The sequence below is a fragment of the Oncorhynchus keta genome, unplaced genomic scaffold (assembly GCF_023373465.1).
Source record: "Oncorhynchus keta strain PuntledgeMale-10-30-2019 unplaced genomic scaffold, Oket_V2 Un_scaffold_9913_pilon_pilon, whole genome shotgun sequence".
In the NCBI taxonomy this organism is placed as follows: domain Eukaryota; kingdom Metazoa; phylum Chordata; class Actinopteri; order Salmoniformes; family Salmonidae; genus Oncorhynchus; species Oncorhynchus keta.
Genome location: NW_026291020.1, coordinates 100,647 through 157,500, shown reverse-complemented (window position 1 = coordinate 157,500; position 56,854 = coordinate 100,647). Strand labels below are relative to the sequence as shown.

Genomic DNA, 56,854 nt, shown 5'->3' with positions numbered 1-56,854 from the left:
GATTCACACACACTCTCACACACATTCTGGACACACACACACACACACACTGGAAACACACACACTGTAAACAGACACACACACACACACACACACACACACACACACACACACACACACACACACACACACACACACACACACACACACACACACACACACACACACACACACACACACTGGAGACACACATGGATACACACTGTAAACAGACACACACACACACACACACACACACACACACACACACACACACACACACACACACACACACACACACACACTGGACTCACACACACACAGCGGGGACACACATTGGCTTTCTGATCTTTTACCACTTTGCATTTTTTATGATATATTTTACTGTTTGTGTTTGTACCACAGGAGGTTGGTGGGACCTTAATTAATTAATTAACTGCACTTGTTTTAAACTGATGGATCCTCTGTTTATCATCTTGTTTTATACTGTTTTAGATGGATCCTCTGTTTATCATCTTGTTTTATACTGTTTTAGATGGATCCTGCTAACCATGTGTATGTGACAAATAAAATGTGATTTTAGTGTATTTAGTTGTAAAAGTATACAACAAGATATTGTATTTTTCATAATAAAACATTGAAACAAGAAAAGGCATGTTAATTGTGAAAACAATTTTGTTTTTAATTTTACATTGCCTTCTCCCAGTTGCAGGTTGATGTTTGTCATGAATCTTGACCTGGAGGCAGAACTGCGTGATTTACTCCAGATATTAAAAACCTGTTGATGCTAGGGGCAGCATTTTCACTTTTGGATGAAAGGCGTGCCCAGAGTGAACTGCCTCCAACTCAGTCCCAGATGGGAATATATGCATAATAGTATTGCTGGTGGATAGAAAACACTCTGAAGTTTCTAAAACCGTTTGAAATATGTAGGTGAGTATAACAGAACTCATATGGCAGACAAAAACCTGAGAAGAAATCCAAACAGGAAGTGAGAACTCAATTTAGAAAACAGTGCCATTGGTTGTCCATCTTAGATATGGATGAGCATGCACTTCCTAGGGCTTCCACAAGATGTCACCGTCTTTAGATTCTGGTTGTATGATTGTACTATATAGGGGGCACATAATAGCTCTTTGAGTGTGTGGTCTGGCAGAAAGCCTCAGTCTCGTTCCGCGGTCACGAGAGAGTGTCCTGCCGTTCCTATGCTTTTCTTCAGACAATGAAATTCTCCAGTTGGAACCTTATAGCTGATTAATGTTTAAAACATCCTAAATATGGATTGCATACATCATTTGACTTGTTTCTACGATCTGTAATGGAACTTTTTTGAGTTTTTGTCTGGAGGAATTGCTCGTGCTTTTTGAGGGTTGAATGCTGGGCTGAGCAAGCTAACAACAAGTGGCTAAATTATGGGCTTTTTGGAACTTTATGGAACAAATCAGTCATTTATTGTCGAACTGGGATTCCTGGGACTGCCTTCTGATGAAGATATTCAAAGGCAAGTGAATATTTATAGTGTTTTTTGTAGCTTCTGTTGACGCCAAATTGGCGGCTATTTCTTTGGGTTCTGAGCGCCGTTCTCAGATTATTATTTTTCCATACAGTTTGTTTTAAATCTGACACAACGGTTGCATAGAGGATACGCTTATCTTTAATTCTGTGAATAACACTTGCATCTTTTATCAATATTTATGGTGAGTATTTCTGCAAAATTACCGGATGTTTTGGAATCAAAACATTACTGCACGTAACGCGCCAATGTAAACTGAGATCCTTTATATATATATATATATGCACATTATCGAACAAAACACACAATACATGTATAACATGATGTCCTATGAGTGTCTTCTGATGGAGATAAAATATTATATTATATTATATTAATTAATATTATAATATTAAATTGGTAGGGAGGCGGATGTGGAAAGGCTGGAGAGACAGCCTTTGTACTGGAACGGATATAGCACGGATTGGGGATGGAACTAAGAACGCCATTTTCAGTTTATAACCTGTGGTAACCTCTATTGTGGCAGTACTCTCTTGAATAAAGGCTGTATCTTGACTTTTAAGACCGGGCTCTGTCCATTCCTATAAAATAAGTGTCTTACAAATTCTTATGAATTGACAGAGTGTTTAATTTTAATTGGGAATTAACCTGTTAGAACTCTAGGGGCAGTATTTCATTTTTGGATAAAAAGACGTGCCCGTTTTTAGCGCGATATTTTGTCACGAAAAGATGCTCGACTATGCTTGATTGATAGTTTTGGAAAGAAGACACTCTGACGTTTCCAGAACTGCAAAGATTTTCACTGTGAGTGCCATAGAACAATATCTACAGGCAAAACCAAGATGTTTGAGTGACCAGGAAATCAACAGGATTTCTGAAGGCACGTTTTCCATGATCTCCTTATATGGCTGTGAATGCCACAGGAATCAACGGACACTTCCTATCGTTTCCCCCAGGTGTCTGCAGCATTGTGACGTATTTGTAGGCATATCATTGGAAGATTGGCCATAAGAGCCTACAATTACCAAGTGTCCCGCATGGTGTCTGCGTGGAAATTGGTGCGCAAAAGTCAGGTCCCAGTATTTTTCCATCCGAATCAGAGAAGAATGCACGCGTCTAGGACTGGCATTTCAATGAAGAGATATATGACCAAACACCTTGAGGATTGATTCAAACAACGTTTTCCATGTTTCAGTCGATATTATGGAGTTAATTCAGAAAAAGTTCGACGTTTAGGTGACTGAATTTTCGGTTAGTTTCGGTAGCCAAATGCATAGTAACAAAACGGAACGTTGTGTCCTACACAAGCATCTTTCAGGAAAAACTGGACATCTGCTATGTAACTGAGAGTCTCCTCATTGAAACATCTGAAGTTCTTCAAAGGTAAATTATTTTATTTGATCCCTTTGCTGGTTTTTGTGAATGTTGCGTGCTAAATGCTAACGCTAAATGCTACGCTAGCTATCACCACTCTTACACAAATTATTGATTTTCTCTGGTTCTAAAGCATATTTTGAAAATCTGAGACGACAGGATTGTTAAGAAAAGGATAAGCTTGAGGACAGGCATATTTATTTCATTTATTTTGCAATTTTCAGAAATCGCTAATGTTGCGTTATGGTAATGAGCTTGAGGCTGTAGTCACAATCCCGGATCCGGGATGGGGCGGCCTAACAGGTTAAAACAGAGGAATTAAATTCCTTCAACAATTGGTCCTTCGACGCCGGGATCTAAAAATCCGTCCCTGCCATCTGAAGGTCGTACGCCGGAAAAATCGTGCCCGTTATTAAAAAGACCTGGCTTCTGGATTGAGGTTAAAAACAGGCTGGTATACACTACAGACGTATGGTGACAGATCCAAACGAACAGTGCTTTTCCCAGTCGGCAGCAGGTCAGTAGCCTTTATTCTCAAATTTGGGAGGGATTATTTAGGATATTTATTGATTAAAATGTTATAAAGGAGTTGGATTTGATCAATAATAGGTGCTTGAATATTCTGAACAAATACAATGGGTTTCTACCTTGGGTTTTAACCTAAATCGATCGAAGGAAACAGGTCTGAAATTGACCTGTGGTAAGGTGCACTACCATAAATAAACTAGAGCTTAATAAATCCTGGTTTTGCAAGCCAGAAGGTTATTAAGGAGAGATATAGTACGCATTAGAGAATTAGGACGCTTGTTGCGTACAAATAGGATAGCCATTAATTCAAAGAACATACCTAAATAAAGTTTGAACCTGAGTCTATCTGTATATGGGAAGTAGTCTGAATATCAAGAAGTAGCAGATAAGATATATATAAAACAGGTGAGGATAAATTAGGCTTGGTGAGAAGAATTCTAGGCGAACAGAATAATTGAACCTGCACGGTGTTGAAAGAAATTAATATCCAAAAAGGAGATGTTAACTTAGTGTAGAGTAGTGAGATATGAGATATTAACGTTGAAAGTCCCAAGAAGAATATCCTACGGGCGAAATGTAATGTCTGATCAAAAGTCTTCTATAGACGTGGTTCACAGGAAGGAAAATACATACTGACTATTTTTAAAGAGACACACATAATAAAGTAATTAAGTAACGGTAAATTGTAAATTCGTAGAAAGACACGCACATAGAAACATTAAATATAGAAAGGCATAGATAAGTGATTAAATACCATAGCTACTAGTAACGGTAAGGATTAAGGATGGGTAGACATTCCTCAAAGGAGGTGCCGGAACTAACGGGAGATTACCGTTATAGGAGAACAAAGGGAGAAGAAAGAGAATGGAAGGGAGGCGTCCAAAATCTGACTCAGACAAAGAACCTGAATGGAAGCTGATATTACTAATACAGTCGGGAAAGGTTTTAAACGATTTTCTGAGAATTCTCGTTGTCGAAGTTTGCGACTACAGACAATTATAATAATATAGTTATCGGTGCGTAAACACAATCATTTTAATAGCGGGACACCAAGGTTCGTATTTCAGCTTTGAAACCGATAGACTAGAATTGATTTTAGATTGTAATTCATGTATTTGTATGTTTTGCCTGAAAAAAATAAGGTCGCTAGTGTTTGTAAAACGTATGAACTGAACGTTTAATATGCTGTTTAGATTGAATTGAAAAAAGAAGTCATTAAAAATAATGATACAAAGGGAACGAGATTAACGAGAATTCTAACTGAGGGAAAACTTTGGGCATCTAAATTGGGGTTATTTTCTGTTGTCTAAATGTCGGAGTTACACATTTAAACAGAGAAGATGGGTCTATTTGCGGAGAATCTTAGTCAGTTCCAGGGTTGGTAGTATAGTGGTGAGCGCAGCAGTCTCACCAATGGCAATCCACCGTTCGGTTTCCGGCCGAGGCGGTTGACTAAAATTGATTTTAGATTGTAATTGACCTATTTGCATGTTTTGCAAAAAAAATACGGTCGCCAGTGTTTGTAAAAGATTTGAAATGAACGTTTATTATGTGTTTTAGATAGAATTGAAAAAAAGAAGTCATTAAAAATAATGGCGAGACAATTTCGATGTAATACACTATTTTGCCCAAAATGATCTGGTGGAATAATGTATTGAGACTGGAGTCGTATTTAAATAAATGTATCATAGAAGAGAAAGTTACCTAAAGTTAAATGTAGGGAATAACGGAGAGATACGATACAATTTCGTGCTATCCGGATGTCATAGCGTTTTATGTATCGACTGACGTACGATACATTTATCACAAAACATGGGGCGTTAAAATGTTAGGGTATAGAACGTTGAGAAGTTTGGTTGGTTTTACTCTGATGATTAGAATTTAAAACTGAACTCAATCTGAATAGGGAATATATATTTTACAGAGGCAGGCAGATTTGTGGCGTCTTTTTCTGAAAAGATGCTACAGCCAGCAACGGAATTGCTAGGCACTCAATGGGCTATATAGTGCAACGTTTTGGACTATAAAATAGGGAAGAATAGTTTAATCGTAAAAAGTTGTGATTGTTTTTCAGAGTATTGATTTTTGGTTAGGTTAACGCCAGTGAATTCAAACAAAAAGTAACGTATTCTAAACATTATCTGTTTTCCGTTTTCATTGCGGGGAACAAATAAAATGTCTTATCTTAAAGGGACAGTGCACGGTTATCATTGGTGGTTTGAGTGTATGGCAGTGTATAAAATATTTTGGGACGACAATTTGAAGGTAGACTGAATGAGTTACATGAAACATCGAGAGATTTAAAACAAATGATGTGAAGGGATTATCAGAATTATTAGGTTTCGTTGTTGTAGTAAACGTTTGGGTTAAGGGGATTTCCCTGTTCCCAGAGACAAGGCATTTTTAAGGCGTGCACTCACTAATGCTTGGTCTGAGTTTGTAATTAGACAAGTGAATAACGTATTGGGAATAGAGTTGTAATTAAAATACTAAGTCAAAGACGAGACAGGTATTTAGAGCAAAATGGATTCTAAATGATAACAAAGAGACAACTATAATTCATGCCCATTATGCCCATCAAAAAGCTTTTATAAAATTGGCGAATTTAGAGATATTGGTTGGTGTACACTCTCACATGGATTATTATGAGTTTTAATTAGACAAGTGAATAACGTATTGGGAATAGAGTTGTAATTAAAATACTAAGTCAAAGACGAGACAGGTATTTAGAGCAAAATGGATTCTAAATGATAACAAAGAGACAACTATAATTCATGCCCATTATGCCCATCAAAAAGCTTTTATAAAATTGGCGAATTTAGAGATATTGGTTGGTGTACACTCTCACATGGATTATTATGAGTTTTAATTAGACAAGTGAATAACGTATTGGGAATAGAGTTGTAATTAAAATACTAAGTCAAAGACGAGACAGTTATTTAAATCAAAATGAATTCTAAAAAAACAACGAAAAGACAATTACGATTTATGTCCATCGAAATGTTTTATAAAATTAGCGAATTTAGAGATATTGGTTGGTGTTGTAAATTATAATTCAAGATTTGAACAGATGTGATATATTAGGTTTGGTTTATCGAACAACAATTATTTACAATTCATTGCCGAGGTTGAGCGCTTATTGATGATGTCCCTCGCAAAGCATTTTTGGTCGCCACTGAAATTATGTTGTGACTGGGGGGGTAACGGAGAAAATTGTTAATTCGAGAGTCGCCAGGATAGTCAGGAAAGATGCTAAAAACTAGCAGCTGATACGCTAGGTGGGCATCATAAGATTTGTGGCGTTTATTTGGATTGGATTAGGCTATTGCTATGCAACATATATTACATTCATGTTATTGTCAGATAGAATACTGAGGATCCCTGAAGGAAAGAGCTTGTAAAGTGTAGGAAGGATTTCGATATGGTTAGCATTTGTTCAGGCTCTGGTTAACCATTAGGAGGTATATTAAATATTATTAAATTTGACAGGAATATAGGAATATAGGACATCTGTGGTGATTTAGGATTATTGTAAGGATTCAAGATAGATTGATTAAGCAAATGTAAGGACTTTAGAGATTGCCACTTATAGACATGTTTTTTCTAAAATCAATGATTTTAGATAAAGTCAAACAATGAGACGCTTAGTGGCATTTTGAGAGATAGGAGAGAAAGGAATTACTGTTTAAATGGGTAAATATATATATTTAAGAACATGTATAAATAGCACAGATACTTCTTAAACTAGATAAAACACTGGACAGAGAATTGATACAGGATTGACATGAATGGATGCCCAAGGGAGAATTGGACATACATGATAATGTCAGAAAATAAGGATAATTTACTAATCCTACCTAAGTCATTATTTATGGTATATACGGTTGTTACCTGGGCAGAGCCAGGTATCAAAAGGGGGATGGGTAAGTTAGTGGCCTATTGGATAATAAACTAATAATTAAAATAAATAAAAATAGCTAACAAATAGGCATAGAAGTTAAAGATATAATCAGATAAAACATATGAGTAACTGTTCGTTAACCAAGCCTGTATGTCCAGGATTTTATGCATGACAGGTGAACTACAGGTGAAGTCACTCAATCCAGTCCCCGAGGCTTGTTGGGAGGACCATACCAAGGACTCCTGGTGACAGCTAGCTGAAAGAGCTACCCGGATTCATATCGCACGGCGGGAGGGTAAGACTAATTCTGTCAAACAATAAACAGTGTTCGAGAGGAGAACTGGAATTAACAGAATTCCGGGGGCCATCTCTCAAATGAAGTAATCCTCCCTGTCCTATCACCCCTGTTTTTGTTCATAGAAGTGAAGGTGTGTCTGGCTCTTGCTAGTGATGTGTTCTCGGGGAGAGGGTGGGGCTTCACATGGAAGCTGTTCGTCTGAGCTGTTTTATCGTGGGTGCCATAATCCTGAAACAGCACGTCCTACTTGAGTATGTCGAGAGTGGTAATTTGACCCATGGTTTAGACGATGAGGATTTTGTTCCAAAACAAGCATAAGAGACCCCTAGATCTGGGTAGACAGAAAGTTAGAGTAAAGGTTGGGAAGGATCTCTCAATGGAGTTTTATGTAGACCAAATGGGGTCTCTAACTACATGGCAGTCTAGGACTCTGAGCCATTATGGCATATATGGGAGCAGGTTCCCATATTGATCGTGGACACAGGTCATAGCTCATTTGGAGAGAGAGGGCTATATGAATCCACTCACCCAGTATGGAAGGAGGTGGAGTATAGTGAAAGTGAGAGTTTTTGATTGTAATCCGGAGAGAGGGATGTAATTGCATAAAGATACGCCTAACCCTTTAAACAGAAATTTAGGAGGATCTAGGGTTGTGGTATGATGGATATGACCAGGTCTTGATCAACACCCTAGTACGGTTCTGGGTAGAGGAGTTTAGGCCAGTATGGTAAAGTTGTTCACGAAAGCAGGAATGCCAGATAATGACAGTGTCATTGACTTGCACGATTTATATCCACAGGTTCCTCCCTTTACAGTGACCGGAGGAGATTATTACCGTTTCTCCCGGTACAGTACTCTACGGGAAATGATGTCAGGGCGAGGTTTTACCGACAGATTGGGCAGGATTATGCTCCCTTGTACATTTGGGAATGCCTTTCACACTCATTCAACACCAAGACATGAAGTTTATCCAAATGGGGAAAAAGGGCTACTCCATCCGGGTCTCTTGATGACAAAGTATATATTGGGGTTTCACGGGGGGTGCCAGATGAGTTCAAAGCAAGAAATCAGATCCTAGCAGGATTAGAGTTAAGCATTTCCGGGTGGTCTACTCTCAATAAGAACTTGGACTGGATTAATTATATTTATTATAATCAACAGCGCTTTAACAAGTATACCAGAGATGCTATTAAAGGTTTTGCAGAACAGACTGAAGCAACCAGCCTGATGGCTTGGCAGAATAGAATTGCATTAGATATGTTATTGGCTGAAAAGGGAGAAGTATGCGTGATTATCGGGACCATGTTTGTGCTTACATCCCAAATAACACAGCTCCGGACGAATCAGTGCCCAAAGCCTCAGCTGGTTTGACCACCCTGGCTCACGGGTTGGCAGAAAACTCTGGGGTGGATACTTCTCTGACTAATTGGGTTTGATAGTATGTTCGAAAAAAAATAATATTATGATCACTGTATTATGGGCTACATTCACCTGTGTGACTGTTTTAGTTTTATGGGGCTGTTGTCTAATTCCCTGTGTATGAGGCCTTATTTCCAGGACTCTGGAGAAATCGATGACAATAGATGGTGAGGTACCAGCCGATTCCAGACTAATCAGAATACTTTTATGTTACTGTATATGTACTAATCAGAATACTATTATGTTACTGTATATGTACTAATCAGAATACTATTATGTTACTGTATATGTATCAATTTGATTTTTAATCCTAGTACTGAATATAATGTGTGTAAATATAATCAAAAATTATAACAATGACTGAAATGAATGAACTATATCGCCAGTCTGGCTAGAAGGCTTATCTTCACAAGCATGTCCTTGGCTCGGTCATATATTATCTTATTAGGGAGAGACGAAGTGAGAACCATACAGCCTTTGTACTGGAACAGAGATGGCACGGATTGGTACTGAAACTAATGACGTCATTTTAAGTTTATAAAATGTGTAAGGACTCTCGTGAATAAAATCTGCTGTTTGACTTTAAGACTGGGCTCTGTCCATTTTTTATAAAATAAGGGTCATACAAATCCTTATAAATTGACAGAGTGTTTAATTTTAATTGGGTATTAACAGAGGAATATAATTCCTGCAACAATACTAACTTCCCCAGAGAATAGTTATGGTATTGATACCCACTACCCCAGAGAATAGTTATGGTATTGATACACACTTCCCCAGAGAATAGTTATGGTATTGATACCCACTTCCCCAGAGAATAGTTATGGTATTTGTGCCTTTTAATTGGTAACGGCACTTAATACCTTGTATTAGAACCAAAACTATATGATGACCCATGTTGACTCCAATGTTTCCCACAGTTGTCAAGTTGCCTGGATGTCCTTTGGGTGGTCGAACATGAGTGTGAAAAACTCAGCAGTGTTGCAGTTCTTGACACAAACCAGTGCGCCTGGCACCTACTACCATACCCCGTTCAAAGGCACTTAAAAATTTTGTCTTGCTCATTCACCCTCTGAGTGACACACATACACAATCCATGTCTCAATTGTCTACAGGCTTAAAAATCCTTCTTTAAAACTTCTCTAGGATAGGGGGCAGCACTTTCAATTTGGATGAATAGCGTGCCCAGAGTGAACTGCCTCCTACTCTGTCCCAGATGTTAATATATGCATATTATTATTTATATTGGATATAAAACACGTGCGAAAAAATTCAAACAGGAAGTGAGAATTCTGAGGCTGGTCGATTTTCAACTCATCGCCTATTCAAATCCCAGTAAGATATGGATCTGTTTGCACTGCCTACGCCTTCCACTAGATGTCAACAGTCTGTAGAATGTTGAATGAAGCCTCTACTGTGATGTGGGGCTGGATGGGAAGTGTTTGAGTCAGTGGTCTGGCAGAGAGCCAGTTCCTGGTCATGCGCATTCCACATGATATCGTGTTGGGTTCCATTACTTCTGTAGAGAGAAAGGAATTAAGGAATTCTCCGGTTGGAACGTTATTGAATATTTATGATAACAACATCTTAAAGATTGATTCTCTACTTAGTTTGACAAATTTATTTGACCTGTAATATAACTTTTTGAAGTTTTCGTCCGACGTTCGCCTGGAACTGCGCAAGCTTTTGGACATGGTAGCTACTTTTTTAAATGAATGGACATTATCGAATAAAACAAGAATTTATTGTGGAACTAAGGATTCCTGGGAGTGCATTCTGATGAAGATCATCAACGGTAATGGAATATTTATGATGTAATTTCGTATTTCTGTTGACTCCGACATGGAGGAGAAATGTTGTTTATATCTGAGCGCCGTCTCAGATTATTGCATGGTTTGCTTTTTCCGTAACATTTTTTTACATCTGACACGGCGTTTGCACTAAGAACAAGTGTATCTTTAATTCTTTGTAAAACATGTATCATTCATCAAAGTTTATGATGAGTATTTCTGTTATTTGACGTGGCTCTCTGTAATTTCTCCAGATATTTTGAGGGCATTTCTGAACATGGCGCCAATGTAAACCGGGATTTTTGATATAAATATGAACATTATCGAACAAAACATAGATGTATTGTGTAACATGAAGTCCAATGAATGTCATCTGAATGTCATCTGATGAATGAAGATCATCAAAGGTTAGTGATTAATTGTATCTACATTTCTGCTTTTTGTGACTCCCATCTTTGGCTGGGAAAATGGCTGTGTTTTTCTGTGGCTGTGTACTGATCTAACAATCGTTTGGTGTGCTTTCGCCATAAATCCTTTTTGAAATCAGACATGTTGGCTGAATACACAACATGTGTAGCTTTAATTTGGTGTCTTTCATGTGTGAATTCATGAAAGATAGATTTTTATAGTAATTTATTTGAATTTGGCGCTCTGTGTTTTTACTGGCTTTTGGCCAAGTGGGACGTTAGCGTCCCACATATCCCAGAGAACCTTTTCTCCTCCCTTTCATCTACAAGTGAAAAATAAGGAATCATAGCTTCACCTGGATTCACAGTTTGTCATGGAAAGAAAGGTGTCCTTAATGTTTTATACATTCATGGTCCCCACCTGGGGACTGAGGGTTATGAGAGAACCCCCTCATCACCAGCTTCTCTTTATTCAACCTGCTATCTACCCACCTGGGGACTGAGGGTTATGAGAGAACCCCCTCATCACTAGCTTCTCTTTATTCAACCTGCTATCTACCCACCTGGGGACTGAGGGTTATGAGAGAACCCCCTCATCACTAGCTTCTCTTTATTCAACCTGCTATCTACCCACCTGGGGACTGAGGGTTATGAGAGAACCCCCACATCACTAACTTGTATGTTCTACAGCCTTGTAAAGATAAGGAGGGGATGACTGGGAGGCAGGTTGGCATATAATGTCATGAATCTTGCCCTGGAGGCAGTTCTGTAAAGTGGTCACTAGTTGGCACAGGCACAAAGTAATACAATCTGATTTTAATCCTAACCTCAACCCCAAACACACTGCTAATCCTTCCCTTAAATTAAGTCCCAACAAATACAATTATTTTGAACAGTTGTTTACGATATAGCCAATTTTGACTTTGTTGCTGTCATATGTAGAGGGAATGTCACAGTTCTGCCTCCAGGTCAAGATTCATGACAAACATCAACCTGCGACTGGCAGAGGCAATGAAGAATCGATAACCAAACTGTTTTCACAATTAACAAGCCTTTTCTTGTTTCAATTATGTTTTATTATGAAAAGTACAATATATCCATGTATACAAGTACAACTATGGAGCGTATGTCCATATATAATTGTACAATTTGTTATTCAACATAAAAAAGACATTCAACAAATGATCACATTGGTATTGTGTGTTTGTTTGTCCAGCGTGTTTCTAGTGTGTGTCAGTGTCCAGTGTGTGTATGTGTGTGTTTCCAATGTCTGTGTATCCAGTGTGTGTGTGTGTGTGTGTGTGTTTCCAATGTCTGTGTATCCAGTGTGTGTGTGTGTGTTTCCAATGTCTGTGTATCCAGTGTGTGTGTGTGTGTTTCCAATGTCTGTGTATCCAGTGTGTGTGTGTGTGTTTCCAATGTCTGTGTATCCAGTGTGTGTGTGTGTGTGTGTGTGTTTCCAATGTCTGTGTATCCAGTGTGTGTGTGTGTGTTTCCAATGTCTGTGTATCCAGTGTGTGTGTGTGTGTGTGTTTCCAATGTCTGTGTATCCAGTGTGTGTGTGTGTGTGTGTGTGTGTGTTTCCAATGTCTGTGTATCCAGTGTGTGTGTGTGTGTTTCCAATGTCTGTGTATCCAGTGTGTGTGTGTGTGTTTCCAATGTCTGTGTATCCTGTGTGTGTGTTTTTGTGTGTGTGTGTCCAGTGTGTGTGTCCAGTGTGTGTGTCCAGTGTGTGTTTGTGTGTGTCCAGGGTGTGTAGGTGTGTGTGTGTGTGTGTGTGTGTGTGTGTGTGTGTGTGTCAGGTTATTATTTCAGGGACACTGAAGAGTCAACATCATAAACCCTAAACCCTGGATAGAGGGGCTCAGTGAATTTGGAGGTGAATGTGATCAGGTGGGTCAGTGTGTCAGAGGAGGCTCTATAGAAGGATAGAGTGCCGGCTGGCCAGTCCAGATACACCCCTACTCTGTGGGAGCTGGAGGAGGGGACGTCTATGGTAGTGGGATTATTATTGTGACATGCAGAGTAACTGTTGTCAGAGCAGAACAGACTCCAGGACTTGTCATTGTATCCAAGCCAACAGTCCCTACCCTCTCCTCTCCTGCTGATTCCTTTATATGTCACTCCTATAACAGCCCCTCTCCCACTCCACTCTACCTCCCAGTAACAGCGCCCAGTCAGACCCTCTCTACACAGCACCTGTCTACAGTGCTCAAATCTCTCTGGGTGATCAGGATACGGCTGCTTCTCTCTCCTCCATGTCACCTTTCTGTTCCCCTCAGACAGAGAGAGGAGTCTGTTTACTGTGTTTGGGTCCAGTGTGAGATCACAGACATCTGATGGATGAAACCAGACACAATATTAGAAATCATCATCATTCACATTAGAATGTTAACTCACTTTTCACTAATTCATTTAATGTAGATGTTTCTAGGTATCAAAAGGAGAAGTTAAGGTAACTTGAGACTTGTTAAATGATCATATGTTATACTGTCTGGTAAAATAAAACACACTTATTGCCATTAATTACACACACACACACACACACACACACAAAGATACTCTTTGTAAACTGTGTTGTCCCTGATTTCTGCTTCTGTAGAACTACAGCTGATATTTAATAAGACCAAGTAAGTAATGATGGTGGTCTTTGACTTAACTTGAATTAAGACTTATTCTTAGTCATATTCTTCACAGCAGTCAACACTCACATTTTCTAAGCCCAGGTTTCATTCTGTTCTCTCCACCATGTCCCACACTGTAGCGGTAAGCAGAAGAACAGACAGTCATTGAGTGAAACACACACACACACACTGGTATCCCAGGAGGTCTACCCCTGGATGGTAATAGAGGTGAGGCAACGTTGTCCTCTGCTGCGAGCTAAGTTGAGGAAAGTACTTTGTCCAAGTTTATACTGCACTGAACTCACTGAACACACACAACTTTGTCCACATACAGACAGGACACTTAACCACACACATGACACACACACAACTTTGTCCAAGTGGTGTTCAGAATGTTTGTCTTAACTATCCTGATAAGTCAAACATGTCTGATATGAACATTGACATAAACCCTCTACATACTTGAGTTTCTCCAGTCTGCAGTGTGGATCCTCCAGTCTAGCAGAGAGCAGTCTGTCTCCTGAGTCTCCTGGGTGATTGTACCTCAGATCCAGCTCTCTCAGGTGTGAGGGGTTTGACCTCAGAGCTGAGACCAGAGAAGCACTGCCTTCCTCTGTGACTAGACAGCCTGACAGCCTGCAAAGAGTCAAATCATATTAAAATCACACTGATATTCTTTGGTGGTGAAAATAGTGGCAGTATATTTTTTCAACATATTCAGATATATCAGTGTCCTGAAACCTGCCATATATATTCATAAATTAAATATTGTATCATTATTAGAAATGACAAATGATCAAAGTATTGACTGCAGTTAGAAAAATGTATAGTACAAATATTATAGTAGACTGACCAGACCAGTTTAAAAAGCAATATCAGTCAGAAGACAGACAGTGAGGTATCAGATTTAGATTGAGTATACAGTCCACATCATATCTATTTTGACAGTGAAGCTAACATTTTAAATGTGGCTCTATACTCCAACATTTTGGATTTGAGATCAAATGTTTCATATGAGGTGACAGAATATAATGTCACCTTTTATTTGAGGATATTTTAACACATATCTGTTTCACCGTTTGAAATGAAAACACTTCATTGATACTTTGATAATTTGAAGAAGTCGTAAATATTCTGATCAATGTACTTATAGTGTATTAAAGTAGTCAACATTTTAGTATTTGGTTCCAAACTCATTGGTTGCATTTGCAGTTTGTTTTGGGTTGTGTTTAGTAACTGAACGGGATGATGACTGGAGTAACTTTGTCTACCGCAGTAGATAACATGTTTCTAAACAATAATAAATTAATCCAGATTATGCCTTGATTAATACAAATCATGAATAAATAATGAATAATAACACTAAGAGTTGGTTTGAACAGATCTGAATCAGGACACTAAGAGTTGGTTTGAACAGATCTGAATCAGGACACTAAGAGTTGGTTTGAACAGATCTGAATCAGGACACTAAGAGTTGGTTTGAACAGATCTGAATCAGGACACTAAGAGTTGGTTTGAACAGATCTGAATCAGGACACTAAGAGTTGGTTTAAACAGATCTGAATCAGGACACTAAGAGTTGGTTTGAACAGATCTGAATCAGGACACTAAGAGTTGGTTTGAACAGATCTGAATCAGGATACTAATAGTTGGTTTAAACAGATCTGAATCAGGAAACTAAGAGTTGGGTTGAACAGATCTGAATCAGGAAACTAAGAGTTGGTTTAAACAGATCTGAATCAGGATACTAAGAGTTGGTTTGAACAGATCTGAATCAGGAAACTAAGAGTTGGTTTAAACAGATCTGAATCAGGACACTAAGAGTTGGTTTAAACAGATCTGAATCAGGAAACTAAGAGTTGGTTTGAACAGATCTGAATCAGGACACTAAGAGTTGGTTTAAACAGATCTGAATCAGGAAACTAAGAGTTGATTTGAACAGATCTGAATCTGTTTAAAGATAGAACTGCCAAAGGGGGTAGATTGCAATCTACTGTCACCTAATCGTCCCCAGTTTACAATTGGCTCATTCATCCCCCTCCTCTCCCCTGTAACTATTCCCCAGGTCGTTGCTGCAAATGAGAACGTGTTCTCAGTCAACTTACCTGGTAAAATAACAGATAAATAAATAAAAATAGCAGAGTTCTGTCCTTCTATCCAGGTCTGTGCCCAAACAATTCGAGCTTCTACTTTTAAAAATCCACCTTTCCAGAAACAAGTCTCTCACTGTCGCAGCTTGTTATAGACCACCCTCTGCCCCCAGCTGTGCCCTGAACACCATATGTGAACTGAATGCCCCCCATCTATCTTCAGAGCTAGTGCTGCTAGGTGACCTAAACTGGGACATGACGTTGCCCTCTTTGAGTACAGCGAGCACCATCCCCCACTCTCTGCTTCTACAACCAGACTGCTGTGGTCAGTGGTCGTAAATTCCTGAGAAGACCTCATGGACACACAGTTATAGAGAGTGGTTTTTCATGGAGACAAAGTAAATCCTTCTACCTCACAGAACTTGAGGTACGAACAAATTTCATGTTCCAGAGAAAGTGTAAAAGATCGGTGAAGAATCCAGCTACGAACTGGTCCGTTTGTCACAACTTGGGAAGCTCAAGAGAGACGGTGTGGCCACATTACCATAACGCTGTTTATATAATAGCCTCAGATATGAGGTTTACATCTAATTGTTGTATAGGATGAATGAGTGAGTATGATACTGTTTGTATAATTGTGGAATATGATTGTGGACTGTTTAATGAAGAACAATACAATTCCCTTTTGATTTGAACTAAATCAGAGGACCGCCCCTGAGCCCAGTTAGGGCCAGACATCCTGGGACAGCCCCTGAGCCCAGTTAGGGCCAGACATCCTGGGACAGCCCCTGAGCCCAGTTAGGGCCAGACATCCTGGAACAGCCCCTGAGCCCAGTTAGGGCCAGACATCCTGGAACAGCCCCTGAGCCCAGTTAGGGCCAGACATCCTGGAACAGCCCCTGAGCCCAGTTAGGGCCAGACATCCTGGAACAGCCCCTGAGTCCAGTTAGGGCCAGACATCCTGGGACAGCCCCTGAGCCCAGTTAGGGCCAGACATCCTGGGACAGCCCTTTTCTGCCATTCTGAATAAAACCCAACTTAGGGGAGGACAAAGGTTGTAGAATCTTTTAACCATACCACATTGTTAAACTCTTAGACTATTGATACTGACAGAATAAGAACAAGTCTTTGATACTAATTACTAGGAATTCGGTATCATTGAACGCGAAGAACGACAACTGCCGAAACATCCATTCTATAATTAACGTCACTTTGAACTATCCCCTCTAACCAAGACAGAGAGAGAGAGAGGGACAATTCTACAAAAGAAAGACTTTTCACCACACACTGAGCGTAAATATATATCTTGATTGCAATTGTTCCCGAATGAGTGAGCGTTCATGTGTAAAGGATTAGCATTTTAATTGTTATAATTAAGTCTGTAGTGACTTCTTGGTAAAACCCCCCACTCCCCTCTTGTCTAACAAACTGCCATGCCGGTTCAGCCCACTAGGGCTCATTCTATCGCCACATGTCGGTTCAGCCCACTAGGGCACATTCTATCACCACATGTCGGTTCAGCCCACTAGGGCTCATTCTATCACCACATGTCGGTTCAGCCCACTAGGGCTCATTCTATCACCACATGTCGGTTCAGCCCACTAGGGCTCATTCTATCACCACATGTCGGTTCAGCCCACTAGGGCTCATTCTATCACCACATGTCGGTTCAGCCCACTAGGGCTCATTCTATCACCACATGTCGGTTCAGCCCACTAGGGCTTATTCTATCACCACATGTAACCACATTTACTGTTTGTTTATGCATTTCTGTGAATTACTTAGTAATAAATACATGATTTAAGACAATTGATGTATGGATGACTCATAGTGAAGACTGGGTTCGTGCAGATAACCAACAATTTACGACGTTTGGAATGAGACTAACGTGAGGTAAAATAAATCAATCAGAAGACTATTGATCAGATATGAAAATATCTGAAAGGTTATATTGGGAAATTATAACTTTGTAATCTGAATACTTTCCTTGGCGCCCCAACTTCCTAGTTAATTACAGTTACATGATTATTCAGTTTAATCGAGTAACTAATTACATAGAATCTTTGATTAAAACAAAGTCTTCAGTTTAATGACATACAACATTTGACGCCCCGCTGTGAGGAATCGAATATAGAATTACTTTGCTGTTGAATTCTATATATCAACTGTGCAAACAGAATTGTACAAACAGACTGCTTTGCTACATTCTGACCTTAGTTCCTTTGTTTTGTCTTTGTTTTACCGTACTTAGGCAACCAGTTTTCACCCTTGATTTGTGGGTGATTATTTTCTGTTCTGTGTTCTGTGTATTCACGGTACAGGACTGTTTCGTTTCGTTCGTTGTCGCTTTATTGTTGTTCCAGTGTTCGATTGTTCTATTAAATCAATATGGACACTTACCACACTGCGCATTGGTCCTCCTCTTCTTCCACCAACAACGGCCGTTACAACGGTACTATTTCTGTCGGTCAATATTAACTTCTAGAGCCAGAAAGGTAGGACATTAGAGGATAGATCTTCGGAGTTGGAGCCGAAGTATTTTTGTCCGCCTACCGCACTACAACAGTGTGGACTGACTACAGGCATATCTGTATATCTGTAAGTTTGAGACCGAAAGGAAGTTTGACACTCACGTGTCAAAACTCAGTACTCTAAGTGCTCAAGTGGACTCTGCAATGCAGGTACCATCTGGAGGTACCATCTGGAGGTACCATCTGGAGGAAGTCCAGAATGGTCACACTCGACAGCGTGACTACCAATCCAGGCAACCGGAGCCCTGTACTCACAGGAGTAAATACGATAGGTTTCAGACCAGGAGCACTCACATCAGTCAGAGGGTGCATTATCAGGTATTGGAGCATTCAGAGATGACGCACAACAACAGTTTCTACCACGAAACCATGATTCCAATAACCTCTGCGGTCGAAATAACTGTAAAGTACGTCGCCATCAACATGACTACCGCTACAATCGACCTGTTCACTACGTTCCTGCACCTAACCCACAAAGTGTCAGAGCACAAGGGTAACAAAGGATTGAAGGATGATCAAAACGTAGACCAATGTTCTCCAGAGGTTCCACAACATGAAGAACTAAAGCGAGAAACATTTGAGAAAAGGGTAAAAGATCGTCACAAGGACTAGACGGGGAATTACCGGACACCAGGTCCCGCTCTCATCCGAGACCCTATCCAGGGCCCGCTTGATCAAGAAACAAGCCCACAGGCTTTGTCTATAGACTCTGATACAAAGGTTGAAGACAAAGGACAAACGCTTCGTTAAAGCCAAGCCCACTCAATATCTGAAAAGTCGATCTGCTACCACCTTGAACAGAATTGACACATCACGTTGTTGCGAAGAACCACTCCACTTTGTGGGGAACATGTCCACTAAACACGAATCGAAACGACCATAGCTGGAAACAGTCCTGGAGGACTGCTTAACTTGTCATGCGCTAATTGATTCGGGTGCGACGATATTACTCATCTTTCAAACACTGTTTGATGATCTCAAAAGGGCTTTGAAGCCAACTAAATGTTGGTTAAAAGTGGAACGATGAGACACTACACTTCGAGGGGTCACTCAGACGACCTCGCCTCTCACATTGAGAGTCATGCTGAAACTACACTTCAAGGACGTATCGCTCGTTCACCCTGTGTATATTCCCAGCCTTGAAACTGTACCCCTGCTACTTGGAGCAGACTTGATGGATCGGTTACTCCCATTGATGGATTGGAAAACCAACCAGGTATGGTCACAGGCCACTGTGCCTTCTCTACCGACCACACTGTCCTCTCCTAACGCTAGCTGCAACGCAGTCATTCACGAGGGGTATCTGTCAAAAGCACCCCTTGGGAAAGAGACGTTTAGAAACCTCTTGGGGCAGAATCCGATCCAAGGAGATATTACAATATCTCGACACATTCCATCAGCCAATCTGATTGACCATTCTTGTCATGATTGAGCCAGCTGTCTCTGTGAATGAGCAACTTCCCTCCTCCTTACAGTCATGCAATACAGTAGTTGAGATGAACTTCTTGCCCTTCGGACACTTCCGCAAACACTGTGGCCATCTCAGCAAGAAAAACATTGATACGCAGAGTATACTCTGCTTCCGATGACACACCTTACACTTTGTGGGGGACTGTCAACCCTTACAATGACACTAATGGCGTCAGTCCAGCAACTGACCCGGTGACTCCCACTGGTGAAACACTTTGCGATATCACAGACCGATATCCTCGTCTCAGTTCGCAGGTACTGAAGAGGTTGCCACACGCGGACACGGTGGGGACTGACAGAACTCGGCAGCCACTGAGGGTGCTGTAGAATGGAAATACTCTCATCATTATTCCCAGAACTGTCATTTCTGAAGTCTGTCAACTGTAGCATGTCCAAGCTGTTTGTGAAGTTAACAATACAATGTGTTTTTCATTTGTGTTCATGTTCTCTGTGATGTCAGAATCTACATGTGCTCTGTGATGTCAGAATCTCCATGTTCTGTGTCCATTAGAATCTCCATGTTCTCTGTGCTATCAGAATCTCCATGTTCTCTGTGCTATCAGAATCTCCATGTGCTCTGTGGTGTCAGAATCTCCATGTGCTCTGTGGTGTCAGAATCTCCATGTGCTCTGTGGTGTCAGAATCTCCATGTGCTCTGTGGTGTCAGAATCTCCATGTGCTCTGTGGTGTCAGAATCTCCATGTGCTCTGTGGTGTCAGAATCTCCATGTTCTCTGTGCTATCAGAATCTCCATGTGCTCTGTGGTGTCAGAATCTCCATGTGCTCTGTGGTGTCAGAATCTCCATGTGCTCTGTGGTGTCAGAATCTCCATGTGCTCTGTGGTGTCAGAATCTCCATGTGCTCTGTGGTGTCAGAATCTCCATGTGCTCTGTGGTGTCAGAATCTCCATGTGCTCTGTGGTGTCAGAATCTCCATGTGCTCTGTGGTGTCAGAATCTCCATGTGCTCTGTGGTGTCAGAATCTCCATGTGCTCTGTGGTGTCAGAATCTCCATGTGCTCTGTGGTGTCAGAATCTCCATGTGCTCTGTGGTGTCAGAATCTCCATGTGCTCTGTGTCCATCAGAATACAATTCTTACATGGACTCTCTTTGTCTAAAATGTTTACACAATAGTGGCCTGAGGTAGTAAGTTCAAGGGTCACTGGTTGTTTAATCATCACTGCCTTGTCATTTGTTATGTCTAGTACAGCCCCTGCCTTCCTGAGGGAAGCTTTGCTTAATAGTAAGGGGATATCTGTAGAGACCACCTCTGTTACAATGTGACACTACGTCTGACCAATCTCTGCTGGTATCTTGACTCTCTTGGTAGAATGGACGGTTCTCCTCCCATCTCCACATTTAAAGCTCTGTTTGGTTTGTCAATCATATGTTGTACTTCTTTCAAATTTAGTTCACTGACACAGCCATCAAGCCATTTCCTAAGGTTTCAACTATAAAGATCTCAGTATCAACCACAGCAGACCCTAAGGATTCAACTATAAAGATCTCAGTATCAATCACAGCAGACCCTAAGGATTCAACTATAAAGATCTCAGTATCAACCACAGCAGACCCTAAGGATTCAACTATACAGATCTCAGTATCAACCACAGCAGACCCTAATGATTCAACTATACAGATCTCAGCATCAACCACAGCAGACCCTAAGGATTCAACTATAAAGATCTCAGTATCAACCACAGCAGACCCTAATGATTCAACTATACAGATCTCAGTATCAACCACAGCAGACCCTAAGGATTCAACTATACAGATCTCAGTATCAACCACAGCAGACCCTAATGATTCAACTATACAGATCTCAGCATCAACCACAGCAGACCCTAAGGATTCAACTATACAGATCTCAGCATCAACCACAGCAGACCCTAAGGATTCAACTATACAGATCTCAGTATCAACCACAGCAGACCCTAAGGATTCAACTATACAGATCTCAGCATCAACCACAGCAGACCCTAATGATTCAACTATACAGATCTCAGTATCAACCACAGCAGACCCTAATGATTCAACTATACAGATCTCAGCATCAACCACAGCAGACCCTAAGGATTCAACTATACAGATCTCAGTATCAACTACAGCAGACCCTAAGGATTCAACTATACAGATCTCAGCATCAACCACAGCAGACCCTAAGGATTCAACTATACAGATCTCAGTATCAACAACAGCAGACCCTAAGGATTCAACTATACAGATCTCAGCATCAACCACAGCAGACCCTAAGGATTCAACTATACAGATCTCAGTATCAACCACAGCAGACCCTAAGGATTCAACTATACAGATCTCAGCATCAACCACAGCAGACCCTAAGGATTCAACTATACAGATCTCAGCATCAACCACAGCAGACCCTAATGATTCAACTATACAGATCTCAGCATCAACCACAGCAGACCCTAATGATTCAACTATACAGATCTCAGTATCAATCACAGCAGACCCTAAGGATTCAACTATACAGATCTCAGTATCAACCACAGCAGACCCTAAGGATTCAACTATACAGATCTCAGTATCAATCACAGCAGACCCTAAGGATTCAACTATACAGATCTCAGTATCAACCACAGCAGACCCTAAGGATTCAACTATACAGATCTCAGCATCAACCACAGCAGACCCTAAGGATTCAACTATACAGATCTCAGTATCAGAAGCAGATTTGTTTGATGTAATGTTGCTCAATCCCTGTGTTTATATTTCCCTCTGTTAGTTTAACTTGTTCATTTTTATGAGGATAGTCTTTAACGCAGTGGTGCTTTGACAAATAACACATTTTGATCTCCTCCATACCTGTCCAGTGGATTTGTGTCGGACAATGGCGCCCCCTCCTGGTTGTCTTGAGAATGTGACGTGTTGGTGCCTTTTCTCTGTTGCTCAGTGGAATATGCTGCGTCACTTACTTACATTGGTGTCGACAGAAGTCTTTTCCCCAAAAAATATTTTTAGTACCAACTTCATTGACGCAAAGCTCAGCACAGTCAAAAGCCAACTGTTGCTTCTTACCATCCAGACAGACAGTATCTAACAACTAGAAAGCTAACACTGCATCCAGGAGAACCATGTTTCTACCATCCAGACAGACAGTATCTAGCAACTAGAAAGCTAACACTGCATCCAGGAGAACCATGTCTCTACCATCCAGACAGACAGTATCTAACAACTAGAAAGCTAACACTGCATCCAGGAGAACCATGTCTCTACCATCCAGACAGACAGACAGTATCTAGCAACTAGAAAGCTAACACTGCATCCAGGAGAACCATGTCTCTACCATCCAGACAGACAGACAGTATCTAGCAACTAGAAAGCTAACACTGCATCCAGGAGAACCATGTCTCTACCATCCAGACAGACAGACAGTATCTAGCAACTAGAAAGCTAACACTACATCCAGGAGAACCATGTCTCTACCATCCAGACAGACAAACAGTATCTAACAACTAGAAAGCTAACCCTGCATCCAGGAGAACCATGTCTCTACCATCCAGACAGACAGTATCTAGCAACTAGAAAGCTAACACTGCATCCAGGAGAACCAGAATCCAGACAGACAGACAGTATCCATGTCTCTACCATCCAGACAGACAGACAGTATCTAACAACTAGAAAGCTAACCCTGCATCCAGGAGAACCATGTCTCTACCATCCAGACAGACAGACAGTATCTAGGAGAACAACTCCAGAAAGCTAACCCTGCATCCAGGAGAACCATGTCTCTACCATCCAGACAGACAGTATCTAACAACTAGAAAGCTAACCCTGCATCCAGGAGAACCATGTCTCTACCATCCAGACAGACAGTATCTAACAACTAGAAAGCTAACCCTGCATCCAGGAGAACCATGTCTCTACCATCCAGACAGACAGACAGTATCTAACAACTAGAAAGCTAACCCTGCATCCAGGAGAACCATGTCTCTACCATCCAGACAGACAGTATCTAACAACTAGAAAGCTAACCCTGCATCCAGGAGAACCATGTCTCTACCATCCAGACAGACAGACAGTATCTAACAACTAGAAAGCTAACCCTGCATCCAGGAGAACCATGTCTCTACCATCCAGACAGACAGTATCTAACAACTAGAAAGCTAACCCTGCATCCAGGAGAACCATGTCTCTACCATCCAGACAGACAGTATCTAACAACTAGAAAGCTAACCCTGCATCCAGGAGAACCATGTCTCTACCATCCAGACAGACAGTATCTAACAACTAGAAAGCTAACCCTGCATCCAGGAGAACCATGTCTCTACCATCCAGACAGACAGTATCTAACAACTAGAAAGCTAACACTGCATCCAGGAGAACCATGTCTCTACCATCCAGACAGACAGACAGTATCTAACAACTAGAAAGCTAACACTGCATCCAGGAGAACCATGTCTCTACCATCCAGACAGACAGACAGTATCTAACAACTAGAAAGCTAACACTGCATCCAGGAGAACCATGTCTCTACCATCCAGACAGACAGACAGTATCTAACAACTAGAAAGCTAACACTGCATCCAGGAGAACCATGTCTCTACCATCCAGACAGACAGTATCTAACAACTAGAAAGCCAACACTGCATCCAGGAGAACCATGTCTCTACCATCCAGACAGACAGTATCTAGCAACTAGAAAGCTAACACTGCATCCAGGAGAACCATGTCTCTACCATCCAGACAGACAGACAGTATCTAACAACTAGAAAGCTAACACTGCATCCAGGAGAACCATGTCTCTACCATCCAGACAGACAGACAGTATCTAACAACTAGAAAGCTAACACTGCATCCAGGAGAACCATGTCTCTACCATCCAGACAGACAGTATCTAACAACTAGAAAGCTAACACTGCATCCAGGAGAACCATGTCTCTACCATCCAGACAGACAGTATCTAACAACTAGAAAGCTAACCCTGCATCCAGGAGAACCATGTCTCTACCATCCAGACAGACAGTATCTAACAACTAGAAAGCTAACCCTGCATCCAGGAGAACCATGTCTCTACCATCCAGACAGACAGTATCTAACAACTAGAAAGCTAACACTGCATCCAGGAGAACCATGTCTCTACCATCCAGACAGACAGTATCTAACAACTAGAAAGCTAACACTGCATCCAGGAGAACCATGTCTCTACCATCCAGACAGACAGTATCTAGCAACTAGAAAGCTAACCCTGCATCCAGGAGAACCATGTCTCTACCATCCAGACAGACAGACAGTATCTAACAACTAGAAAGCCAACACTGCATCCAGGAGAACCATGTCTCTACCATCCAGACAGACAGACAGTATCTAGCAACTAGAAAGCCAACACTGCATCCAGGAGAACCATGTCTCTACCATCCAGACAGACAGTATCTAACAACTAGAAAGCTAACCCTGCATCCAGGAGAACCATGTCTCTACCATCCAGACAGACAGTATCTAACAACTAGAAAGCTAACCCTGCATCCAGGAGAACCATGTCTCTACCATCCAGACAGACAGTATCTAACAACTAGAAAGCTAACCCTGCATCCAGGAGAACCATGTCTCTACCATCCAGACAGACAGTATCTAACAACTAGAAAGCTAACCCTGCATCCAGGAGAACCATGTCTCTACCATCCAGACAGACAGTATCTAACAACTAGAAAGCTAACACTGCATCCAGGAGAACCATGTCTCTACCATCCAGACAGACAGTATCTAGCAACTAGAAAGCTAACACTGCATCCAGGAGAACCATGTCTCTACCATCCAGACAGACAGACAGTATCTAGCAACTAGAAAGCTAACCCTGCATCCAGGAGAACCATGTCTCTACCATCCAGACAGACAGACAGTATCTAGCAACTAGAAAGCCAACACTGCATCCAGGAGAACCATGTCTCTACCATCCAGACAGACAGTATCTAACAACTAGAAAGCTAACACTGCATCCAGGAGAACCATGTCTCTACCATCCAGACAGACAGTATCTAGCAACTAGAAAGCTAACACTGCATCCAGGAGAACCATGTCTCTACCATCCAGACAGACAGACAGTATCTAACAACTAGAAACCTAACACTGCATCCAGGAGAACCATGTCTCTACCATCCAGACAGACAGTATCTAACAACTAGAAAGCTAACACTGCATCCAGGAGAACCATGTCTCTACCATCCAGACAGACAGTATCTAACAACTAGAAAGCCAACACTGCATCCAGGAGAACCATGTCTCTACCATCCAGACAGACAGTATCTAACAACTAGAAAGCTAACACTGCATCCAGGAGAACCATGTTTCTACCATCCAGACAGACAGTATCTAGCAACTAGAAAGCCAACACTGCATCCAGGAGAACCATGTCTCTACCATCCAGACAGACAGTATCTAACAACTAGAAAGCTAACACTGCATCCAGGAGAACCATGTCTCTACCATCCAGACAGACAGTATCTAGCAACTAGAAAGCTAACACTGCATCCAGGAGAACCATGTCTCTACCATCCAGACAGACAGTATCTAACAACTAGAAAGCTAACACTGCATCCAGGAGAACCATGTCTCTACCATCCAGACAGACAGACAGTATCTAACAACTAGAAAGCTAACACTGCATCCAGGAGAACCATGTTTCTACCATCCAGACAGACAGTATCTAACAACTAGAAAGCTAACACTGCATCCAGGAGAACCATGTCTCTACCATCCAGACAGACAGTATCTAGCAACTAGAAAGCTAACACTGCATCCAGGAGAACCATGTCTCTACCATCCAGACAGACAGTATCTAGCAACTAGAAAGCTAACACTGCATCCAGGAGAACCATGTTTCTACCATCCAGACAGACAAACAATATCTAACAACTAGAAAGCTAACACTGCATCCAGGAGAACCATGTCTCTACCATCCAGACAGACAGACAGTATCTAACAACTAGAAAGCTAACACTGCATCCAGGAGAACCATGTCTCTACCATCCAGACAGACAGTATCTAACAACTAGAAAGCTAACACTGCATCCAGGAGAACCATGTCTCTACCATCCAGACAGACAGACAGTATCTAACAACTAGAAAGCTAACACTGCATCCAGGAGAACCATGTCTCTACCATCCAGACAGACAGACAGTATCTAACAACTAGAAAGCTAACACTGCATCCAGGAGAACCATGTTTCTACCATCCAGACAGACAGTATCTAACAACTAGAAAGCTAACACTGCATCCAGGAGAACCATGTCTCTACCATCCAGACAGACAGACAGTATCTAACAACTAGAAAGCTAACACTGCATCCAGGAGAACCATGTTTCTACCATCCAGACAGACAGTATCTAACAACTAGAAAGCTAACACTGCATCCAGGAGAACCATGTCTCTACCATCCAGACAGACAGTATCTAACAACTAGAAAGCTAACACTGCATCCAGGAGAACCATGTTTCTACCATCCAGACAGTATCTAACAACTAGAAAGCTAACACTGCATCCAGGAGAACCATGTCTCTACCATCCAGACAGACAGTATCTAACAACTAGAAAGCTAACACTGCATCCAGGAGAACCATGTCTCTACCATCCAGACAGACAGACAGTATCTAACAACTAGAAAGCTAACACTGCATCCAGGAGAACCATGTCTCTACCATCCAGACAGACAGTATCTAACAACTAGAAAGCTAACACTGCATCCAGGAGAACCATGTTTCTACCATCCAGACAGTATCTAACAACTAGAAAGCTAACACTGCATCCAGGAGAACCATGTCTCTACCATCCAGACAGACAGTATCTAACAACTAGAAAGCTAACACTGCATCCAGGAGAACCATGTCTCTACCATCCAGACAGACAGTATCTAACAACTAGAAAGCTAACACTGCATCCAGGAGAACCATGTCTCTACCATCCAGACAGACAGACAGTATCTAACAACTAGAAAGCTAACACTGCATCCAGGAGAACCATGTCTCTACCATCCAGACAGACAGACAGTATCTAACAACTAGAAAGCTAACACTGCATCCAGGAGAACCATGTCTCTACCATCCAGACAGACAGTATCTAACAACTAGAAAGCTAACACTGCATCCAGGAGAACCATGTTTCTACCATCCAGACAGACAGTATCTAACAACTAGAAAGCTAACACTGCATCCAGGAGAACCATGTCTCTACCATCCAGACAGACAGTATCTAACAACTAGATACTAACACTGCATCCAGGAGAACCATGTCTCTACCATCCAGACAGACAGTATCTAACAACTAGATACTAACACTGCATCCAGGAGAACCATGTCTCTACCATCCAGACAGACAGTATCTAACAACTAGAAAGCTAACACTGCATCCAGGAGAACCATGTTTCTACCATCCAGACAGACAGTATCTAACAACTAGAAAGCTAACACTGCATCCAGGAGAACCATGTCTCTACCATCCAGACAGACAGTATCTAGCAACTAGAAAGCTAACACTGCATCCAGGAGAACCATGTCTCTACCATCCAGACAGACAGTATCTAGCAACTAGAAAGCTAACACTGCATCCAGGAGAACCATGTTTCTACCATCCAGACAGGCAGTATCTAGCAACTAGAAAGCTAACACTCCATCCAGGAGAACCATGTCTCTACCATCCAGACAGACAGTATCTAACAACTAGAAAGCTAACACTCCATCCAGGAGAACCATGTTTCTACCATCCAGACAGACAGTATCTAGCAACTAGAAAGCTAACACTGCATCCAGGAGAACCATGTCTCTACCATCCAGACAGACAGTATCTAACAACTAGAAAGCTAACACTCCATCCAGGAGAACCATGTTTCTACCATCCAGACAGACAGTATCTAGCAACTAGAAAGCTAACACTGCATCCAGGAGAACCATGTCTCTACCATCCAGACAGACAGACAGTATCTAGCAACTAGAAAGCTAACACTCCATCCAGGAGAACCATGTCTCTACCATCCAGACAGACAGTATCTAGCAACTAGAAAGCTAACACTGCATCCAGGAGAACCATGTCTCTACCATCCAGACAGACAGTATCTAGCAACTAGAAAGCTAACACTGCATCCAGGAGAACCATGTCTCTACCATCCAGACAGACAGTATCTAACAACTAGAAAGCTAACACTGCATCCAGGAGAACCATGTCTCTACCATCCAGACAGACAGACAGTATCTAACAACTAGAAAGCTAACACTGCATCCAGGAGAACCATGTCTCTACCATCCAGACAGACAGACAGTATCTAACAACTAGAAAGCTAACACTGCATCCAGGAGAACCATGTCTCTACCATCCAGACAGACAGACAGTATCTAGCAACTAGAAAGCTAACACTGCATCCAGGAGAACCATGTCTCTACCATCCAGACAGACAGTATCTAGCAACTAGAAAGCTAACACTGCATCCAGGAGAACCATGTCTCTACCATCCAGACAGACAGTATCTAGCAACTAGAAAGCTAACACTGCATCCAGGAGAACCATGTTTCTACCATCCAGACAGTATCTAACAACTAGAAAGCTAACACTGCATCCAGGAGAACCATGTCTCTACCATCCAGACAGACAGACAGTATCTAGCAACTAGAAAGCTAACACTGCATCCAGGAGAACCATGTCTCTACCATCCAGACAGACAGTATCTAGCAACTAGAAAGCTAACACTGCATCCAGGAGAACCATGTCTCTACCATCCAGACAGACAGTATCTAGCAACTAGAAAGCTAACACTGCATCCAGGAGAACCATGTCTCTACCATCCAGACAGACAGTATCTAGCAACTAGAAAGCTAACACTGCATCCAGGAGAACCATGTCTCTACCATCCAGACAGACAGTATCTAACAACTAGAAAGCTAACACTGCATCCAGGAGAACCATGTCTCTACCATCCAGACAGACAGTATCTAACAACTAGAAAGCTAACACTGCATCCAGGAGAACCATGTTTCTACCATCCAGACAGACAGTATCTAACAACTAGAAAGCTAACACTGCATCCAGGAGAACCATGTTTCTACCATCCAGACAGACAGACAGTATCTAGCAACTAGAAAGCTAACACTGCATCCAGGAGAACCATGTCTCTACCGTCCAGACAGACAGACAGTATCTAGCAACTAGAAAGCTAACACTGCATCCAGGAGAACCATGTCTCTACCGTCCAGACAGACAGTATCTAGCAACTAGAAAGCTAACACTGCATCCAGGAGAACCATGTCTCTACCATCCAGACAGACAGTATCTAACAACTAGAAAGCTAACACTGCCTGTGTGAATATGTCTCTAGTAACACTGTCAGTGTGAATATGTCTCTAGTAACACTGTCAAAGTGTGAATATGTCTCTAGTAACACTGTCAAAGTGTGAATATGTCTCTAGTAACACTGTCAAAGTGTGAATATGTCTCTAACACTGTCAGTGTGAATATGTCTCTTAGTAACACTGTCAGTGTGACTATGTCTCTAGTAACACTGTCAGTGTGACTATGTCTCTAGTAACACTGTCAGTGTGACTATGTCTCTAGTAACACTGTCAAAGTGTGACTATGTCTCTAGTAACACTGTCAGTGTGACTATGTCTCTAGTAACACTGTCAAAGTGTGACTATGTCTCTAGTAACACTGTCAGTTAGTACCCATGTCTCTTAGTAACACTGTCAGTGTGACTATGTCTCCCAGTGTCCAGATTACCCAGTGTGACTATGTCTTAGTAACACTGTCAAGTGTGAATATGCCATGTCCAGATTAGTTACCAGTGTCCAGATTAGTAACCCAGTGTCCAGATTCAAAGTTCATTTTTCCCAGTTTCATACAACCTCTTCTCGTACCCAGTGGCACATTGTAGATTAGCCATCCTCTGCTCCAATGTTAACTTAAAAATGACCCAGTGTTCCTGATTAGTAAACCCAGTTACCCAATACATGATTACCATGACACCAGGACAGGTCCACAACACTGTGACCCCAGGACCACTGATTATCACACGGTTACCAGAAATGTCCAGAACATTAGTAACCACAGTCCAGATTCAAATTCATTTTGACAGTGAAGCTTTCAAATGACAACACTGTTCTGCGTTATGGGTTATGTCTTGGATGGTGGCACATTGTAGTTATTAGCCATCCTCTGCTAACAATGTTAACTTAAAAATGACACAACGACTATGTTCCTGTTGAACAACGTTTACTAAACCGTATTTACCCAATACATGGTTACCATGACACTCAGGACAGGTCCACAACACTGTGACTCCCAGGACCACTGGAGTGATATCACACGGTGTAATATACAGAAATATAGGGGGACTTAAAACATTCATTTAACACACAGTCCAAACAACATCTATTTTGACAGTGAAGCTAATATTGTAAATGAAAGCACTGTGTATCCAGTGCGTTATGGGTTATGTCAGGTCACTGTGTCTTGGATGCGTTATGGGTTATGTCTTGGATGCGTTATGTCTTGGATGCGTTATGTCTTGGTTGCGTTATGTCTTGGTTGCGTTATGTCTTGGTTGCGTTATGTCTTGGTTGCGTTATGTCTTGGTTGCGTTATGTCTTGGATGCGTTATGTCTTGGATGCGTTATGTCTTGGATGCGTTATGTCTTGGATGCGTTATGTCTTGGATGCGTTATGTCTTGGATGCGTTATGGGTTATGTTAGGTCACTGTGTATCCAGTCCCCCATTTGAAGACTTCAAAGTAGTCCGACTAATTGTATTAAAGTTGTCAAACATTTTGTACTTGTTCCCAAACTCCTTGGTTGCATTTGCAGTTTGTTTTGGTTGTGTTATATGTTCTGCCCAAAAGTAACTGAATGGTGGATCATGACGAGATGTTTCTAAACAACTAAATGAATCCTGATGCCAGATCTAATACAAATCATAAATGAAACATGCTAACCTCACCATTATCAATAACAAAGGCTACAACAAAACATGCTAACCTCTCACCATTACCAATAACAGAGGCAACAACAAAACATGTTAACCTCTCACCATTACCAATAACAGAGGCAACAACAAAACATGCTAACCTCTCACCATTACCAATAACAGAGGCAACAACAAAACATGCTAACCTCTCACCATTACCAATAACAGAGGCTACAACAAATCAAATCAAATTTTATTTGTCACATACACATGGTTAGCAGATGTTAAATGCGAGTGTAGCGAAATGCTTGTGCTTCTAGTTCCGACAATGCAGTGATAACCAACAAGTAATCTAACTAACAATTCCAAAACTACTGTCTTATACACAGTGTAAGGGGATAAGGAATATGTACATAAGGATATATGAATGAGTGATGGTACAAAACATGCTAACCTCTCACCATTACCAATAACAGAGACTACAACAAAACATGTTAACCTCTCACCATTACCAATAACAGAGACTACAACAAAACATGCTAACCTCTCACCATTACCAATAACAGACGACAACAAAACATGCTAACCACTCACCATTACCAATAACAGAGGCAACAACAAAACATGCTAACCTCTCACCAGTACCAATAACAGAGGGGGTCTGATATTTGTGCCTCTAACTTTCTCATTCATCATCATTCAATATTTATTCATTATTATTCAGAATCATAGTAGCATCGAAATGAATGTAGAAGTTTTCAGAAACATCTTCTACTCTTACTGACAATACAAGTGAAGTGACTCCAAAATGACAGGACATTATTCACCATTCAGTTTCTATTAGGAAAACATCCAAAACACAACCAAGACAAACTGCAAATTAATTCAACAAGTTAGTAGAATCACAAGCTTGATGTAATCACTGCAGGCATGGAATATGGGACCAAATACTAAACGTACGACTACTTTAATACACTATAAGTGAATATAACTGAATAATTACGACTTTTTCAAATGGGAGAACTACATACATAAAGTGCTTTCATATCTGATAATACAGACCTCAGAGTCTCCAGTCTGCAGTGTGGATCCTCCAGTCCAGCAGAGAGCAGCTTCACTCCTGAATCCTTCAGGTCATTGTTACTCAGATCCAGCTCTCTCAGGTGTGAGGGGTTTGACTCCAGAGCTGAGACCAGAGAAGCACAGCCTTCCTCTGTGACTCCACAGCCTGACAGCCTGCAAAGAGTCAAATCATATTAAAATCACACTGATATTCTTTGGTGGTGAAAATAGTGGCAGTATATTTTTTCAACATATTCAGATATATCAGTGTCCTGAAACCTTCCATATCTATTCGTAAATGAATGTATCATTAAAAATGACAAATGATCAAAGTATTGCCTGCAGACATGTATAGTACAAATATTATAGTAGACTGACCAGACCAGTTTAAATATCATAACTCAAAAGACAGACATATATACAGTATATATTTTTCTACTTTTTCAGATATAGTGTTCTGAAACCTGCCATATCTATTCATATATGAATGTACCATTATTATAAATTATCAAAGTATTTCCTCAGATAGAAACATGTACAGTACAAATATTTGAGTAAACTGACCAGACCAGTTTAAAAAAGCAGTATTAGTCAAAAGACACAGTGAGGAATCAGAATCAGATTGTATTGAGTATACAGTCCACACCACATCTATTTAGACAGTGAGGTATCAGATTTAGATTGTATTGAGTATACAGTCCACACCATATCTATTTAGACAGTGAGGTATCAGATTTAGATTGTATTGAGTATACAGTCCACACCATATCTATTTAGACAGTGAGGTATCAGATTTAGATTGTATTGAGTATACAGTCCACACCATATCTATTTAGACAGTGAGGTATCAGATTTAGATTGTATTGAGTATACAGTCCACACCATATCTATTTAGACAGTGAGGTATCAGATTTAGATTGTATTGAGTATACAGTCCACACCATATCTATTTAGACAGTGAGGTATCAGATTTAGATTGTATTGAGTATACAGTCCACACCATATCTATTTAGACAGTGAGGTATCAGATTTAGATTGTATTGAGTATACAGTCCACACCATATCTATTTAGACAGTGAGGTATCAGATTTAGATTGTATTGAGTATACAGTCCACACCATATCTATTTAGACAGTGAGGTATCAGATTTAGATTGTATTGAGTATACAGTCCACACCATATCTATTTAGACAGTGAGGTATCAGATTTAGATTGTATTGAGTATACAGTCCACACCATAACTATTTTGACAGTGAGGTATCAGATTTAGATTGTATTGAGTATACAGTCCACACCATAACTATTTTGACAGTGAAGCTAACATTTGAAATGTGGCTCTATACTCCAACATTTTGGATTTCAGATCTAATGTTTCATCCGAGGTAACAGTATATAATGTCACCTTTTATTTGGGGTATTTTAATACATACAGTTGAAGTCGGTAGTTTAAATACACCTTAACCAAATACATTTAAACTCAATTTTTACAATTCCTGACATTTAATCCTAGTTCAAATTCCCTGTCTTAGGTCAGTTAGGATCACTACTTTATGTTAAGAATGTGAAATGTCAGACTAATAGTAGAGAATTATTTTTTTCAGCTTTTATTTCTTTCATTACATTCCCAGTGGGTCAGAAGTTTACATACACTCAATTAGTATTTGGTAGCATTGCCTTTAAATTGTTTAACTTGGGTCAAATGTTTCAAGTAGCCTTCCACAAACTACCCACAATAAGTTGAGTGAATTTTGGCCCATTCCTCCCGACAGAGCTGGTGTAACTGAGTCAGGTTTTTAGGTCTCCTTGCTCACACATGCTTTTTCAGTTCTGCCCTCAAATTATCTGTAGGATTAAGGTCAGGTCTTTGTGATGGCCACTCCAATACCTTGACTTTGTTGTCCTTAAGCCATTTTGCTGCAAACCGTAGTTTGGCTTTTTTTATTGCGATTTGGGAGCAGTGGCTTATTGATGAACAACCTTTCAGCTTATGTTGATATAGGACTCGTTTTACTGTGGATATAGATACTTTGTACCTTTTACCTCCAGCATCTTCACAAGGTCCTTTGCTGTTGTTCTGGGATTTATTTGCCACAAAGTAAGATAATCTCTAGGAGACAGAACATGTCTCCTTCCTGAGTGGTATGACAGCTGTGTGGTCCCATGGTGTTTATACTTGCGTACTATTGTTTGAACAGATGAACGTGGTACCTTCATGCATTTGGAAATTGCTCCCAAGGATGAACCAGACTTGTCCGAGGTCTTGGCTGATTTATTTTAATTTTCTCCCAATGTCAGGCAAAAAGGCACTGAGTTTTAAGGTAGGCATTGAAATACATCCAAATTATGTCAATTAGTCTATCAGATGCTTCTAAAGCTATGACATGATTTTCTGGAATTTTCCAAGCTGTTTAAAGGCACAGTCAACTTACTGTATGTAAACCTCTGACCCACTGGAATTGTGATACAGTGAATTATAAATTAAATCATCTGTCTGTAAAAAAAGTGTTTGAAAAAGTGACTCCAAAATGACAGGACATTATTCACCATTCAGTTTCTATCAGGAAAACATCCAAACACAACCAAGACAAACTGCAAATTAATTCAACAAGTTGGTAGAATCACAAGCTTGATGTAATCACTGCAGGCATGGAATATGGGACCAAATACTAAACGTATGACTACTTTAATACACTATAAGTGAATGTGTAATAGTAATTACGACTTTTTCAAGTGGGAGAACTGCATATATAAAGTATCTGTATCTGTTAATACTGACCTCAGAGTCTCCAGTTTACAGTGGGGATTCCCCAGTCCAGCAGAGAGCAGCTTCACTCCTGAATCCTTCAGGTCATTGTAGCTCAGATCCAGCTCTCTCAGGTATGAGGGGTTTGACCTCAGAGCTGAGACCAGAGAAGCACAGCCTTCCTCTGTGACTCCACAGCCTGACAGCCTGACAAAGAGATCATCATGACTTCACAAACACACTGTTCATTTAACACCAGTAGTGTAGAAGGACAAAGGTAGATGCATTTGGTTTATTTTCCCAAACAGATTCATCTTCTGTCTCCAATAAGTGTATGGTCATAATGTTATACTAATGTGAAAATCAATGCATTTATTCAGTATGTTATTCAATATAATATTATATACATATAATACATATTTTTCTCTAAACTGAATATTTCTTCCTGATGATTAGTTCTTATATGTCATTTTATTTACTCACAGAACAGCTCTGGAGGCTTTGATCACTGGCAGCAGCCTCAGAAGACCTTCCTCTGATCTGGAGTATTTCTTCAAGTCAAACACATCCAGCTCCTTTTCTGAAGTCAGCAACACAAAGACCAGAGCTGACCACTGATCAGGTGATAGGTTGGGTTTTGAGAGACTTCCTGATCTCAGGTATCTTTGGATCTCCTCCACTAGAGAACGGTCATTCAGTTCATTCAGACAGTGGAACAGATTGATGCTCCTCTCTGGAGAGGGATTCTCCCTGATCTTCTCCTTGATGTACTTGACTGTTTCTTCATGGCTCTGTGAGCTGCTTCTTGTCTTTGTCAGTAGACCTCGTAAGTGCTTCTGATTGGACTCCAGTGAGAGGCCCAGAAGGAAGCGGAGGAAAAGGTCCAGGTTTCCCGTCTCACTTTGTAAGGCTTTATCCACAGCACTCTTGTAGAAAGTAACTTTACGCCTTTGTTTGATCCTCACAGAAAAGTTCCTGGATGTTGATTGCAGTTTGTCCATTACATTCTCATTGTTGTTGATGAATGAGAGGAACACATATACAGCAGCCAGCAACTCCTGAATGCTCAGATGAACAAAGCAGTACACCTTGTCCTGGTACAGCCCACGTTCCTCTTTAAAGAGCTGTGTGCACAATCCTGAGTACACTGAGGCTTCATTGACATCAATGCCAGCCTCCTTCAGGTCTTCTTCATAGAAAATCAGATTGCCATTCACAAGCTGTTGAAAAGCCAGTTTTCCCAGTGACAGAATGCTCTCTTTATTCCAGTGTGGACCTGTCTCTTTCCCAAGATACTTCGCATTCTTCTGTTTGGTATGAAACACCACAAGGTGTGTGTACATCTCAGTCAGAGTCTTGGGCATCTCTTCTCTCTTATGTTTCAGCATGTGTTCAAGGACTGTTGCAGAAATCCAACAGAAGACTGGAATGTGGCACATGATGTGGAGGCTCCTTGATGTCTTTATGTGTGAGATGATTCTGCTGGACAGGTCCTCATCACTGAATCTCTTCCTGAAGTACTCCTCCTTCTGTTGGTCATTGAACCCTCGTACCTCTGCCACCTGGTCAACACACCCTGAAGGGATCTTATTGGCTGCTGCAGGTCGGGTAGTTATCCAGAGGAGAGCAGAGGGAAGCAGATTTCCCTTGATGAGATTTGTCAGCAGAACATCCACTGAGGTTGACTCTGTGACGTCCCAACAGAGCTTGTTCTTCTGGAAGTCTAGGGGCAGTCTGCACTCATCCAGACCATCAAAGATGAACAGAACTTTGTACTTGTCGAAGTTGGAGATTCCTGACTGTTTGGTTTCCATTGAGAAGTGATTAAGAAGTTCAATTAAAGTGTGTTTGTCCTCTTTCATCAAATTCAGCTCCCAAAAAGGGAATGAAAATACAAATTGGACATCCTGATTTGCTTTTCCTTCAGCCCAGTCCAGAATGAACTTCTGCACAGAGACTGTTTTTCCAATGCCAGCGACTCCCTTTGTCAGCACAGTTCTGATAGGTTTGTCTTGTCCAGTTAAGGGTGTGAAGATGTCGTTACATTTGATTGGAGTCTCTGGTCTTGCTTGTTTCCTGGTTGTTGTCTCAATCCGTCTCAGCTCATGTTCATTATTGACCTCTCCTGTTCCACCCTCTGTGATGTAGAGCTCTGTGTAGATCTTATTGAGAAGTGTTGGGTTTCCTTGTTTAGCGATCCCCTCAAATACACATTGAAACTTCTTCTTTAGACTAGATTTGAGTTCACGTTGGCAAATCACAGCAAGATCATCTGAATGAAGAAATAACACAGAGGATATTAATATTACATCTGTTTTAATGTCTACAGTATTGTAGGACTGTTATAAAGTTGTAAATTATAATCATTTCTTCTCTAAACTGACTGTATAAATGTGTAAATGTTTTCATAATGCATTACAGACTGGTGTGACTGATTATATGATTATTGGTATTATTAATGTTCTCTATCTCTCTAAGTTAATCACCACAACACATCCCTGCTGCTACTTGATGAGGTCACTAGGTGTTGTGTTAAGGCTGCTACAATATCACTGCTACAATATCATCTTTCAATCTGTGCATCCTGCTTGTTCACGCACAACAACGCCCATATCTGCTTTCCATCAGATTATAATGGTGACAAGACCCTTGCTTTGTCCCTGAATGCGTTCTTTTGTATGTGTGTTATCTAGGATCAGCAGACTATGTGTCTCTTCTGACATTCCTTCAGCATCCCCATGTCCTAAAAAATGTGGGCTGTGTCTATAGTCCATTAGTTGGTCATTTGGCTGACCCGGTCCTTTGTATATACACCTCTGACCTTGGTATGTCCAGTTGCCCTAGGCGCCTATGTGTCGCCTTCCCTTCGTGTGGTCTGTTTAATGTTTAGCTGTCCCATACTCTCATGGCCTCCTGTCCTATACAATAGACATTGCATTTGACCAGAATGGTAAATACACTCTATAAGTGTATCTTTCTCTTGTGTTACAGTATTATGTTCCTCCCTATATGTACATCTTTCTCCCACAAAACCCAGACCCTCCCCTATAGAGGGTCTACACCAGAAGGTAATGGGTATCTGTAGGAGGAAGGTATATAGTGGAGGGTCTACACCAGAAGGTAATGGTTATAGGAGGAAGGTATATAGTGGAGGGTCCACACCAGAAGGTAATGGTTATAGGAGGAAGGTATATAGTGGAGGGTCCACACCAGAAGGTAATGGTTATAGGAGGAAGGTATATAGTGGAGGGTCCACACCAGAAGGTAATGGTTATAGGAGGAAGGTATATAGTGGAGGGTCCACACCAGAAGGTAATGGTTATAGGAGGAAGGTATATAGTGGAGGGTCCACACCAGAAGGTAATGGTTATAGGAGGAAGGTATATAGTGGAGGGTCCACACCAGAAGGTAATGGTTATAGGAGGAAGGTATATAGTGGAGGGTCCACACCAGAAGGTAATGGTTATAGGAGGAAGGTATATAGTGGAGGGTCCACACCAGAAGGTAATGGTTATAGGAGGAAGGTATATAGTGGAGGGTCCACACCAGAAGGTAATGGTTATAGGAGGAAGGTATATAGTGGAGGGTCCACACCAGAAGGTAATGGTTATAGGAGGAAGGTATATAGTGGAGGGTCCACACCAGAAGGTAATGGTTATAGGAGGAAGGTATATAGTGGAGGGTCCACACCAGAAGGTAATGGTTATAGGAGGAAGGTATATAGTGGAGGGTCCACACCAGAAGGTAATGGTTATAGGAGGAAGGTATATAGTGGAGGGTCCACACCAGAAGGTAATGGTTATAGGAGGAAGGTATATAGTGGAGGGTCCACACCAGAAGGTAATGGTTATAGGAGGAAGGTATATAGTGGAGGGTCCACACCAGAAGGTAATGGTTATAGGAGGAAGGTATATAGTGGAGGGTCCACACCAGAAGGTAATGGTTATAGGAGGAAGGTATATAGTGGAGGTATATAGTGGGTCCACACCAGAAGGTAATGGTTATAGGAGGAAGGTATATAGTGGAGGGTCCACACCAGAAGGTAATGGTTATAGGAGGAAGGTATATAGTGGAGGGTCCACACCAGAAGGTAATGGTTATAGGAGGAAGGTATATAGTGGAGGGTCCACACCAGAAGGTAATGGTTATAGGAGGAAGGTATATAGTGGAGGGTCCACACCAGAAGGTAATGGTTATAGGAGGAAGGTATATAGTGGAGGGTCCACACCAGAAGGTAATGGTTATAGGAGGAAGGTATATAGTGGAGGGTCCACACCAGAAGGTAATGGTTATAGGAGGAAGGTATATAGTGGAGGGTCCACACCAGAAGGTAATGGTTATAGGAGGAAGGTATATAGTGGAGGGTCCACACCAGAAGGTAATGGTTATAGGAGGAAGGTATATAGTGGAGGGTCCACACCAGAAGGTAATGGTTATAGGAGGAAGGTATATAGTGGAGGGTCCACACCAGAAGGTAATGGTTATAGGAGGTATATAGTGGAGGGTCCATATAATGTTATAGGAGGGGTATATAGTGGAGGGTCCACACCAGAAGGTAATGGTTATAGGAGGAAGGTATATAGTGGAGGGTCCACACCAGAAGGTAATGGTTATAGGAGGAAGGTATATAGTGGAGGGTCCACACCAGAAGGTAATGGTTATAGGAGGAAGGTATATAGTGGAGGGTCCACACCAGAAGGTAATGGTTATAGGAGGAAGGTATATAGTGGAGGGTCCACACCAGAAGGTAATGGTTATAGGAGGAAGGTATATAGTGGAGGGTCCACACCAGAAGGTAATGGTTATAGGAGGAAGGTATATAGTGGAGGGTCCACACCAGAAGGTAATGGTTATAGGAGGAAGGTATATAGTGGAGGGTCCACACCAGAAGGTAATGGTTATAGGAGGAAGGTATATAGTGGAGGGTCCACACCAGAAGGTAATGGTTATAGGAGGAAGGTATATAGTGGAGGGTCCACACCAGAAGGTAATGGTTATAGGAGGAAGGTATATAGTGGAGGGTCCACACCAGAAGGTAATGGTTATAGGAGGAAGGTATATAGTGGAGGGTCTACACCAGAAGGTAATGGTTATAGGAGGAAGGTATATAGTGGAGGGTCTACACCAGAAGGTAATGGGTATAGGAGGAAGGTATATAGTGGAGGGTCTACACCAGAAGGTAATGGGTATAGGAGGAAGGTATATAGTGGAGGGTCTACACCAGAAGGTAATGGGTATAGGAGGAAGGTATATAGTGGAGGGTCTACACCAGAAGGTAATGGTTATAGGAGGAAGGTATATAGTGGAGGGTCCACACCAGAAGGTAATGTTTATAGGAGGAATGTATATAGTGGAGGGTCCACACCAGAAGGTAATGGTTATAGGAGGAAGGTATATAGTGGAGGGTCCACACCAGAAGGTAATGGTTATAGGAGGAAGGTATATAGTGGAGGGTCCACACCAGAAGGTAATGGTTATAGGAGGAAGGTATATAGTGGAGGGTCTACACCAGAAGGTAATGGGTATAGGAGGAAGGTATATAGTGGAGGGTCTACACCAGAAGGTAATGGTTATAGGAGGAAGGTATATAGTGGAGGGTCCACACCAGAAGGTAATGATTATAGGAGGAAGGTATATAGTGGAGGGTCCACACCAGAAGGTAATGGTTATAGGAGGAAGGTATGTAGTGGAGGGTCTACACCAGAAGGTAATGGTTATAGGAGGAAGGTATATAGTGGAGGGTCCACACCAGAAGGTAATGGTTATAGGAGGAAGGTATATAGTGGAGGGTCCACACCAGAAGGTAATGGTTATAGGAGGAAGGTATATAGTGGAGGGTCTACACCAGAAGGTAATGGGTATAGGAGGAAGGTATATAGTGGAGGGTCTACACCAGAAGGTAATGGGTATAGGAGGAAGGTATATAGTGGAGGGTCTACACCAGAAGGTAATGGGTATAGGAGGAAGGTATATAGTGGAGGGTCTACACCAGAAGGTAATGGTTATAGGAAGAAGGTATATAGTGGAGGGTCTACACCAGAAGGTAATGGGTATAGGAGGAAGGTATATAGTGGAGGGTCTACACCAGAAGGTAATGGGTATAGGAGGAATGTATATAGTGGAGGGTCTACACCAGAAGGTAATGGTTATAGGAGGAAGGTATATAGTGGAGGGTCTACACCAGAAGGTAATGGGTATATGTAGGAGGAAGGTATATAGTGGAGGGTCTACACCAGAAGGTAATGGTTATAGGAGGAAGGTATATAGTGGAGGGTCTACACCAGAAGGTAATGGGTATAGGAGGAAGGTATATAGTGGAGGGTCTACACCAGAAGGTAATGGGTATCTGTAGGAGGAAGGTATATAGTGGAGGGTCTACACCAGAAGGTAATGGGTATCTGTAGGAGGAAGGTATATAGTGGAGGGTCTACACCAGAAGGTAATGGGTATCTGTAGGAGGAAGGTATATAGTGGAGGGTCTACTCCAGAAGTTAATGGTTATAGGAGGAAGGTATATAGTGGAGGGTCTACACCAGAAGGTAATGGTTATAGGAGGAAGGTATATAGTGGAGGGTCTACACCAGAAGGTAATGGGTATCTGTAGGAGGAAGGTATATAGTGGAGGGTCTACTCCAGAAGTTAATGGTTATAGGAGGAAGGTATATAGTGGAGGGTCTACACCAGAAGGTAATGGTTATCTGTAGGAGGAAGGTATATAGTGGAGGGTCTACTCCAGAAGTTAATGGTTATAGGAGGAAGGTATATAGTGGAGGGTCTACACCAGAAGGTAATGGCTATCTGTAGGAGGAAGGTATATAGTGGAGGGTCTACACCAGAAGGTAATGGGTATCTGTAGGAGGAAGGTATATAGTGGAGGGTCTACACCAGAAGGTAATGGGTATCTGTAGGAGGAAGGTATATAGTGGAGGGTCTACACCAGAAGGTAATGGGTATCTGTAGGAGGAAGGTATATAGTGGAGGGTCTACACCAGAAGGTAATGGGTATAGGAGGAAGGTATAAGGTAATGGTTATAGGAGGAAGGTATATAGTGGAGGGTCTACACCAGAAGGTAATGGGTATAGGAGGAAGGTATATAGTGGAGGGTCTACACCAGAAGTTAATGGGTATCTGTAGGAGGAAGGTATATAGTGGAGGGTCTACTCCAGAAGTTAATGGTTATAGGAGGAAGGTATATAGTGGAGGGTCTACACCAGAAGGTAATGGTTATAGGAGGAAGGTATATAGTGGAGGGTCTACACCAGAAGGTAATGGGTATCTGTAGGAGGAAGGTATATAGTGGAGGGTCTACTCCAGAAGTTAATGGTTATAGGAGGAAGGTATATAGTGGAGGGTCTACACCAGAAGGTAATGGTTATAGGAGGAAGGTATATAGTGGAGGGTCTACACCAGAAGGTAATGGTTATAGGAGGAAGGTATATAGTGGAGGGTCTACACCAGAAGGTAATGGGTATCTGTAGGAGGAAGGTATATAGTGGAGGGTCTACTCCAGAAGTTAATGGTTATAGGAGGAAGGTATATAGTGGAGGGTCTACACCAGAAGGTAATGGTTATCTGTAGGAGGAAGGTATATAGTGGAGGGTCTACTCCAGAAGTTAATGGTTATAGGAGGAAGGTATATAGTGGAGGGTCTACACCAGAAGGTAATGGTTATAGGAAGAAGGTATATAGTGGAGGGTCTACACCAGAAGGTAATGGGTATCTGTAGGAGGAAGGTATATAGTTTAGGGTCTACACCAGAAGGTAATGGGTATCTGTAGGAGGAAGGTATATAGTGGAGGGTCCACACCAGAAGGTAATGGTTATAGGAGGAAGGTATATAGTGGAGGGTCTACACCAGAAGGTAATGGTTATAGGAGGAAGGTATATAGTGGAGGGTCCACACCAGAAGGTAATGGTTATAGGAGGAAGGTATATAGTGTAGCACTAAGCTTGGAATGTGTTGGTGCAGGGAAGTGATTACATGTGTCAGGCATTGATAAGGGGAGAGAGACATGGATTAGTGATAGAGGGGGTCAGATGAAGTGAGGAAGAACAGATATCACTAAGGTTTGTATAGCAACATAGATACATTGGCTGTTCGGCTTTGGAGGAGACTCAGCCTAGGCTAGCCAAGGGTTAAATATCAGTGCTTGTGTCAGATGTTTTGTTGTCTGAATTACAGCTGTACCGACCCTCTGGGAAGAATTAAACTTGGTTAAAGCTTCTCTAGTGTCCGTGAGTTATTTACTCACAAATTACAGTGTTCAGGTTGCTACAATATCATTGAGTTACACAGCTACTTTAGCTGTACTTTAGCTACAACTTTTAAATGTTGTAAAACATCATTCAACATGAGGCAGGCAGATCTTACATTTCTCCAGTGTGTCAGCAAGCTCCTTCTGGTTCATTTTCCTCAGGATGTGCAGTGTGATCTTCAGAGCCCCCTCTCTGGCACTGCTCTCCTGCTTCTCATCTTCAGCATCCACCACTTCCTTATCCTGCATCTGACTCTCAAAGCCTTCTGGGAGTTCTGGACTAAGAATCCTCTTGAACATCTTCAGCTCATTCTTCACAAATGTCATAATATTCTGTTCAAGCAACTGAAATAAATAAAGTAAATAAGTTACGCAAGAGACTAAATGCTTTCTCATCAACACATTAATGAATGTTTGACAGATCAACTTTACTTGAGGTAAACAAAAACAAATGTACATAACAGGACCACATACACTGAATATGGAGTCCAGGTCTGTTTGATGACTCTGGGAAGACTGACCACTGAGAATCTCTGACTCTGATCTCTCCTGTTGGTTTCTGTGGACAAAACATGAGATTACATCTCATCCAGGGAGTACACACACACACACACACACACACACAGGGAGGGAATGTTGTGTTTGTTTAATATTGTTTTAGGACTATGAAAATGGACAAAATGATTAGCCTATGGATTATGAAAACAACAACAATAAATGGGAAAATGGGAGGTGAAATGACTAGAGACAGTGTTGTTTAACTCACTGACCAGGACCCATGAGTTTGGACCCACCTTTGTTCAGTAGAAAAGTCTCCCTCTCTAAAGTATATAGGATGATCCATAGACCAGTCACTCTTCATGGACACACAGCTGGGAACAGGGGAGGCTGGTCTCTCCTGCTTGATTGGACTTCAACACAACAGAGACAAACATTACATCTCTCATCTCCTCTGAGCTCAGATGGGGAAACATAAGAAGAGTTTCACAAATAGAACTGACTTCCAGACGTTAGTTAATGGCGCGAGCAGTGTGTCATTATTAATGACGGAATTCATTTAGCGTCGCGAACGTTGTAGTCAGTCTGTCAGCCCCGCTAAAAGGCTGGTGTCGTTACTCTGCCTTCTCCGGGGGATGTTGAGGTAAATTTACTAACCGGGAGGGTTGAATTGTGTAATTTATTGGAGGGCTGGAAGAGGCACTCTCGAGGTTGTTTACTCACAATACCTGTCTGGGTTGGCGCCCCACCTTGGGTTGTGCCATGGCGGAGATCTTTGTGGGCTATACTCAGCCTCGTCTCAGGATGGTAAGTTGGTGGTTGAAGATATCCCTCTAGTGGTGTGGGGGCTGTGAGGTGGCAAAGTGGGTGGGGTTATATCCTTCCTGTTTGGCCCTGTCCGGGGGTGTCCTCGGATGGGGCCACAGTGCCTGACCCCTCCTGTCTCAGCCTCCAGTATTTATGCTGCAGTAGTTTATGTGTCGGGGGGCTAGGGTCAGTTTGTTATATCTGGAATACTTCCTGTCCTATTCGGTGTCCTGTGTGAATTTAAGTGTGCGTTCTCTAATTCTCTCCTCTCTTTCTTTCTCTCTCTCTCGGAGGACCTGAGCCCTAGGACCATGCCCCAGGACTACCTGACATGATGACTCCTTGCTGTCCCCAGTCCACCTGGCTGTGCTGCTGCTCCAGTTTCAACTGTTCTGCCTTACTATTATTTGACCATGCTGGTCATTTATGAACATTTGAACATCTTGGCCATGTTCTGTTATAATCTCCATGAGTCACAGCCAGAAGAGGAATGGCCACCCCACATTAGCCTGGTTCCTCTCTAGGTTTCTTCCTAGGTTTTGGCCTTTCTAGGGAGTTGTTCCTAGCCACCGTGCTTCTACATCTGCATTGCTTGCTGTTTGGAGTTTTAGGCTGGGTTTCTGTACAGCACTTTGAGATATCAGCTGATGTACGAAGGGCTATATAAATACATTTGATTTGATTTGATTGAGGCGCACTGAAAATGATATTCAAAAGTTTGGTCCTTGGACACAAAGGGGTTAAACACTAAAGTTACCGTCTATCTAGTGAAGAGAGGAGAACCTGACAGAGGTAGCCAGCATCCGTCAACGAGAGAGGGAGAAGCCTCACCGGGATTTAACAGGTGGAAGAAACAACCGGGGAGCTCCATCGGTCCACAAGAAATGCAGACAGCCGGTGATGATGTAGTGGTAGCTATGGTAACTAGGATGCTGCTGGTAGAGTAGCTAGCTAGCTTACCGAGCTGTACCGACTAGCTAGGATAACTAGGATGCTGCTGGTAGAGTAGCTAGCTAGCTTACTGAGCTGTACCGACTAGCTAGGATAACTAGGATGCTGCTGGTAGAGTAGCTAGCTAGCTTACCGAGCTGTACCGACTAGCAGGTCGTTTGTCTGTCTTTCGTCTCGATGATGATGAATCCGGTGAACCACAAAATGAAACAAGGATAGAGAGTGAAAAGGATCTGGCTACACTCATACTGTCCCTGACCGTAAAGAAAAAAGCAAATTGAACAATAAACTTTGGTGTCTCAACAGTGTAACAAACCCCGTCGTTATTCCCCAACATCACCTCAGTCCACTCTGCGCGTAACCGGACAATATGCTGTACGGGGACGCGGACAGTTCTGTACGGGGACAGTTCTGTACGGGGACAGTTCTGTACGGGGACAGTTCTGTACGGGGACGCGGACAGTTCCAGAACGCGGACATGAGCAATGCAACACAATCAACTAAACCCAGTCTTTACAGTGGGTTACATTAGTAATATTCATTTTTCATTTTTTTAAAGTTTTTTTATAACAATATTTTGAGATCTAGGACCATATGGGTTAGGGTTAGGGTTAAGAGCGTCTGCTAAATGACTTAAATGTAATGTAAATGTATATGGCCAAAGTGTCTCAGTAGAAAATTGGTTGTATAAGTGCTGAGAATAAACACATTTTACACTTAAATGGGTGGGTAACTATGCATGAAGTCTCGTGAGCTGTCCTAAGTAGTTAAGAGTTAACAGCAGCTGACCTGAGTAGTTAAGAGTTAACAGCAGCTGACCTGAGTAGTTAAGAGTTAACAGCAGGTGTCTTGATAATACTATAGAATAATGCAGTGAGTCAGTGGTTCCTGTTCCACATGTAATTGCTTTGGAGTAGTTAAAATAATGTTTTACATTTCTATATGATCAATACATTAATAATATAGACCTACATGCAACAGTATGTCTTGTGCTTTAGGCAATGATTTATGTATAATAATTATAATAAGTCATACCATTTATGTCTGCACAGCATTTTGTCTTCATTTTGGCAGATTAACTCAGATTTTCACCCAGCAGCTGAGGAGTTGGTGCTGTGGCCAAAAGGTGGCTGGTTCAAATCCCGGGCCGGGAAAAAACCCACCAGAAGTGATCTGATGACTGGAAGGCTGCTTGATTCACATCCTCTAAACATTAACCTTCACCAGAAGTGATCTGATGACTGGAAGGCTGCTTGATTCACATCCTCTAAACATTAACCTTCACCAGAAGTGATCTGATGACTGGAAGGCTGCTTGATTCACATCCTCTAAACATTAACCTTCACCAGAAGTGATCTGATGACTGGAAGGCTGCTTGATTCACATCCTCTAAACATTAACCTTCACCAGAAGTGATCTGATGACTGGAAGGCTGCTTGATTCACATCCTCTAAACATTAACCTTCACTAGAAGTGTTCTGATGACTGGAAGGCTGCTTCATTCACATCCTCTAAACATTAACCTTCACTAGAAGTGATCTGATGACTGGAAGGCTGCTTGATTCACATCCTCTAAACATTAACTTTCTGTTGATCAGAACTCTAGAGGTTCTTCTTCACTGAACCCAAAAATATATATAATGTTTTAGTGCTTCCATATATTAAGGAAGTGATAGGAGCCTTTATGGTTCTAGAAGGAACCTTCTGTTCTAAGAGTGTATAATAATAAACACGTTGTTCTTCTGATGATTTAATTATCTACATCATGTTATTTCAAGTTCTCCCTTTGGAGCGCAACATCATATTGTTAAATAATAATCCTAAACTGGGCATTTGAAGGCATCTAGGTTGTAATGTGTTCAATGAAAATGAACATTGTCTGCAACGTTGTAGGCAACATTATTGGCAAGGGACGTGATGCCTACTATGCCAAAGCTATTTAGAGTTGTTAAACGGGTGTGAAGAGTGTGTTGATATAACGGTAATATTGTCAAAAAGATGCATACCATTATATTAGGCAATAATTAAGAGTAGGCAAGTGGTCGTGTCATGTGAAAATTCTATCAAATGTCTAACATTGCAACGAGTACAGTCAGGGTGCCGTGGAACCCCTGCAGTACCTCCACAGACCACGGGTTGAGAACCCCTGCAGTACCTCCACAGACCCCAGATTGAGAACCCCTGCAGTACCTCCACAGACCCCGGATTGAGAACCCCTGCAGTACCTCCACAGACCCCGGATTGAGAACCCCTGCAGTACCTCCCCAGACCCCGGATTGAGAACCCCTGCAGTACCTCCCCAGACCCCGAATTGAGAACCCCTGCAGTACCTCCACAGACCCCGGATTGAGAACCCCTGCAGTACCTCCACAGACCCCGGATTGAGAACCCCTGATTTAGCAGATGCTATTAGCCAGAGTGATTTACAGTAAGTGCTTTCATCATAATTAAGATGGCTACGTGAGATGTGTGTGTGTGTATGTATGTATGTATGTATGTATGTATGTATGTATGTATGTATATATATATATATATATATATATATATATACACACACACACAAAGCTATATATATATACCCATCTAAAATCTATTAGTTAAAAATCTAAGAACAGTAATATTGAAGGTACCCATAAGCAACCATTTCTGATTAAAAAACAAATGTGAACATTTTGGAAATAAACTCATAATAATGATATCAAAAATTGTCATCTCACCTCTTAGCTTTGGTGTCATGTTCCCCAGAGAGACTCATTTTAGAGGCAGGGCCCCCCTCCTCTCTCTCCCCAGAGAGACTCATTTTAGAGGCAGGGCCCCCCTCCTCTCTCTCCCCAGTGAGACTCATTTTAGAGGCAGGGCCCCCCTCCTCTCTCTCCCCAGTGAGACTCATTTTAGAGGCAGGGCCCCCCTCTCTCTCCCCAGAGATACTCATTTTAGAGCACTGACCCCTAAACAGAGATACAAAATGTTGTTTGTGGTTAACACAGTAATTATTTAATGTCAATTGTTATCATTTATCTCTTATAAAACATTTACTAACAGACCTAGAAACAGTCAGGTGATTTAATGCATCACATGAACATGTAGCTGTGACATTTCATCTCCATGGTAACTGTCAATAATAATAATAATAAGTCACTGTTTGTTAAGGTAGTTATAGACAGTACAGCAACACAATGCCATGTCTCACAATTATTTTTATTAAATTAAAAGTAGGCTATTTATTGTCTTTCAATCTGTTATTTTCTAAATGTATCTGAAAGTACGTGAGAATGTAGACAGAAGGGCTAAAACGGACATGATTGATCTGAGGGGGGAAATCATTGATCCATTCAGAAAGTATTTGCAACAAGTAAGAGATTTTATATAATGTAAAGTAGACTAGGTTATAATGTATAGTAGTGGGTTGTTAGTGATATGTAGATGTTATATTATGTAAAGTAGACTAGGTTATAATGTATAGTAGTGGGTTGTTAGTGATATGTTATATTATGTAAAGTAGACTAGGTTATAATGTATAGTAGTGGGTTGTTAGTGATATGTTATATTATGTAAAGTAGACTAGGTTATAATATATAGTAGTGGGATGTTAGTGATATGTAGATGTTATATTATGTAAAGTAGACTAGATTATAATGTATAGTAGTGGGATGTTAGTGATATGTAGATGTTATATTATGTAAAGTAGACTAGGTTATAATGTATAGTAGTGGGTTGTTAGTGATGTGTAGATGTTATATTATGTAAAGTAGACTAGGTTATAATGTATAGTAGTGTGTTAGTAATATGCAGATAGCCTATAAGTTCACATAATGTTATAGTCCTACCAGTAGCAGGACAGAGAATGTACTGTATATAACCTACATATCATAGATGACCAGCCTAAACCTGTTCAGATCAGTTCACATAATGTTATGGTCCTACCAGTAGCAGGACAGAGAATGTACTGTATATAACCTACATATCATAGATGACCAGTCTAAACCTGTTCAGATCAGTTCACATAATGTTATAGTCCTACCAGTAGCAGGACAGAGAATGTACTGTATATAACCTACATATCATAGATGACCAGTCTAAACCTGTTCAGATCAGTTCACATAATGTTATAGTCCTTCCAGTAGCAGGACAGAGAATGTACTGTATATAACCTACATATCATAGATGACCAGTCTAAACCTGTTCAGATCAGTTCACAGAGACCATCAGGTTTGTCAGCATGGTAAGTGATCACAACTCCAACCTACTCTGACTATTTAATGTCTGACATCGACTAACCTTATAATAGTTTGTCGAAAGCCAAGACGAGATGTCAAATGGTCAAAGGAGAACACATGAAAGTCAGTTATTTTGCTACAGATGTAGGATCTTAATTTGAGACAGTTTACTACAGCAGAAAAATTATGTGGATTATAATTAACATTTCAAAGTGGAAAGTGGAAATGACAAACTTCAGAAGGCTTTTAAAACATCAAATGCACTGCAAGTTTTAGTTTTCCTGCAACAGGGTGATCAAATTCAGATCCTACATCTGTACAGAGATTATGTCTTTATCTGAAAAGGGAAGTTTGAGTTATTAGCAATGAAGTTGCAACTGTCAGCTGCTGTAAACCTAAGTGATTGGATGTTATAGACACCAATCTGAACAGTTTCTTCCCCGTGGTTATAGCCTTTAGCTCTATGCTCAGTCTACCTAGTTCAATATATTGTTGTACGTAAACTTTGTGCAAACTCCACCGCCTGTATTCTGTCTCTTAATGTTTTCTTTCACAAGCAGCACCATGTCACCATGTTAAATAATGTGTACAGATGTAGGATCTTTCCAACTCTGAGGACATGTCATTGTGATGTCATTTATTACATTTCAACCTGTTGATAAAGGCAACTAGAAGGCTGAACCCAGAAGACAACTCTAAATCAACACTTACTGATATTATCCTAAAATCCTTTCACTCGTATTATTGTGTCTCTTTGTTCAACAAATGTCGGGCAGCCTGTGCTGTTAATATAGTTGAAAACAGCGGGCAGGGAGGTCAACACCCTACGTATTGCACCAATAGGGTTAACCCACATGGTGGGAATTGTTACCTGGCTGTAACGAAGATCGTCTGTTGAAAGAGGAGCGGACCAAAATGCTGCGTGGTGGTTACTCATGTTCTTTAATGAAAATAGAACGATACATGAAATAACTAAGTAACAAAACAACAAACGGACCGCGAAAACCAGCAGCCTATCTTGTGAAAACAGAGACAGAAACAATCACCCACAAACCCACAGTGAAACCCAGGTTACCTAAATATGGTTCCCGATCAGAGACAACGAGAATCACCTGACACTGATTGAGAACCGCCTCAGGCAGCCATAGACTATGCTAGACAACCCTACTCAACCACAATCCCAATACCTACTAAACCCCAATACAAAAACACACCACAAAATGAACCCATGTCACACCCTGGCCTGACCAAATAAATAACGAAAACACAAAATACTAAGACCAAGGCGTGACACTGGCTCACACAAAAGCAGGTCTCAGACACCAATGTAGCAAACAGCAGGGCAGGGAAGTGAACCCAGGTTGCATGTGTTAAAGGCCAACAACCTACGCATCGCGCCACTGGCATCAATTGGGTAACTTGGTTGGAATTGTGACGTGGCTCATATAGTGAGGATCACTACACTATAGAGGAACTATGATACAATTACATTATCATATGAAATGTAGAGGATCACTACACTATAGTGGAACTATGATACAATTACATTATCATATGAAATGTAGAGGATCACTACACTATAGAGGAACTATGATACAATTACATTATCATATGAAATGTAGAGGATCACTACACTATAGTGGAACTATGATACAATTACATTATCATATGAAATGTAGAGGATCACTACACTATAGAGGAACTATGATACAATTACATTATCATATGAAATGTAGAGGATCACTACACTATAGTGGAACTATGATACAATTACATTATCATATGAAATGTAGAGGATCACTACACTATAGAGGAACTATGATACAATTACATTATCATATGAAATGTAGAGGATCACTACACTATAGTGGAACTATGATACAATTACATTATCATATGACATGTAGAGGATCACTACACTATAGTGGAACTATGATACAATTACATTATCATATGAAATGTAGAGGATCACTACACTATAGTGGAACTATGATATAATTATATTATCATATGAAATGTAGAGGATCACTACACTATAGTGGAACTATGATATAATTATATTATCATATGAAATGTAGAGGATCACTACACTATAGAGGAACTATGATACAATTACATTATCATATGAAATGTAGAGGATCACTACACTATAGTGGAACTATGATACAATTACATTATCATATGAAATGTTAAATGTAGAACTATAATATATGAATATTGATATATTGAATTTGACTTGACCACGTCCAGTCAGCTCCATGTTGTATGATTAAACTGACACCAACCTGTCTCAGTAGAAGTAGACTGTTAGGAGTGTTTTACTGTCATTCACTATACTAACATTACACCAGACATTTAATGTATCTACTGTTAGGAGTGTTTTACTTCACTATACTAACATTACACCAGACATTTAATGTATCTACTGTTAGGAGTGTTTTACTGTCATTCACTATACTAACATTACACCAGACATTTAATGTATCTACTGTTAGGAGTAGGATAGGGTAAGTAATCCTTCTCACCCCCCCTAAAAAGATTTAGATGCACTATTGTAAAGTGGCTGTTCCACTGGATGTCATAAGGTGAATGCACCAATTTGTAAGTCGCTCTGGACAAGAGCGTCTGCTAAATGACTTAAATGTAAATGTAAATGTAAGGAGTGTTTTACTTCACTATACTAACATTACACCATACATTTAATGTCTCTACACACTTTACAATAATCCCTGGCAGGATTCTCACCTTGTAGCCTGAATTCACAACCAGAACATGTCAAGTCATTGAGATATTTTCTGTTCTGTTGTGTATATTGTGTATATGTGAAGCTAACTGAAGCTGGCTAACTTTAGAAAACCAGTATATCTGGCTAGTATCATAGTTTACCCTCAGGCTCCGTTCAGGTTTCAGCATCAGGCAGGTATCAACATGCCGAGTCGTAGGCAACAACCTGGGTTGTATTCATTAGTTTACTCCACAGCCAACAGTTTTAAAATGTTGCTGTCACGCCCTGACCACAGAGAGCCCTTGGTTCTCTATGGTGTTGTAGATCAAGGCATGACTAGGGGGGTGTTCTAGTTTTCCTATTTCCATGTTGGTGTGCTTGGTATGGTTCCCAATTAGAGGCAGCTGATTATCGTTGTCTCTAATTGGGGATCAGCTTCAGTTCTCCATTGTTGTTGTGTGTCTGTGTGTGTTGCACCACGTCGTCACGGTTTGTTGCTTGGTTATTGTTTTGTTAAGTAGTTTCACTTTAAATAAATATGTGGAACTCAACACATGCTGTGCCTTGGTCCGTCCATTACAACGACCGTGACAGTTGCATAAAACACAAACATTTCACTGTAAACGCTGTACAATGTGACCTAAACAGTTCACTGTAAACACTGTACAACGTGACCTAAACAGTTCACTGTAAACACTGTACAACGTGACCTAAACAGTTCACTGTAAACGCTGTACAATGTGACCTAAACAGTTCACTGTAAACACTGTACAACGTGACCTAAACAGTTCACTGTAAACACTGTACAATGTGACCTAAACAGTTCACTGTAAACGCTGTACAATGTGACCTAAACAGTTCACTGTAAACGCTGTACAATGTGACCTAAACAGTTCACTGTAAACGCTGTACAATGTGACCTAAACAGTTCACTGTAAACACTGTACAATGTGACCTAAACAGTTCACTGTAAACGCTGTACAATGTGACCTAAACAGTTCACTGTAAACACTGTACAATGTGACCTAAACAGTTCACTGTAGACGCTGTACAATGTGACCTAAACAGTTCACTGTAAACACTGTACAATGTGACCTAAACAGTTCACTGTAAACGCTGTACAATGTGACCTAAACAGTTCACTGTAAACACTGTACAATGTGACCTAAACAGTTCACTGTAAACACTGTACAATGTGACCTAAACAGTTCACTGTAAACGCTGTACAATGTGACCTAAACAGTTCACTGTAAACGCTGTACAACGTGACCTAAACAGTTCACTCTAAACGCTGTGCAACGTGACCTAAACAGTTCACTGTAAACACTGTACAATGTGACCTAAACAGTTCACTGTAAACACTGTACAATGTGACCTAAACATTTCACTGTAAACAATGTGACCTAAACAGTTCACTGTAAACACTGTACAATGTGACCTAAACAGTTCACTGTAGACGCTGTACAATGTGACCTAAACAGTTCACTGTAAACGCTGTGCAACGTGACCTAAACAGTTCACTGTAAACACTGTACAATGTGACCTAAACAGTTCACTGTAAACACTGTACAATGTGACCTAAACAGTTCACTGTAAACACTGTACAATGTGACCTAAACAGTTCACTGTAAACGCTGTACAATGTGACCTAAACAGTTCACTGTAAACACTGTACAATGTGACCTAAACAGTTCACTGTAAACACTGTACAATGTGACCTAAACAGTTCACTGTAAACACTGTACAATGTGACCTAAACATTTCACTGTAAACAATGTGACCTAAACAGTTCACTGTAAACACTGTACAATGTGACCTAAACAGTTCACTGTAAACGCTGTACAATGTGACCTAAACAGTTCACTGTAAACACTGTACAATGTGACCTAAACAGTTCACTGTAAACACTGTACAATGTGACCTAAACAGTTCACTGTAAACACTGTACAATGTGACCTAAACAGTTCACTGTAAACGCTGTACAATGTGACCTAAACAGTTCACTGTAAACACTGTACAATGTGACCTAAACAGTTCACTGTAAACACTGTACAATGTGACCTAAACAGTTCACTGTAAACGCTGTACAATGTGACCTAAACAGTTCACTGTAAACACTGTACAATGTGACCTAAACAGTTCACTGTAAACACTGTACAATGTGACCTAAACAGTTCACTGTAAACACTGTACAATGTGACCTAAACAGTTCACTGTAAACACTGTACAATGTGACCTAAACAGTTCACTGTAAACACTGTACAATGTGACCTAAACAGTTCACTGTAAACGCTGTACAATGTGACCTAAACAGTTCACTGTAAACAATGTGACCTAAACAGTTTCTGTTGCCAAACGTTTTGCTACGGTGGTAACTGATGACACACAACCTGTTTTGAGGAAGTGTAAGTTGTTGTTAGTCTCTCCACAATATTTATTTGTCTCTTTCACACAACAAACCTTCCTGATTGAAAAGCATTAACAGCATTAACAGAAAATGTTTGATTGTTGATTGTTGTGTTTTACGCCAGTTTTCCTCAAAAACACTTCCTCAAAACACTGCCCTACCCTATGCTCTGACCTCTTTCTCCCCTCTCTCCAGATGAAATCTTGCGTCTTGTGACGGCAGGCCGCCCAACAACCTGCCCGCTTGACCCTATCCCCTCCTCTCTTCTCCAGACCATTTCCGGAGACCTTCTCCCTTACCTCACCTCGCTCATCAACTCATCCCTGACCGCTGGCTACGTCCCTTCCGTCTTCAAGAGAGCGAGAGTTGCACCCCTTCTGAAAAAACCTACACTCGATCCCTCCGATGTCAACAACTACAGACCAGTATCCCTTCTTTCTTTTCTCTCCAAAACTCTTGAACGTGCCGTCCTTGGCCAGCTCTCCCGCTATCTCTCTCTGAATGACCTTCTTGATCCAAATCAGTCAGGTTTCAAGACTAGTCATTCAACTGAGACTGCTCTCCTCTGTATCACGGAGGCGCTCCGCACTGCTAAAGCTAACTCTCTCTCCTCTGCTCTCATCCTTCTAGACCTATCGGCTGCCTTCGATACTGTGAACCATCAGATCCTCCTCTTCACCCTCTCCGAGTTGGGCATCTCCGGCGCGGCCCACGCTTGGATTGCGTCCTACCTGACAGGTCGCTCCTACCAGGTGGCGTGGCGAGAATCTGTCTCCTCACCACGCGCTCTCACCACTGGTGTCCCCCAGGGCTCTGTTCTAGGCCCTCTCCTATTCTCGCTATACACCAAGTCACTTGGCTCTGTCATAACCTCACATGGTCTCTCCTATCATTGCTATGCAGACGACACACAATTAATCTTCTCCTTTCCCCCTTCTGATGACCAGGTGGCGAATCGCATCTCTGCATGTCTGGCAGACATATCAGTGTGGATGACGGATCACCACCTCAAGCTGAACCTCGGCAAGACGGAGCTGCTCTTCCTCTCGGGGAAGGACTGCCCGTTCCATGATCTCGCCATCACGGTTGACAACTCCATTGTGTCCTCCTCCCAGAGCGCTAAGAACCTTGGCGTGATCCTGGACAACAAACACCCTGTCGTTCTCAACTAACATCAAGGCGGTGGCCCGTTCCTGTAGGTTCACGCTCTACAACATCCGCAGAGTACGACCCTGCCTCACACAGGAAGCGGCGCAGGTCCTAATCCAGGCACTTGTCATCTCCCGTCTGGATTACTGCAACTCGCTGTTGGCTGGGCTCCCTGCCTGTGCCATTAAACCCCTACAACTCATCCAGAACGCC

General features: G+C 41.3%; 1 protein-coding gene across 5 annotated transcripts; it reads right to left on the bottom strand.

The window, feature by feature from the left end:
* Positions 1–13,015: 13,015 nt before the first annotated feature.
* Positions 13,016–51,423, bottom strand: LOC127929730 (NACHT, LRR and PYD domains-containing protein 3-like). Of its 5 annotated transcripts, XM_052517958.1 has the most exons (11): positions 51,232–51,423; positions 48,861–49,091; positions 44,682–44,798; positions 44,362–44,446; positions 44,004–44,232; positions 36,115–37,903; positions 35,665–35,838; positions 32,889–33,062; positions 14,296–14,469; positions 13,921–13,967; positions 13,016–13,545 (listed from the first exon to the last, which is right to left on the bottom strand). In XM_052517958.1, the coding sequence occupies exons 2-11, from the start codon at positions 49,073–49,075 to the stop codon at positions 13,016–13,018; spliced, it is 3,534 nt and encodes a 1,177-aa protein (XP_052373918.1). In that variant the 5' UTR covers positions 49,076–49,091; positions 51,232–51,423. The 5 variants fall into 5 exon arrangements, with proteins under 5 accessions (XP_052373918.1, XP_052373920.1, XP_052373922.1 ...); XM_052517960.1 differs by lacking the exon at positions 32,889–33,062; XM_052517962.1 differs by lacking the exon at positions 32,889–33,062 and having other exon boundaries at positions 14,296–14,412; positions 35,782–35,838.
* Between the last annotated feature and the right edge of the window lie 5,431 nt (positions 51,424–56,854).

What these genes read in the sequence shown, in the direction of transcription:
- LOC127929730 (XM_052517958.1), bottom strand. Translation starts at nt 49,075, where the DNA reads ATGAGTATCTCTGGGGAGAGAGAGGGGGGCCCTGCCTCTAAAATGAGT. An exon ending in TGCAGACTGGAGACTCTGAG is followed by an intron (nt 14,470 to 32,888) that starts GTCTGTATTATC and finishes GACTCTTTGCAG; the next exon opens with GCTGTCAGGCTGTCTAGTCA. An exon ending in GAAACCTGGGCTTAGAAAAT is followed by an intron (nt 13,546 to 13,920) that starts GTGAGTGTTGAC and finishes TTCATCCATCAG; the next exon opens with ATGTCTGTGATCTCACACTG.